The sequence below is a fragment of the Zea mays genome, chromosome 10 (assembly GCF_902167145.1).
Source record: "Zea mays cultivar B73 chromosome 10, Zm-B73-REFERENCE-NAM-5.0, whole genome shotgun sequence".
In the NCBI taxonomy this organism is placed as follows: Eukaryota; Viridiplantae; Streptophyta; class Magnoliopsida; order Poales; family Poaceae; genus Zea; species Zea mays.
In genome coordinates, this window is record NC_050105.1 from 132,285,267 (window position 1) to 132,356,898 (window position 71,632).

At 47.9% G+C, this 71,632-nt stretch overlaps 2 protein-coding genes across 3 annotated transcripts; one reads left to right on the top strand and one right to left on the bottom strand.

The window, feature by feature from the left end:
- Positions 1–22,882: 22,882 nt before the first annotated feature.
- Positions 22,883–24,657, top strand: LOC103641834 (protein CANDIDATE G-PROTEIN COUPLED RECEPTOR 7). The gene is made up of 2 exons (XM_008665155.2): positions 22,883–23,874; positions 23,982–24,657. The coding sequence occupies exons 1-2, from the start codon at positions 23,023–23,025 to the stop codon at positions 24,480–24,482; spliced, it is 1,353 nt and encodes a 450-aa protein (XP_008663377.1). The 5' UTR covers positions 22,883–23,022; the 3' UTR covers positions 24,483–24,657.
- Positions 24,658–27,006: 2,349 nt separating this feature from the next.
- Positions 27,007–35,145, bottom strand: LOC100191428 (uncharacterized). 2 transcript variants are annotated; one of them, XM_008663090.4, is made up of 2 exons: positions 34,641–35,145; positions 27,007–29,168 (listed from the first exon to the last, which is right to left on the bottom strand). In XM_008663090.4, the coding sequence occupies exons 1-2, from the start codon at positions 34,869–34,871 to the stop codon at positions 27,288–27,290; spliced, it is 2,112 nt and encodes a 703-aa protein (XP_008661312.1). In that variant the 5' UTR covers positions 34,872–35,145; the 3' UTR covers positions 27,007–27,287.
- Positions 35,146–71,632: the final 36,487 nt, after the last annotated feature.

The window sequence follows — 71,632 nt, forward strand, 5'->3', positions numbered from 1 at the left end:
CTGTTGCTCCGCAGGCCCTCCAATCGTGGGGGGTTGTTCGTACCTGCGGAGGTGGAACCAGAGTTCCGTTTGTAATGGCACCTTGAGTGCCGGTGTCTTGTTCATTGTGGCTGTCGGGGCCTGAACATGTATGTATTTTCGGCACAGAGCCGTGTTTTTTCCTCATTTCAAGCACTAGGACTCGCCTGTCGGCTAACTGAACCGCTTAACCAAGTGTGAGTTGCCTCGTGCGAAGGTGATGAAAGGGAAATAGGCTTTAAACCTTTTCCTAAATGATTTTGGTGATTGAATGTCCAACACAAACAATTGGACTAATTAGTTTGCTCTAGATTATATGTTCTACAGGTGCCAAAGATTCAACATAAAGCCAATAAAAAGACCATGTTTTGGATTCAATAAAGGAGCAAAGGGGCAACCGAGGGCACCCCTGGTCTGGCGCACCGGACTGTCCGGTGTGCCACCGGACAGTGAACAGTACCTGTCCGGTGCACCAGGGGACTCAGACTCAAACTCTTCGCCCTCGGGAATTCTCGGAAGCCGGCGCACTATAATTCACCGGACTGTCCGGTGTGCACCGGACATGTCCGGTGCTCCAAGGAAGCGCGGTCTCCAGAACTCGCCAGCCTCGGGTTCGCGCGGCAGCCGCTCCGCTAAAATTCACCGGACTGTCCGGTGTGCACCGGACTGTCCGGTGTGCCAGCGGAGCAACGGTCATCTTCGCGCCAACGGTCGACTCTGACAGTAAACAGTGCAGAACAGTACACGCGGCAGAAGTCAGAGCAGAGGATCAGAGAGGCACCGGACTGTCCGGTGTGCACCGGACTGTCCGGTGCCACATGAGGACAAAGCCTCCAACGGTCGACCAGCTCCAATCTCAACGGATAGGATGACGTGGCTGGCACACCGGACATGTCCGGTGTGCACCGGACTGTCCGGTGCGCCCATCGCCAGCAGCTTCTCCAACGGCTACAAAATTGGATGGTGGCTATAAATACCACCCCAACCGGCCACTTCAAAGTGTGGGAGTCCAAACAACATTCCAAGTCATCTAGTTGACATACTCAAGCCCTCCCAACCACCTATATTCATTGATCCATCCTATACACAAGATTTAGTCCACTACAACCAACACAAGTGCCACAAAAGAGAGAGTAAGCAATTGAGAGCTACTCAATTGAGTTTAGCCCTAGCGCCTTGTGAGATTCATTGAGAGATAGTGTGTTCTACATCTTTGTGTTCATTTGCGCGTGGAGTTTTTTGACTCCCATTCGAACTTCCTCCAAAGTGTTGGAGGCTTGTAAAAGCTAGCAAGAGACACCAAAGATTGTGGTGGTCCTTGTGGGATCGAGAGTGATCCTTGAGAAGAAGAAGAGCTCGCCGATCCTTGTGTGATCGGGAGAGAGGGAAAGGGTTGAAAAAGACCCGTCCTTAAGTGGACTCCTCAACGGGGACTAGGCCTTCGAGGGCCGAACCTCGGTAAAACAAATCACCCGTGTTCATTGTGCTTTTGCTTGTGATTTGTTTGCTTTCCCTTACTCTAAGTTCTCTTGCACTATTCTTTGCTCATATCATTTGGTGTTGCTTCAAGTTAAAATCTCATTTAAGTGAAGCAACACTCCACAAGAAAAGAACTTGAGTTAGTGCTCTTTTTCATCTAAGCTTTCTTGCTTTGTTATCATAGAATTATTAGTTGTATTGATTTATCACTTCCGCATTATTTGAAAGCTATACTCTTTACTAGCAAGAACTTAGTTGTTATACTCCGATAATTGTTCATCTTGTTCTAACCACTAATCAAAGGATCTAGTTGGGGGATAAAGTTTTAATTTTCAGGTTTCGCCTATCCACCCCCCCTCTAGGCGACTTTCAATTGGTATCAGAGCTAGGCACTTCATCTTGAGTCTAACAACTCGAAGTGATGGCTCGTAGAAGATCCCAAAAGAACAAGAAGACCCAGGAGAACCCAACTCGGAAGGAGGTAACTCTTGAGATTTTATTTGATGATTGTTCTAACTATGATTCATGGTCATCTAGTGTGATAAATGCTTTTAGAACCATAGATCCTCGATTAGAACAAATTATAGACAAGAGTATTTTTCCCTCTAATTTCAATGGAAAAATTAATTCCGAGGAGGATCAAAGATGTTATCGCTTAAACTATCTAGCTTTTGACATCTTGACTAATTCTCTTAGCAAAGAAGATTATCATGCCTTCATATCAAACTATGATGAATCCGTCCATGATGCGCATGATATTTGGACTAGAATTAGAAGCAAATTTGATGAGTCCAAACATGATAGTTCATTTTGTGTCTCTACTTCCTTTGGTATTTGTGATACTAACCCTTGCAAGGAAGAAGAAGAGAATGAACGATGGAGACCAAACGATGAATCCACCTCTCCAAAAGGTTTGTCTTCCCATTTCGATTCCCACATGTGTTGTGTGGCTAATGAAAATGATAGCGGAAGCACAAATGAGGATGAGGAGGAAGAAAGAAGCTTTGTGCATCTCTACGCTCGCCTAAGCCAAGAAGATAAGGCGGTCATGCTCAAACTTCTAGAAAGAGCGAGAGAACAAAGCGAAGCTCGTCAAAGGCTAGAAGATATTCTCTCCATAAAGATGCAACACTTTGACGAGTTGACTAAAGAACATGAGGAGCTAAAGTGCTCTCATGATGATTTGGTCCAAAGGTATGAAACTATTTCAATTGAGCAAGATAACGCTTCACATTGTATAGCTCAATTAGTAAATAGGAATACCTTGCTCAAGGACCAAGTAGAAAAGCTAAAAGTTGAAAATCTAGCTTTTCAAGATAAATATGATATGCTTTTATGTTCTCATGAAAATCTTATGGATAATCATATCATATTAAACATTGCTCATGAGGTTGTGATAGAGAACTTAAAATCCCAACAACCTCACTCGTGCACATGTATTCAAATTAATACTATATTACCATGTGCTAATGCTTGTTGTTTGTCAACAAGCAAATCTTCCTTTGAGCTAGAATTTGCAGGAACAAATGATGATTCATATCAAAAGCTCAAAGAAGAAAATGAGAGGCTAAAGATGAGCTTGACACAACTAAAAGGGAAATGCATTGCCCAACCTTCTCAAGATAACCGTGATCACATGGTGAAGAAGCTTGAGACGGGAACAACCGTGGCATGTACTACATCCCTTGAAGAAAATGTCAAGGATTTGAGGATTGCCAAGAGGAAGAAACAAAAGATGAAATTCAACACCTCCTCCAAAAGCCTCAACCACGCCTCCACAAAAGGTAACATCCAAGGTAATGATCAAGCCACACTTCACATTAAGAGGTGTAGTGAATGCTTTAAAGAGGGGCACTTGATTAGGTCATGTCCCTACATTAAAAATGGCTTGATTATTAACAAGGATGATAGACTTTGTTTTAAATGCTCCAAGAAGGGACACTTGCTTAGATCTTGTCCCCATTTAAAACAAAAAGGCATAGGGTTAGAAAAGAAAATTCTTACTAACCATGTAGCAAGCAATAAACAAAGAAAGAGGAAATCTTCAAAATTTGGAAAACGCCTATGCTACACATGCCGAAAGAAGGGACATCAATGCAAAGATTGTCCCATTGGTAAAAATCTCACTCCTAACTTGTCATTTGATTCATATATGACTAGGCAACCCAAGATTGCAACTTGTGCTAGAAAGGTAACAAGTTTACCAAGCGCTAGCACAAAGGACACTTGGGTTCCTAGATCTTTGTTTACTAACCTTAACGGACCCATCAAGCGATGGGTACCAAAATGTGCTTGACAAGATTTGTAGGAGAAGGAGATGGTATGAACCTTTGGGGTGCTTGAGGGAGTTAATTCAATTCTTATCAACTCAAGCTATCAATCTTCAAATGATCTACATATTCAAGATTGACCCAAGGTTATTTCAATATGTTATTCAAAACCCATATCATCTCGGGGAAGATATTGATGTTGTAGGAATTAAAGAATTATCATGTGCGGAATATCAAAGCCTACAACATGGAAGAAAGTCAAAGGATGGTAACATTTATATTCTTAAGTGCAATTATCTTAAATTGTCGTGTGTCTTGTGTAGTCACATAGAAATAGAAAGCACTTAAGCATGCTTTAAAACTATGTCATCATTCTTTGAAGAAATTCCTTTCATACGGTAGATTGTGTATTTATCAATTCTATATTATGACAATCTACATGTTTTAAATTGTTGCAAGTTCACATGGCATGTCTTTACATTAATTATTCTATTATTGCCATGTTCTAGGTATAAAGAGATATTTCATGTTCTTAAAAGAATAAGGTGTCATATAAGAAATTCAAATACTTAGGACACTTATAAAAGGAAAAATTCTCTCTATAGCTAGAAAAGTGAGACTAATGTTTTTATCTAAGTAATTTAAGTAGTCTCACTTGTAGAGAATAAGTTTCTCTATGGAAATGCGTATCTCATCATGTCTAGGAAATTCTATCCAATAATTCATGTTGTATCTCTTATTGCTCAATTGGATATGATTCTTTCACATTTATCGTTTTCCAAATCATGATTTAGATTTATTCCTATAATCTCAAAGGATTAGTTATGCTTGTTTTATGAGTTAAAATTGAGCATAACATCATCTATGAATAATCTAGTTCATGCTATGGAGTTTCCATGTTTTGTTAATCTAACTTCTCATTCTTTATCAAAATGATTACTAAATGGAAACTAGTGCTTGTGTTGCTAACGTATCTCTTGAGCTTACTTATAAATATGCATAGAAGGGAAAGTACACAAGCCTCATGGGTTGATCTTCACCCAAAAGAAGAAAGGTAAAAAGCAAAGGTATGGGAACTCATCTTCTTAATTAAGTTTAGTTCCCATCTCAATGGGTATTTAATCTAAATTATCATATTCTACCCTTGTGAGGAATAGATTCGCTATTGGACCGAAATTAACTAAGTGTGCATTCAAATATCATTTTCTCAATGCTCATGTCCATTAGAATCTATTTAATGCCTCTGCGATATTTATATATATGTTATCATATTGATTTGCTTCCAAGTGATGATTAACTAACTTCAATATGATAAAGTAAAATCTCCAATGATTATTAAAATGCTTAAAAGGTGCTCACTCATTTTTCTCAAATGAAATGCACTTATGTTAAGGATTTTACTTCATGTCTATGTGACTTGTGGATGATGAATTATGTATGCTAATTATCTAAAGTAATCATCCTTTCCCATATACTCCCTTGCACTGTTAACATGTCCCTTGAGTATTTTCAATAAGTTTGGAAGGAAAAAGAGACAAATACAAAGGGAGGACACTCAAATGAAAAGGGAAAAACATCAAGGATAACAACAGCTACTTGGACAATAAGGTCTTCGCAATAATCAATGGTGTGGTTGTAAGCATTCTAAATTCTCTTTCATTATGAGATTACAAGGCTTAAGTTGTTTATTGCTAAATTTATGAGCCTTGATCAAAATGTATAATGCTTCTCCCTTTATGTTCTTAAAAGTGAATGCATCGAAGTCAGTTCTTTCAATTACTTGATGCATATCTTTAGGGGGAGTCCATTCTTATATTTTGATTATGTTGAGACTATTGCTTTATCTTAGTAATTTCATATAGTCTCTTGCATGAGAATAATGTTTCTCATATAGTATGCTACTTCACATCAATCCAACTTGTTAAAATAATGTCGCTTGTATCAAGGATTGTTGCTTTCATTTCTAAAGTAGCATGCTTATTGGATTCTCCTATTTTTAAGCTTGATTGAAAATTTAATGCCTTTGTTGTTTTCTTGATCGCATATTGGTTGATCATTGAACAACTTCAATTATCACTTATGCTTCTTAGTGCCTCATGTAATTTGAATTTAATTTCTATTGATATGCACTAAGGAAAAAGGAGAATTCATGATTCATTTATGCAACTTGTGATCCATTTGATTTATGCTAACAATAACTTGAAAAAGATCACTAGTTATAGAACTCTCTCTTGTGCAAAATATTTTCACACACTTTTATTAAGCATAGGTCTTAAGCAAACGAGACCAAGGACATAAGCACAATGGAGAGAACGTCTTTATGAGAAGGTACAAAAGGGTAAAACCACTTCCTTTCATTTAAACTTGTACCTAAATCTTCCTCTTATAAGCATTCTTTGCATATCTTATACATAAGGAAGAGAAAGCATGTCCTTTGCATTTATCCCTGCTTCATACCTAGTTTAACCTCTTAAAATTTCACTCATGCATTATTGCATCTTTGCTAAAACTAGATGAAGTGATTCTATTGTCAAAGAGCTTAAAGCTTAACCTTGTAACGAGGATAAGCTACCTTTGTTCCAAAGGTGGATGGTTCTTAAGTCTCTTTGAAATCCTTAAAGGAAAAATGCTTAAAATGTTTGCAACATGCTTTCATAAGTGCATAAACTGTCTTGAGCATCACTCATATACTATGACACAATGCACTTCACTTTCTCTATGATATAGACTTGTTCTCATTAACCTAATTATGTGCACTTGGCATTTAAGGCCAAAATATGTATTCCTCTCAAGGCACATATTTAGGGGGAGAAACCTATATAGAACTATGATCATGCTTAATTGACATATCTCTTGATCATATCTCTTTCATTTTGGTACAAATGCATATATCCTACTATTCCCGTACCATGACTACGACTAATATGTTTCCAAGTATATTACTATGCTAAGTCGTAGATTGAAAGGGAAATGGAGTCTTCGGCGAAAACAAAGGCTTCCACTCCGTATATCATACTTCGCCATCACTCCAAGCAACTCTCTATTCTTTGGGGGAGAAATGAGCATCAAAGAAAACGACTTCGTCTTTGAAGAGAGTAGGAGCCCAAAGCTAAAAGACCGGACTTCGCCTTTGGTATAATCTTAACTCATTTATTTATGCCCAAAGGGGAAGATAGCACTTCAAGGGCTCTAATGATTCCGTTTTTGGCGATTCATGCCAAAAAGGGGGAGAAATGAGCCCAAAGCAAAAGGACCGCACCACCACCACTAAATTCAAAAACTTAGTGCTTTCCAAAAGTATTTATCATTTGGTATCCTATTGTGTTCAAAAGGGGGAGAAAGTAGTATTTCAAAAATGGTATATCAAAACCCTCTTGAACACTAAGAGGTGGATCTCTTTTAGGGGGAGTTTTGTTGAAGTCAAAGGAAAAGCATTTTAAACAAGGGGAGAAAATTTCAAATCTTGAAAATGCTTTGCAAACTCTTATTCATTCACCTTTGACTATTTGCAGAAGATCTTTGAAATGGATTTACAAAAAGAATTTGCAAAAACAAAACATGTGGTGCAATCGTGGTCCAAAATACTAAATAAGAAAGAACCATTCATGCCTATCTTATGAAATCAATATTGGTTTAAATTCCAAGCAATCTTTGCACTTACCGTAGGCAAACTAGTACAATTATGCTCTTATATTTTTGCTTTGGTTTGTGTTGGCATCAATCACCAAAAAGGGGGAGATTGAAAGGGAAATAGGCTTTAAACCTTTTCCTAAATGATTTTGGTGATTGAATGTCCAACACAAACAATTGGACTAATTAGTTTGCTCTAGATTATATGTTCTACAGGTGCCAAAGATTCAACATAAAGCCAATAAAAAGACCATGTTTTGGATTCAATAAAGGAGCAAAGGGGCAACCGAGGGCACCCCTGGTCTGGCGCACCGGACTGTCCGGTGTGCCACCGGACAGTGAACAGTACCTGTCCGGTGCACCAGGGGACTCAGACTCAAACTCTTCGCCCTCGGGAATTCTCGGAAGCCGGCGCACTATAATTCACCGGACTGTCCGGTGTGCACCGGACATGTCCGGTGCTCCAAGGAAGCGCGGTCTCCAGAACTCGCCAGCCTCGGGTTCGCGCGGCAGCCGCTCCGCTAAAATTCACCGGACTGTCCGGTGTGCACCGGACTGTCCGGTGTGCCAGCGGAGCAACGGTCATCTTCGCGCCAACGGTCGACTCTGACAGTAAACAGTGCAGAACAGTACACGCGGCAGAAGTCAGAGCAGAGGATCAGAGAGGCACCGGACTGTCCGGTGTGCACCGGACTGTCCGGTGCCACATGAGGACAAAGCCTCCAACGGTCGACCAGCTCCAATCTCAACGGATAGGATGACGTGGCTGGCACACCGGACATGTCCGGTGTGCACCGGACTGTCCGGTGCGCCCATCGCCAGCAGCTTCTCCAACGGCTACAAAATTGGATGGTGGCTATAAATACCACCCCAACCGGCCACTTCAAAGTGTGGGAGTCCAAACAACATTCCAAGTCATCTAGTTGACATACTCAAGCCCTCCCAACCACCTATATTCATTGATCCATCCTATACACAAGATTTAGTCCACTACAACCAACACAAGTGCCACAAAAGAGAGAGTAAGCAATTGAGAGCTACTCAATTGAGTTTAGCCCTAGCGCCTTGTGAGATTCATTGAGAGATAGTGTGTTCTACATCTTTGTGTTCATTTGCGCGTGGAGTTTTTTGACTCCCATTCGAACTTCCTCCAAAGTGTTGGAGGCTTGTAAAAGCTAGCAAGAGACACCAAAGATTGTGGTGGTCCTTGTGGGATCGAGAGTGATCCTTGAGAAGAAGAAGAGCTCGCCGATCCTTGTGTGATCGGGAGAGAGGGAAAGGGTTGAAAAAGACCCGTCCTTAAGTGGACTCCTCAACGGGGACTAGGCCTTCGAGGGCCGAACCTCGGTAAAACAAATCACCCGTGTTCATTGTGCTTTTGCTTGTGATTTGTTTGCTTTCCCTTACTCTAAGTTCTCTTGCACTATTCTTTGCTCATATCATTTGGTGTTGCTTCAAGTTAAAATCTCATTTAAGTGAAGCAACACTCCACAAGAAAAGAACTTGAGTTAGTGCTCTTTTTCATCTAAGCTTTCTTGCTTTGTTATCATAGAATTATTAGTTGTATTGATTTATCACTTCCGCATTATTTGAAAGCTATACTCTTTACTAGCAAGAACTTAGTTGTTATACTCCGATAATTGTTCATCTTGTTCTAACCACTAATCAAAGGATCTAGTTGGGGGATAAAGTTTTAATTTTCAGGTTTCGCCTATCCACCCCCCCTCTAGGCGACTTTCAGGTGACGAGTGAGGTATCCGTATCCCGGAGGCGTAGGAGTCCCTCGGCTCGGTCGGCCTTGTCGCCCGAGGCTTCTCTTGCTTGGTTAAATGATCCCTCGGTCGCTCTTCGATGAGCCGAAGCCGAAGGCAGCGGTGTCAGTGTGGACAGAGGCAGAGTTGGCTCGAAAAGAAGACTTTGTCGGCCGGAGCCTGGCCGGGCCGTCCACTGGCGGGACCGACGCCGGAGTCGAGTTGCCGAGGCCAAGAGCTGGGCTGATGTCCTCGGGGGACAGCTGGCTGAGGCTTCGGGGTGGCCGGCCGAGCCATTTGTTTGGGCCGGATTCCTGGAGAAGACCCTGGCAGCGATGGCCCAGGCGCGGTGCTGATGTCGTCCTTCGGAGTGGAGATCCTCCGACCGCGTTGCCGTCCGAGGCCAGGTCGGACTTCGCCGAAGGTGTAGTTGACGCCGAGGGTGCTGCTGCTCCCCCTCCGTCGAGGTCCGAGCCTGCAGGATTGGTTTATCTTGTAGTGTGCGTATGTTTTCTGCGGCCGCCGAGGCCCAAACATACTGTCGTCGTGTTGTAAAGCTGCGTTTCTTTTCCTCTTGTTTCGAGTATCTGGACTTATTTGTCGGTAACAGAATTGTTTGTCCGAGCGAGAGTTACTTTTCACGGAAGGTGATGAGTGAGGTATCCGTATCCTGGAGGCATAGGAGTCCCTCGGCTCGGTCGGCCTGACCGCTTACGTGTACTCTTACTCGTCCGTAGGATTCTGCTATCGATATAGTCGAGAAGGCCCGAAAAATCGTTTCGGCAGAAGAGTTTTCGAGCGTGAAGACTTGTTCGGTCCGCGGAATCACTTATCCGAGTGTGAGTTACTTATCGCAGAAGGTGACAAGTGAGGTATCCATATCCCGGAGGCGTAGGAGTCCCTCGGCTCGGTCAGCCTTGGCTGCTTACGTGTACTCCGTCGTTTTCAGGATCCCACTTTCGAAGTAGTCGAAAAGCACGAAAGACGTTCTGGCAGAAAAGATCTTTTCCGAGGAAAATTTTGACGCGGAGGGGGTTCCCCCCTTCTAGCCCCCGAGGGAGGGTCGGGCTTTGCCGAGGCAAGGCTGACCCTTCCTTGATGGTTAGACTTTGTGTGTGAACGAGGTGTACGAACGACTTGAAAGCATCTTAAGGGTAGAAGCGACGTAGCTGTCGGATGTTCCAGGCGTTGTTGTAGACCTCGCCTTGACTGTTGGCCAGCTTGTACGTCCCGGGCTTCAGAACCTTGGCGATGACGAACGGCCCTTCCCAGGGAGGCGTGAGCTTGTGTCGCCCTCGGGCGTCTTGCCGCAGTCGAAGCACCAAGTCGCCCCACCTGGAGGTCTCGGGACCGAACCCCTCGGGCGTGGTAGCATCGCAGGGACTGCTGGTACCGCGCCGAGTGTAGTAAGGCCATGTCCTGAGCCTCTTCCAGCTGGTCCAGTGAGTCTTCTCGGTTAGCTCGATTGCTTTGGTCGTCGTAGGCCCTCGTCCTCGGGGAACCGTATTCTAAGTCTGTGGGCAAGATGGCCTCGGCACCATAGACTAGAAAGAATGGTGTGAAGCCCGTGGCTTGGCTCGGTGTTGTCCTCAGACTCCAGACCACCGAGGGGAGCTCGTTCATCCATCGCTTGCCGAACTTGTTGAGGTCGTTGTAGATCCGCGGCTTGAGCCCTTGCAGAATCATGTCGTTGGCACGCTCTACTTGCCCATTCGTCATGGGGTGAGCCACGGCGGCCCAGTCCACCTGGATGTGGTGATCCTCGCAGAAGTCCAGGAACTTCCTGCCAGTGAACTGGGTGCCGTTGTCGGTGATGATGGAGTTCGGGACCCCAAAGCGATGGATGATGTTGGTGAAGAACGCCACCGCCTGTTCGGACCTGATGCTGTTTAGGGGTCGGACCTCGATCCACTTGGAGAATTTGTCGATGGCGACCAGCAGGTGCGTGTAGCCCCCGGGTGCCTTCTGCAAGGGGCCGACGAGGTCCAACCCCCACACAGCAAACGACCAGGTGATGGGTATCGTCTGCAGGGCCTGAGCGGGCAAGTGTGTCTGCCTCGCATAGAACTGACACCCTTGGCAGGTGCGAACAATTCTAGTGGCGTCGGCCACCGCGGTCGGCCAGTAGAAACCTTGTCAGAAGGCGTTTCCAACAAGGGCTTGAGGCGCTGCGTGATAACCGCAAGCCCCCGAGTGTATTTCTTGTAAGAGCTCCTGGCCTTCGGCGATGGATATGCATCGCTGGAGGATGCCTGAGGGGCTGCGGTGGTAGAGCTCCTTCCCGTCCCCCAGCAAGACGAATGACTTGGCGCGCCGCGCCAACCGCCGAGCTTCGGCTCGGTCGAGGGGTAGCTCTCGGTGGAGATATTGCAGGTACGGGGTCTGCCAGTTTCGATTAGGCGTGACCCCGCTCCACTCCTCCTCGACACGCAGTGCCTCACCCTCGGGGGTCGAGGGTGCCTCGGGCTGGGCTGAGGGTGCCTCGGGCTGAGCCGAGGGTGCATTAATAACAAAAAATGTACGTACTTGTCGCCGTTTCGACCCTGGGGGGTCCCTGAACCGACGAGTAAATTGTCGCCGCGTGCCCCAGCCCAGATGGGTCGACACGAGACGGAGCGCGAAGGGGGGAAAAACCGGAGGGAGACAGGCGTAAAAGGGGAAACTCGCGGCCTTCGTGTTTGTCCCGCGCCCAGGTTGGGTGCGCTTGCAGTAGGGGGTTACAAGCGTCCGCGTGGGAGGGAGCGAGAGGCTTACGCGCGCGCTGTCCCGTCCTCCCCGCGCGGCCAACCCTCTGTAAGAGGGCCCTGGACCTTCCTTTTATAGGCGTAAGGAGAGCGTCCAGGTGTACAATGGGAGATGTAGCAGTGTGCTAACGTGTCTAGCAGAGAAGAGCTAGTGCCCTAAGTACATGCCGTCGTGGCAGCCGGAGAGGTTTTGACACCCTGTTCATGTGATGTCGTGGCCGTCGGAGGAGCGCTGGAGCCTTGCGGAAGGACAGCTGTCGGGGCTGTCGAGTCCTTGCTGACGTCTCCTTGCTTCCGTAAGGGGGCTGAGAGCGGCCGTTGTCATGGAGCACGCGGGGCGCCATCATTATTTGTTTTACCGGGGCGAGCCAGATGGGACGCCGGTCTTGTTCCCCGTAGCCAGAGCTAGCTAGGGGTAGGGTAATGATGGCCCCTCCTGTGACGTGGTCGGTCCGAGCCCTGGGTAGGGCGAGGCGGAGGCTCCTCCGAGGTCGAGGTCGAGTTCGAGCCCTTGGGTCGGGCGAGGCGGAGTTCGTCGTCTTTCGGGGCCGAGGCCGAGTCCGAGCCCTGGGGTCGGGCGAGGCGGAGTTCGTCGTCTTCCAGGGCCGAGGCCGAGTCCGAGCCCTGGGTCGGGCGAGGCGGAGTTCGTCGTCTTCCGGGGCCGAGGCCGAGTCTGAGCCCTGGGGTCGGGCGAGGCGGAGCTTCCTATGGCGCCCGAGGCCGGACTTGGCTATTGTCAGCCTCACTCTGTCGAGTGGCACAGCAGCCGGAGCGGCGCAGGCAGCGCTGTCCTCTTGTCAGGCCGGTCAGTGGAGCGGCGAAGTGACTGCGGTCACTTCAGCTCTGTCGACTGAAGGGCGCGCGTCAGGATAAGGTGTCAGGCCTTCCTTGCATTAAATGCTCCTGCGATACGGTCGGTCGTCGTGGCGATTTGGCCAAGGTTGCTTCTTGGCGAAGACTGGGCCTCGGGCGAGCCGAAGGTGTGTCCGTTGCTTGAGGGGGCCCTCGGGCGAGACGTAAATCCTCCGGGGTCGGCTGCCCTTGCCCGAAGCTGGGCTCGGACGAGGCGAGATCGTGTCCCTTGAGTGGACCGAGCCTTGACTTAATCGTATCCATCAGGCCTTTGCAGCTTTGTGCTAATGGGGGTTACCAGCTGAGATTAGGAGTCTTGGGGGTACCCCTAATTATGGTCCCCGACAGTACTAATTATAATTTAAACGGAAACGGAGAACAACGAGGGCTTTGTTTGTGTACTCTAGTAACCTCAACACACATGGAATTAGATGTTAACTTACAGTCTAATACACCTCAATCCATATGTATTGAGGTAAATACTAGTATCCAAACAAAGCCTTAATAATTTATCTCCGTGGGAAACTGGGATACAGAAGAAATGCCCACCACAAACGTTTGTGTGGATTTTCATGAGATTTTTTTTGTCGCGGGCAGTGGCGAGCCTAGAAATTTGAAACTGGATATTCAAAAATTCAAAAGATTAAAGAAATTAGTTCTCAAATCCTTTTCTGTGCTATACATTATTGATAAAATAACATATATTTGTAAAAAATCATGGGTATTCAAGTGCATACCTAGGATCCTCTCTGAGCTCGTCTCTGGTCGCAGAATAGAAATGGGAAGCTAATCCTCGACGGAGAATTCCTAGTGATCACTCCGTCCCCTCTTCCTCTCGACGCGACGCATACACACCCAGAGCGCATAGTCTACAGTACAGTGCATGAACCCGATCGACAGTAGTACCAAACCAGCCATGGCAGCCAACTGGGGCCACACATCAGCCTCTGAAGCAAAAGAACAAATGCTACGTGCACTCTGTAATGATTACACATGAAGTGAGGTATTTTCCATTAAACAAGGAATCTCATAAAATTTCCATAAATACCAAAGCCTAATTTTCCATCTTCGTCACGAGGAATCCGTCCCCTGCAGGGAATGCAAATTTTAGAAACAAAATTAAATTGATTATATCAAATCAATAAAAATTGAACAAACATGATTTAAAATTATAAGAGACATATAATTTAGGGTTTAGCTTGCTATTTTATAATATGATATATATTGATTTTTAGTATAATTTTAGCGTGTCAATGGACTAATTTAAATCGAGAGAAGTTCGCGAGACCAGGGATAAGGACAAGGGCTCCCCTGAACCTGGCAGGTACTAAACATGTTTCTTCACGTGGAGACTAAATCACCCCATCCTCGTTTCTTAACAGAGTAATTCATGTGTGTGTCGTCACAAATATTTACTAGTTAGAGCATCTCTAAGAGGGGGGCCTTAATGTTGAAATATTGGACAGTTTTCAGATTAAATTCCGAATATAAACCATGATCAAATCAGAAGAAATGAAGTATAAAGTTAAATCAGATGATGCGTACTGATCAGGCATACTGATAGATGCCGTGGGCCGAAATCAGCAGGGTCGACGACATCGAAGCAGCGGTGTCGATGACGTCTATGCAGCAGGGTTCGACTAGAAGATCACGAGCAGTCGCATGAGGACGCTTCCCAAAAACCTTATTCGCCCTCTCCCGGTGCAGGATCTCGAAGGCGAAGGGTTCCGCAGATCTGCTCTCTCGATCGCAGATTCGCAGATGCACATCGGCGGTCGGAATGAAGAGAACTACGAAGGCGGCGCGGTTGTGAACATAGGCGAAAGCAAAAAATGGGATGAGTTGGATGTTGGCTGCCAGGCGCCTTATATAGGGCCGAGTCCGCGAACCCATAGCTATCTGCGATCCGATCTGCACGCGAAAAATCTTGCGTTCAGTTTAGATTTTTATAGCGATCGGTTAGGATTTTAAACTTAACATCCAAGCAACCAAAAAATAAAACGACAAAAAGGAAGTCGCGTCCCTGCAAGGCGAGGGGCCGGATTTCGGCGGACCATTCACACGTATGTCGTGCGCCCGCGCCCTTCGCCCCCGCGAGCGAGCGCCCACGCGTGTGGCTCTCCACACTTTCTCCTCTCATCCATGACTTGGAGTGTGGCCTACATATTTAAACTAGTTCCACTCCACTTGGACTAGCAATATGGCACTATTGGTTCCACCCCACTTGGACTAGCAATATGGCTCTCCACACTTTCTCCTCTCATCATTTTATGTGCATTCCCATAATACATATATGGGCTTTTGAGATTTTCCTGGAATTTAATTAAATTTCTCAATTGGGTCTTGCCCATAAATCCTAACACTTAATAAGGTTGTATTTTGAAATATATGGCTCGAGACCATAAGACACCCTCCAACAGTTGCTCTATTTTATAAAAATTCACTAAACTATTATAAGGCTCGGTCAATCGAGTCATAAATATAGTACCCAATATGTTGGAGCCCTATCATCCTTTTCTCTTAATCCACAACTATTATTTCCAAATAACGTGATTTATTTTCTAAATAGCATTATTTAAGGTCTAACTGTTGGAGTAAAAAAAATCTTGAAGTCTTAAACACTTTAAATATGATCTTATTTTAATTTTTAGAGCTCTATTTTAAAGCTCCTGGAGATGGTCTTAGCTTTTAGCCAGGAAATGTTGTACTTAGGGGTGAAAACAGTCGGAAACGATCGGTAAACATTAAAACCATTTTCGTTTTCATATTTTTCCTCAGAAACGAGATCGAAAACGGTAACTCCGGAAACGAAAACGACATCGGTAATTCGAAAACATCGGAAACGAAAGTTCGGTACGAAAATTACACCGGTTACGATCGGAATCTAAAATTCGATCGGTAAAAACTTTAACATGTACCCTCAATTGACTTCAAAAAATCACGCAAGTCATACATTCATATAAAATTAGTAGTAATATATAAGGTAGGAGGTCACAATAAATATATAAGGTAAGAAGTATAAAATAATAAAATCATTATTATGCATTTAAATAAAGTAGAATCAAGATATGTATAATGATATGACACTGACATTCTATTTGTACCCCTACTACTTGGCATAGTCAATATAGTTAGTGTCCTCTTAGTCCTTCTTAAGTTCTCGTGCAAATTATGAATATATGTATCAAGAGTAATAATAAATAATAAAACATAAATAAGATTTATAAAAATTTCAAATGATTCTAAACTATATATCATTAGATAGATCTTGATTTTAGAAAAATAATAAAATTAGTTTCACATTTTTCTAAGCTAAGATGAATTTATTATGAATTTATAAAGGTCAGTTCATATTTAATATTTTTTCTGAAAAATACCGAATTTATTACCGACGGTAAAATACCGGATAAAAACGGTAATTTCCGGAAACGGTCGGAAAAGGACTAAATCGTTTCCGTTTCCGATTCCGAGTTTTTCTACCGATTTCGTTTCCGGATTTTCGATAACCGTTTCCGTTTAGACCTAAATTTAGGTAAAACTTCGAAAACGATTTCCGATATCCGAAAATTACCGTTTCCGTTTTCATCACTAGTTGTACTTCAGTACTTGTACGTACCAACCATGCCAAGCACACGTCCACAAGAGAATATGTACCTCAAAGACGAAAAGGAGGATCCACCCCAAATGCGGGCCCAAAAAACTGTCGGCCTCTATCTAAAAAGGATAGTTCGGCTTCGGCCCATGAAACAAGCCCACTAAGTAAACCGTCACCGAAATTCTTAATGCAGCTTATCGTTACAGCATCTCAAGCTCAAGTGTTCTCCTTAAATTTAATGCCCCCATCTTAACAAAAAAAAAACAATCTATAAATATTTCACTCTCTCAACAACATTGCTATCCCAAACAACGTATAGGAAAGGAAACTTGTGATAACTAAAAAGAGAGTACAAATAGAGGTAAAAAGGTATTATCGTGGCTCAAGTCTCTGCATAGGGTAAAAGTCTTATTTATTCAACAGAAAACAGCGTGCAAGCAAATAGTTTAAACAGGTAATAATAAGCAAAGTTATGAGGAGCAGAAAAAGAAACATGAAGAAGTAAGGACAACGACTGTTATGCAAGCAATCCTTCTGTGCAAGCGTGCAAACAAACCATCAGATCCATTAGATTACGATCCAACCACAGATACAACCATGATTTGTTAGGGGATTTTTATAAAGATTATTGAGCTGGTGGTGGAAGAGTTTAAGTGTTAAATGTGACCTACGGTTAGATCACGATCTAATGGATCAGATAGTTTGCTTGCACGCTTGCACATAAGGACTGCTTGTATAGCAGTCGTTGCCAGAAGTAAGATACAAATACCTGTTAATAGAGCACCGATTGGTAACGATAATATTATTAAATAAAATTGGTACTCACTGTGGCCCCTCTAAAAAACTTGTCAAACTATCTAAAGTTTAATTAAATTTATATAAATAATTATTATTTATTACATTTATCATGGGACTTGTTTTTATTTGGATATACCTATTTTCGTGTCAAAAATGTTAATAATTTTGTCTATAAATATGGATAATATTTAGAAAATCAATTAATACGTTTTTTTTAAAATAAACTAGATTTTATTGATTTTAGAAAATAGATAATACTTGTTGACGCTTTTTCGGAGCGCCAAATACTCAAGAAGAACCGGCGGCGGTGCTCTCTGGTCAGGCGCGGACGGTCCGCGGCACAGGGCCGGACGGTCCACGGCCTGGTGCAGGAGCCTGGGTTCCCTGCCTGACGGCCGGACGGTCCGCGCCCTAGGGCCGGACGGTCCGCGCGTGCGCAGGGGCGGCGGAAGATCGCCGACGGCGCCTGGATCTCGCTCCCGGGAGGGACCCCGTCGGGGAGTAGAGATTCTAGGTTGTGTCTAGGCTCGGGCCGGCCGACCTAGACTCCTCTAATCGACGTGGAGTCGAGGAGAGGCGAAGAATTTGGGGATTGAGAGGCTAAACCTAAACTAGACTAGAACTACTCCTAGGATAAAATGCGAATAGAAGTTGTATTGATTCGATTGTTGATTACAAATCGGCCGTATACCTCTCTATTTATAGAGGAGGGGGGCTGGACCCTTTACAAACTAATTTTCGAGCTTTTCCCGTGATTTTAGCTAACAACCGTAACACCAAACTCGGAACCCTAATCTGCTCTGCGCACGCGCGGACCGTCCGGCCCCCAGGCGCGGACTGTCCGGACCGCGGACCGTCCGGCCTCAGGGCCGGACCGTCCGCAGGCTCAATTCGGTGCTTAACATATGCCCCCCTGCCTTTTGGTGGAGCTGAGCGAACCAAAAACAACTAACTCGATGTGATCACATCAGTTTTCTTAGGCATCTTGACACTTACTAGGATGACACGCAGTGGCCTTAGTCCCGATGGTTGACTCAACGGACTTGACCCCTTTAGCTTTAATCGAACTGTTAGTCCCAATACCGCCGAGCGTCATACTGGTCCTGACCAATTCGTCACCTTGCTTTCCTAATTTTCTAAGTGTCCTGGCGTAGCTTTGTAGTCGACCAGGTCTTCTCCTTGCGGGTCGTCTTCCTCCATGGGTGTTGGTACGTCGTTGCAGGTGTCATGGTGTATTACGGATGAGTCGGCCTCAGGGGTCGAACGGTCCGCGCCCTGTACGGTTGGTCCGTTCTTTATAGCCGGACTGTCTGCTATACCTGCAAAGAGCTGCACAGTTGTTGTTTTATTTTCTATCTTTATGGTCGTTTGATTTTCCTCAACAGCCTTTGGTCTCCATCTCTTTTGTGGTGGCGGATACTGTGGATGTGTGTCATTGAATATTTTTTCCGCCTCCTTCTCCTGATTCTCCTTTGCTCTAGGGCGCTGTAATTTTCGCTTTTGCGATTGTGTCAATCCCAATGGGCACCATCGGGGCATGGAGTATTTTGGATCAGCTATTTTATTGACAGTCGTACTTTCTTTTTTGTTTGTGTCGGCCGATTCACCAAAAATCATCGGCCCTTCGTTATTTTGTTGTACGACGACATCTGTCGTTCCTATTTTAATGACGTCTCCCTTTTTCGTACTGTTGGAGGTTGTAGCTGTATGCCCCCCTGCCGGATTAGTCAGCCTTTGGGGCCGAATTGTTCGGCAATCTTGCTGGGCCTGTGCTCGTGGACCAGATTGAGGGGCTCTCAATCGGTCTTGTACTGGAGGTGTCAACCTATTGAATACAGATGTTTGGGGTGCCCCCCAAGCGGGGTACTGTGGCATCCCAAATGGGTATGGTGGCATGCCCCACATTTGATTTGGGACGTTTGGTGGAGGTATGTATGTGTATGAATATGGCATAGGTGGATATGGTGGTGGAGGTGTCCATGCAGGTACGTTAGGTCTTAATTGAACATTATGACCTCCCGTCCTTTCCGATTGGTGTGGTGGTCCAATCGGCCTAACCTGCCGTTGCACCTGGGTGGGTAAGTGAGGTCCCTTTGGTGGCCGGTCGCTGGGGCCAGCCTTCTTTTTCACATATTTAGACAATAATTGATCAAAGGTCGGGCTAGATTTTACCAACCGACCAGTTGCCTTGAACGTGTTAGTTTTCCACGTACCTATTTCTGGTCGTCGTGGTTTGAAGGTACGTGGTCGCCGCGGCTTTTCGACGTTGCCGGACCGTCCGTCGGAACGCTTCGGACCGTCCGGTGATGTTACGGACCGTTCGCGCCTAGACACCGGACCGTCCGCGATGCGTAGTATGGGTTCTCGCGCATATCCCCTTGTCTGTGCTTGCCCCCCAGCGCTGGAGTTTGTGATGGTTACCTTTAGTGTCTCCCCTCCATCAGGAGTCTTCTCGGCCATCACTTTCCTGCAAGAAATTTTGTTGTTTCCATCAGCCTCCCGTGCGTTGCCGATGATGACTTCTTTGTCTTTGCCCTTATCGGCTGTGTTGGGCCGAATTAGGACCTTTTTGCCATTAAAGTCGATCACATTCATTGGGAAGGGCTCCGTGTCCTCCTGAAATTTCAATCGTCCCTCGTTAATGGCCGATTGAATTTGTCGTCGAAACACATTACAATCATTAGTGGCATGGGAAAATGAGTTGTGCCACTTGCAGTATGCGCGACGCTTTAGTTCGTCGGCAGGTGGAACGATATAATCAATTTTAATGTTACCATTTTTTAGTAATTCATCGAATATCTTATCACATTTGCCAACATTAAATGTAAACTTAACCTCCTCCTGTCGTTCCTTTTGAACTGACTGCAAGGAGGAGCAAACCGAAGATTTGGCCTGCTCGGGCCAAACTATTTCGGCAGTGTAAACTTTCTTTGGTTCATCGTCCGAACTACTTTGATTGTGTTCTACTATAGGGACATTATGATGAACCGTTCTGACTAGTTCTTTGCTTCGGCTTTCACAAGCCGAAGCTCTCTGATGTAATTGTGCTAGAGTAAAGAACTGGATGCCTTCTAATCTCTCTTTTAAATAATAGCGCAATCCATCAAAGGCTATTCCCGCCAGTTGTTTTTCTGTTAAATGAATTTGAAAGCATCGGTTTCTCGTATCCTGGAATCTCCGGATATAATCACTAACTGATTCATCCTTTTCTTATCGTAGGGTCACTAAGTCTACTAAATCTAGCTCATAATCACCAGAGAAGAAATGTTCATGAAATTTTTGCTCTAAGTCTCCCCATGACAAAATGGAATTAGGAGGGAGCGTGGCATACCATGTGAATGCAGTCCCTGTTAAGGATAATGAAAATAAACGCACACGGAATGCTTCGGTGTCGGCCAATTCTCCTAATTATGCTAGGAACTGGCCTATGTGCTCACGCGTGCTCTTTCCTTGGTCACCCAAAAACTTTGCAAACTCGGGTATCCTAGTTCCCTGTGGGTATGGGTGGTGATCAAATCGGCTGTCATAAGGCTTCCGATATGATTGCCCCCCAGGGATCATGCTTACTCCGAGCTTATCTTGGAACGCCCCGGCTATTTCTTCCCTCACTATATCAATGGCAGCCGGTGCAAGACCACCGGCTCTCTGGTCAAACATAGGTGGGGTTGGTTGCATATTAGTATGTTGTCGTTCCCCCCATTGGTTTGAGCTACGTGGTACATTTCCATTTGCCCTATGTGGCTCATATGTTTGATCGTTTCTTTCCGGCCTTCTAGGTGGGGCCGGAAAGCTTTCCTGGGCTCTAGGTCTTGAATTAATGGGCTGGTGCATTGCATATTGTGATGGGAAGTGTTGCTGGGATGGGTGAGGATTAAAGTAACAATCTTCCTCAAAAAGGTCATATGCGGACTGTCCGGACATTGGCCCGGACCGTCCGTAATTATGTGCGGACCGTCCGTCGTTGTATGCGGACCGTCCGACTGGGTAGTTTAAATTCGGTGCCCTATGTGGTGGCTCGGGTGCGTGTCTAGGTAACTCATTAAAAATGGGCCCGGCTGCGGCTGACCCGGACGGTCCGTGCTCGCGGGCGGACGGTCCGGACACGTGTAGATCGGCTGGTTTACTACCGATTTGCGTTTGCTCAGGGTACGTGTCCATCGGCATCCCATAAGAGGGTTGTGACTGGTCGTGACAACCTCTAACCGATGTATTACGTATATTATCTCCTAATTCAACCTCGTGTGAAGGAAAATTTGCTACACTAGATTTATCAAATGCACGTACTAGTCTCCTACAATCGTTTTGCATAACCCCTATGATATTTTGCATCTGTTCTCGTTGTTCGTCTATGTAAGCTTTAAGAGATTGGAGTTCGTTGGTGCTACTTACATTTGGGGTAATCGTAGTAGGTCGGAGCGAAGCCAGATCTGTCGCCCGTTGCCGAACGACTTTGTTGTTCCTGTCCACTTTGAAGTCAGCCAGGAACCTCGCCTTTGCTTCTTGGATCAGCTGCTCCTGGCGCTCCTCGAACAGGAGTTGTTCTTCAGCCGGCAAGGCTTCCCATGTCGGTGTGATGATATTGCTGGTGGAAACCTCAGAGCTATCATTTGAACCAGCCATTGAGGGCCGATTTGATAGGTCTATATGTGTTGTCCCCAGCGGAGTCGCCAAAAAGTATGTTGACGCTTTTTTGGAGCGCCAAATACTCAAGAAGAACCGGCGGCGGTGCTCTCTGGTCAGGCGCGGACGGTCCGCGGCACAGGGCCGGACGTTCCGCGGCCTGGTGCAGGAGCCTGGGTTCCCTGCCTGACGGCCGGACGGTCCGCGCGTGCGCAGGGGCGGCGGAAGATCGCCGACGGCGCCTGGATCTCGCTCCCGGGAGGGACCCCGTCGGGGAGTAGAGATCCTAGGTTGTGTCTAGGCTCGGGCCGGCCGACCTAGACTCCTCTAATCGACGTGGAGTCGAGGAGAGGCGAAGAATTTGGGGATTGAGAGGCTAAACCTAAACTAGACTAGAACTACTCCTAGGATAAAATGCGAATAGAAGTTGTATTGATTCGATTGTTGATTACAAATCGGCCGTATACCTCTCTATTTATAGAGGAGGGGGGCTGGACCCTTTACAAACTAATTTTCGAGCTTTTTCCGTGATTTTAGCTAACAACCGTAACACCAAACTCGGAACCCTAATCTGCTCTGCGCACGCGCGGACCGTCCGGCCCCCAGGCGCGGACTGTCCGGACCGCGGACCGTCCGGCCTCAGGGCCGGACCGTCCGCAGGCTCAATTCGGTGCTCAACAATACTATTGAAAGAAGCAAGAGGACTAAGTGCCTATTTGGATCTCATTATCATAGTGAGATTCTAAATAAAAATAAGAGTGTATTGGGGTCTTATCTTCATAGTGATTATAATTGATCACTTTGCATACTGGAAAATCTAGAAGTAGCAGAGAGTACCTTGTTGGATTCTGTCTAGAATCTAGTAAGCGCTTGGATATCATTCTCGTTTTTCTTTTCATTCTTATTTTGCTTAGAAGATCAAAAACGGGTTCTAAATTTGTTGATTTCAGTATATATCTGGAAAGTGTTCGGTTCCCGTTATAGTCGAGACTGAAAATGAGAAGTGCTACAAGCGGACGTCGATAGAGTTCTGGCCTTCTGTGGGTGCTTGACGCTTCTGATGCATCCGATCTTCTCCAGCTCCCATGGCCATCCATAAAACACGCCATGCTCGTCGACTGGCCCCTCCCTCTCCGTTGGTGTGGCTTCGTGCACAGCTCATGCATGCCACAATTCTATCTATGCCAAGAGCAGACATGGGCTTTCCTCTCCCACGGCCACGGGAGAATGCCGTGACGCGAACCCAACTTATTTCGTGACAACCAATGCAGCTCGATAGATTCATGGCCGCCTCCGTAGTGGTCCTCGCCGTCGTTGTTTCCCTCGCCGCCGTCCTTCCGATCGCTCGCGCTGAGATCAAGACGACACCCATTGTCTCCGACTCGCGCTCCGTCATCCTATTTGAGGAGTTCGGCTTCAGGCGCGGCGGCCACGCCACTGTCTCGGCCACCGGCATCACATGGAGGGTCCCCGAGGATTCCCAGCTGCAGGCCGTGGACACGACACTGATGGGCTTCTTCCTCATCTCCAATTCCCTCTTCTACAAGATCAACAACGAGTCCGACTACGCCGAGGCCACCGGCGGCGCCTTCTGCCCGCTGACAAGCAAGTACGTGCAGCGGCTCTTCCTGTTCAAGGAGGTCGCGCCCGACGGCACGGGGAGGGGCTCCCTGACCATCGACTCCGACGACCAGTACACGGTGCTGTTCAGCAGCTGCCAGGAGGGCGTGGAGGTCACCATGGAGGTGCGCACCGAGATGTACAACCTGCGGCGGTCCGGCGCCAGGGAGTACCTCCCCGTCGGACTGCTGCCGCTGCCGTGGATCTTCGCGGCGGCGGCCGCGGTGCACTTCGCGTTCCTGGGCACCTGGGTGCTCGTCTGCGTTAAGCACCGCAGGACGGCGGAGCGCATCCACGCCGTGATGGGCGCGCTGCTGCTGTTCAAGGCGCTCAAGCTCGCGTGCGCCGCCGAGGACCAGTGGTTCGTGGAGCGCACCGGCACGCCGCACGGGTGGGACGTCGCCTTCTACGTGTTCGGCTTCTTCAAGGGCATCCTCCTCTTCACCGTCATCGTGCTCATCGGCACCGGCTGGTCCTTCTTGAAACCTTACCTCCAGGTGCGTGCGTGCATCTGCATGCGTCGCGCCTGATCCTCCCGATCGATCCCTGCAGCTGCTGTGCTGCATGCAACGACCAACGATCATACGTGCGTGCGTGCGTGCAGGAGCGCGAGAAGAACGTGCTGATGATCATCATACCCCTACAAGTGATCGAGAACATCGCATCGGCGGTGATCGGGGAGACGGGGCCGGCGGGGAGGGACTGGCTAGCGTGGAACCAGATCTTCCTCCTGGTGGACGTCATCTGCTGCTGCGCGGTCTTCTTCCCCATCATATGGTCCATTCGCAACCTGCGGGAGGCGTCCAAGACCGACGGCAAGGCGGCGCGGAACCTCCAGAAGCTCACGCTCTTCAAGCAGTTCTACCTCGTGGTGGTGTGCTACCTCTACTTCACGCGGATCGCCGCGTCAGCCGTCGCCGCCGTGCTCAGTTACAAGTACCAGTGGGCCGTCAATGTCTCCATCGAGACGGCCAGCCTTGCCTTCTATGTGTTCGTGTTCTATAATTTCAAGCCCGTGGAGAAGAATCCTTACCTTTACGTCGGAGACGATGAAGAGGAAGCCGCGGGTGGGCAGCTTGAGATGGAGAGCACATTTGAGATCTGACGTACGAGACCTGCGTGCGTGTACGTTATGGATGTCTTATTATCTCGATCTCCGAGTGTTGTATAGTTATACAGTACTACGAACGACGTGATACGATTTTGATATTTTTCCGGTCGCCTAAAATGTCCTAATCTTTTCAGTCGTCATGATAGTTCTGGTGCGTGGTCTGTTTACATGTCTTTGGCGTTCCTTTCTTAGATGATCCAAGCCTTGATAACTTAATATATAAGTCCGGTTTGGTATAGCTTATATTTAACTATTTACTAGTAAAATCATTTTGGGGTTTTAGCTTCGCAAGTAGTTTTTTTTTCTGAAGCTAATGTTGTTTTAAAAAAACTCGTATGATAAAATAGCTTTACAAAAAAGATAAAAAGGCAATATTACTCTTTAACAATGTTCCTGAGCAGCAACCATCATCTCAAGACCCATCACATGATGTTCCATCATCTCTTTAACAATGTTCTCAAACCTGGATTCTACACCGCCGGTTGCCCAGACACACGCCGGTCCACCTCAGGCTATGTCATGTTCCTAGACAGCAACCTTGTCTTTTGGGCCGCCAAGCGGTAGCCCGTCGTCTCCCACTCCAGCGTAGAGGCCGAGTACCGCGCTGTGGTCAATGGTGTGGTAGAGGCAACCTGGATGTGTCAGCTCCTCCACGAGCTCTATAGCCTCCTACAACACGCCACCCTAGTCTACTGCGACAACGTCAGCACCGTCTACCTCTCCACTAATCCCGTGCAGTATCAGCACACGAAGCATGTGGAGATCGCCCTGCACTTCGTCCGGGAGCATGTCGCAGCAGGCGACATTCGAGTTCTCAGTGTTCCCACAACGCTGCAGTTCGTCGACATCTTCACCAAGGGACTGCCGTCGAGTGTATTCTCCGACTTTCGGTTCAGTCTCAACATCTGTACAGGATAGAGTTGTGACTGTGGGGGTGTTAGAACTGTATCTGTTAGAGTTGTATCTTATCCCTGTGTAATGGGCCTAGGCCCAGATACTCTTATTATATATTCATCCCCAACCCAACTAGGGTTAGGGTTTCCTTCCCAACTTCCATTAAATGTGAATACATCTACCGAGACAGAAGCTTTGAAGAGGCCAATTGGTAAGAAAAAAATCTAAAGAAGCAATGCGGCGAGGTGGAGGCGACTGTTACATAGAGGCTTCGAACCATTTCTGGGAAAAGGAGTTTGATGGAGAGAAAGAAAAGAAGAAAGACGAGAGGTTCAACCAGTCATACGAACTTGAGAAAGAGAGGCTTCAAATTGATCAAACGAGGGCTGCAACTGAACAAGTTAGAGCTGCAAATGAAGCTAAAAATTTTGAGCTAAAAGAAAGTGAACTGCAACTAAAAAGAATGGAGGAAGAAACAGTGGCTGAGCACCCCATTATGGCGTAGTATGGCGATCGCCGTACCTAAAGTAGATATGTAGTGTAGTGGTTATTGTTGGGGGTATGCTTGATAGCCGAAGATCCTAAAGAAAGAAACACCTTCGGCAGATCCTCTCCAAAGCAGTGCCGAAGCTATCGCCTATAAAGCTTCGGCACAGTGACATGTCTCAAGATGAAGGGGTGAACCGACTTAAAGATGAAATGACTTATAGACCCATGATATTCTGTGTCATTATTGTAGTTGATTCTAAAGGGCATAAATGTAATTATACACAGGCTGCGCCCTGTGCCTATAAATAGGTGAACAGTACCCATGTACTGTTCACGAAATCATGTAATCATGCATTGGGTTGCTTCTGTATTACACTGGTATTTCAGCTTTCCTTCAAGCCGAAGATACATTTATAATTTGTTATCATTTCTATAATAATAAAATAAAAATGAGTTAATAATAATAATCAATTGCTTATATTATTTTTTCATATTTTATGTAAATCCTTCTTCATTATTCATTGTGTTTACGAAGATATGTCATTTATAACCTTCGTCCGAAATTCATTATATCCCAAAGGAAATAATGCTTCGAAGGACGAAGGACTTTAACATTTAACAATTTTTATGTTGCCTTGTTCTTAATTCATAGAAGTTAAAAACAAGTCTCCAACAGTTATAGTGTAACATGTGTGTGCAACAGATTCCAGGTTCTAATCTTCCCTATCACAATACTCAGGGAAGAAAGGATTACGAGAATGGACCTCAGTTCAATGCCTGAGCCTATTCAGCATTTCTACAAGAATGTGCAGAACGAGATAGTTGCTCGACGTGCATCACAGTAGTTTCATTGTATTAGAAACCTTGACACTCAGATTGTAAATTTATAATTTATACTTTTATAAACCTTGGCGAACATATTACTTCTGAATGTTTTTTTATATATCTCTGCGTGGTTTTTTTTTTTCTCAATTTGGGTCTTAAAAGGCAAACCTGTTCATGGCTTGCTAAGACTTGTCCGCACAGATAACTGAACGCAACATCTGACTGACTGAACCAAGCAAGACATCTACCTGTGACTTGCTGTTGCGGCGCCAAAGAAATATAGGCAAACCAGAAAACTGAAGAGGCCCACTTGCAACGGAATTCAAATTTTTTTGGGGAAATATAGAGAACTGTTGGATCGTTGCCTTTTTTGTATCCATTAGTTTTAAGAAGATCCCAATCACTTCCTTTTGGGAGTTATAATTTAAGGATCTGTTGGAGTTGCTCTAACCTCACTAGGACTCAAATAAACCTATCAGCAAAAGAATAAATAGGCACTGCTAAACCACCAGCAATCATGCTAAGACTAATGAAAGCTAAGATTAACCTTTCACCATCATCCAAACATGACACTGGCGAGATGATGGTGAGTTACCTTCCCTTACTAGGCTTCTCTAAGACTGATCCCGCTCCCTGGACTTGTGGCCTTCGGCCCTGAGGCAGGGAGCCAAAATTCTGGGAATGCTCCAGCATCTGAACCATGGACGGCGTTTGATATGAATGAACAAGAGTGGTGCTATCTGTAGAGTCTCCGCGTGCTGTTGCTCTCTGCCATGAATGAGAGCTCAATCCAGATAGCATATACGCCCTCCCTGAAGCCTCGTAAAGTTGGCGGTTCGCCATCCTCTCCTGCATCTCTCGTAGCTCTGCGACAAGGGCCATGCATAGACGGTCCCCATTCTGGCTTGCAACACACTGTGATAGTGCCCTCCGGCAGTCCTCAAGAATGGTGACGGCCTCCGAGAGAGCGCCTCTCTCGGCAGCAGCCCATGCAGACTCCATAGAATTGGTAGCTCGTATACGGTTCCTCTCTCGATCAACTTCAATAGAAACTGGTACAGATACAGTAGATGCTGGCCTCTTGATCTTCACCTCGTCACCTTGAATCTTGATAGTCTCATTGCTCACCGGATCTTTGTAAGCACAAGCAACTCTTAACAGTGAAGTCTGTTCACAAGATTTTGGAATGGTCACTGAAAGCAAAATGTCTTTCTCCTCATCAGCATACAAGTGAGCGATATCAACAAATCCATTTCGTCCATCTCTTGCTACCTTACTTGGATAGCTGCCACTTTTGATGGAACAGAGCAGAACACCAGGATCAACGCACTCCATACTGAGACGCATCTCACGGACAGCAACACTAAGAAGCCCACCAATACATTGAGCAAACGCATCTTGCATCACACCTTCATCCTCAATAAAAGAAAAGGTGCCACCAGAAGCTTCAGAAATCGAATGCAGCGTATCTGAATCGTGGTCTGCTCCAAATCCAAAAGTGTGCAGGGGTACCATATGGAGCTCATTTGGATTAGCAGATGGAACAAGTGACCTACGACCTGCTGATGTGCCTTGGAAATTTGAGGAAATGTTGTAAGTATCTTGGCCATCTGACAGAAGAATGATACTGCACACAGAATTCTTATAGCTGCGGTCCGCAATCACCTTCACAGCTTTCTTTAGCGCATCAGCAATGTTCGTGCCACCACCAGCGCCAAGTGAGTTGATTGCCTGCAAGGCCTGCTGCCTGCCATGATGTGACATCCGTTGGAGGGGGAACAGTCGTCGAGCAGTAGATGAAAAGGCAATGACTGAAAGTCGGTCAGATGGCCGAAGGTGCTGAATAACAAAACCCATTGCTTGCTTCAGGAGTGCCATTTTTGTGCCTGCCATACTGCCACTAACATCAAGGACAGTAACAATATCAATAGGAACTCGTCTTGACAACCTCAAAGAGCTTCCATTGACCAAACTTCCTGTAGCATCATCTGAGCTAGAAGTTGGGGCCTTCACATGGATCAGAATATCAAATCCATCTAGACATGTTGACTGTGGGACAGCTTGGAATTCTGGGTATGAGCTGATCTCAGCAGTTTTACTAGATCCAAAGTTAAGATCGTCAAAAGCCTCCATGCGCTGCAAAGGTTCATCATCATTGTAGTCTGCTGGCTCAGAAGTACGTAACCGACGGACCTCCCGCCGACGGTTCGAAACTTGCTGGTGAAGAGCCAAATGAGGATCTTGTTGGGGTGATCGAGTATGGTCACCTCCAATTCTTCCATGAGGGCTAGTAGAAGATAGTGAGCGATAGGGTATCTCTTTCCATTTCGCTCGACAAACCGGACAGACATAGTTTCCATGTTTTACATTAGACGAGATACACTGAAAATGGAACATGTGGGAACACTCTGCAGTGAAAAGGGCCTGTCCATGGCCAGATCTCATGCTAGCAAAGCATATTGCACATTTCTCCTGCTGAAGGTCAAACCAAAGAAAAAAAAATAAGCTTAATTCCTTTAAATTATATAAAAAGAACTACTAGTACTTTGAATAGCATGTATTAACACGTGCACGTGAACAAATACTTTAAATTATACTACCTTTTCGAATATTTGTCGCCCGCTACTTCATTTTTGAACTAAAACGCGACAAATAAAAAAGAAATGGAGGGAGTATTACCTAATTCTCTGCCTGACATAGGTTACAACATAGAGCAAGGTCAGTGCAGTTCTTTACTCTACTGCATAAGCCTCTAATTAAATTTTATTCATCCAACCACATTGCCAAACTACTCCACATGTACCTTATTAAACCTTCATTTATGAGGCTTTAAATGTTATTTTCGGAGTTCATGTTTAGGTAGCATGTGCACCATTGTCCCCGATATAAATTATTTTCTAATATATATATATATATATATATATATATATATATAGATAGATAGATATATACATTTTCTTTATTAATATCTTTGGTGTTACACTTCCAAGCACCGTAGGAGTTCTAGTAGTCAAATCTCATCTTATACGTTCGAGATAAGCAGATAACAAACAAACAATTTTACCATGTGGCAATGGCAGGGCAGCTGAACATTAAAACTAAAACATCCTTTTAGTCTTGTGTCCACCGAAATCAATTGAGGGTTTGAGGTAATGCATCAGTCATTGTCTATTGATCAGCACAAAAAGTAAGGATGAGCTATTATACCCAGAAACCTTCAAATTAAGATAAATTGATATTCCCATAGTAAGCAGTTAAGCGCACCCTTTGACCAGTAGTTAAACACCAGCCACTGACACAAAGCCAGCAAAGGAGCACAAAATAACCATACACGTGTTGTAATACTGATTTAGGTCTCTTTTGGTTGAGCTTTTTTAACCTGCTTTGGTTTTTATAAAAGCCAAATGTTAATCAAAGGTAGGCTTCCACAGGGGCGGACCACTGGTGTAAGTACTAACTTTTGAACTTGGCAGTTAAGGATCGAGTCTTGATGATCTTTGTTTTTTGTTTCTTTTTTTGATATTTTTCCTGGCACACTCTAAGTGTAGCAGCTGGGTCCGCCAGGCTTCCATAAAAAAGCCACCACCAAAGCAGTTTGTTGGCTAATACAAATTTGACAGTACCTTTACCTCTGCTTTTGGCTTTCAACTATTCATGAAAATTACTTAGCTACCATTGGTTATGAAAGATAGCGGTTTGTTTTCTTTTCCTTGTACACGCGATTATTTTTCGTCTGTCTTCACTTCCACAGGCCGGCCAACCAGCAACCGCCTACCCGGGCCCTTAGGGCATGTACAACCTAGATACAGCTGCACGGTACTCCAAGTATAAGACACAACTAAAACACAACATAATACAGTGGTCATATCTAAAACATGTGTCTTACCATATTCATTGTACCAATCAGAGCATTCAATAAATTAAAGTGACCAATCAGATAGTCTCCTGTCTCGAATATAGAGCTAAGACACTGTGTCTTCGTCAAGATACATGTCTTGAGATTTTTTACATTCACCCCTAGACACACTCTAAGACACAACTTAAGACACCCACTGTACATGCCCTTAGGACGTATGTCTCAGCCGGAGAGAGCCTGTTTCTGGCTTTTACTATTTCTACAATATTTTTGTCTGTATAGATTACCGTTGTACTCCAGTGATTTTAAGTTGTCCGATTAATCGCAATTAGTCGACCGTATCGGTTTTTTTGGCAACGATATGCAATCCAACACGATTTGGGCGACTTACTCAGACGATTAATCGTAGTTTTGAGTCATGGACGACTTAAATAATAGGCCTGGTTTTCATAATTTCAACTCATATCTATTGGACAAGTAATATGTGGAAACCATAGCTATTGGGGGCGAAGGGCTTATAAGCATCATTTCAAGTAAGTCACTCTCTTATACGTTTTATACTGTTACTGTACTTGACAAGTAAATCACTTTCTTTCATTATAATCAAGTTTTTGGCAAGAATTACATTTTTACATACAAAAAACAGGGCAAGTCATCCTATATCGTTTTTATTGAGGCCTAGACGACTTAGACGGACAACTTACTATGGTGTTTATGGCTGCATCGCAATAGGGTGGTATTTGATGGTGCCAGCCCTTCCTTGAGCACCATTCAAAAGCTTCTTATGGATGAGGTGGATTGTGGTGTATGGCTGGTGCGAAGCAGCTTGAGAGTCTTGGCCTCCTAGCTGCCTTTGCTAGGGTCAGGGCTATTTCTAGTGTCTAAAGTTGTTAAAGTTGGAGATAAGAATAGGTTTTTTATCTGTTTTCCCTTTGTCTTTATGTCTGTTATGGCATTGTACGGTGGTTCACTTTAGACCTTTCTCTCTTTCAATATAATAATGTTTAATAATGTGCAGTTCTCCTGCGCGTTTGAGAGAAAAAAAAATATCGATTAGTCGTCTCCGATATGTCGGCTGAATCGATTTATTAGTGTGCTCTGGGGACTCAAACCGTCTCAACGACTTAAAAACATTGGTCCAAACAGCTTTCATCTGGAGCGCCTCGAACTCGAATTCTTCTTCCTAGAGAGTAGAGACCAGTCGCAAAACAGCCTCGACTTCTCGATCTCCAAGCCGCACAGCGGTCCGGCCGGCCAGCGCGCGGGAGCTCGTCAGCCGCCATCGCCCGCACCCGCCGCTCCCTCGCCACGTCCGTGGCGCGAGCCAGCACGTGCCCCGGCGCGTCGATCATCAGCTCCGCGACCCCGGTGTTTTCATCCACCGACCACCAACGTTCGGCTCCGGCTGTCGTCCGGCTCGATGACTAGAGGCCACGCGTCGGCACCATTCGCGACGCACTGCGAGACGAGGTTGCCCATCCCGTGTCCGGACTACTCGCTATTGGCAAGCAACCAGGAGAGCTTTGGTTCCATTCCTCCTGAAAATCGAGAGATCGAGCTTCAAACACCCACTCGCCTGCTTCATGCTCCCCTGCGCCCTCGACGACACAAAGTACGTGCCATTCCAGACCAATAACATCGGCTTCCAGAAGAGGCAGGCCTAGGCGCTCAGACTTCGATTTTGGACTTTTGGCCTGGCTCCGCCACTCCCGGCCCCAGTGACAGACTGATAGTGCGACCTGTCCCAGAGATGGCGCAAGCGCAAGGAGGAAGGGGCTGACGACCTATACTGTCTACAAGAAGAAGAGGATGCTAACGAGCCAGGGTCTACTTATCATTCAGAAAATTTGAATGTAACACTTAAACCCTTGTATCACCTGCTTATGCAGCTTTATTAAAAAACTCCTAACAATCTATGGTTACATCCACAGTTGGATCATGATCTTACGGATTAAGAGATTTAATTTGCTTGCGCGCTTGAACATGAGAAATGCTTGTACAGGATCCACTTAAGGGCTTGTTCGGTTAGCTCTCAATCCATGTGGATTGAGTGGGATTGGATGGGTTTGAATCCCAAACAAGTCAAACTTCTTTTCAATTTTTTCCAATCCCATCCAATCCATGTGTATTAGGAATAACCGAACAAGCCCTAAAAGTTTTCTCTAGAAGCCATAGCTGCTTAGCCAAACGGTTTTTGACTTTCTCTCAGCACATACTACAAAGCAATCACAACAGCTCTTTCAAAAGCCATAGCTCGACCAAACACAACTAGTTCATCATTCGCTTTAGATATTGTACTTGTCAAATTATCATCACAACAAGTTTGAACGCAAGAATTCCTAGTTTTATTTGTTACATTTGGTCAGAGCTACTTAGACCTGTGAAATGAAGTCAGCTAGAAGGTTTATCCTTCAAAAATCCAACTTAACACCTAATACTTCCTCTTTACTGTTTTTACCCTTTTGTACCAAGTTTGTGCATACATGAAACCCATGAATGTAAAGGTAGTGAGGCAATCCATGTCAAGTTACTTGTCAAATTGGTACCATTGAGACAAAAAGGCCACATAAAAATAGAAAGTAGCAGTCAGCAATCAGTTGGGCAATTTGCATCCCCCTATATGATAGATAGCAGCTGTCAAGTTGGAGCATCTGCCGTAAAGAAAGAAAGCTGGTGGTAGGAGGAAAGAGTGGGGTTTGCTACACGTGACCACCACGGGCTCGTGATGAGCGACAAGCAAGCTTTTTTTTCCCTTTCCTTATCAAGAAGGGGAGCAAGTGAAGTACAGATACGATGGATGGGATAGGGAAGCGTCTTGCGTTAAGCAGTTACCTAAGGAAAGCCATTGACTAAAAAAGAGACGCCAGAGGATACCGAGCAGGCCACAGCTGGCATAATATTGCGTATGAATCTTTCGACATGAATGACATTATTGAGCCATGAAGCATTGACTAACGGAGACATTAGAGAATACAGAACAAACAACAGCTGGTACGCTAGGCATGTGGATCTCTAGGAATCAGCTTATGTTACGAAAATAGAGGAATTCAAATGTTTTGTTCTTCGTTTTGGACAGTAATTGGGTGATTGTCCTTCTGAAGGGAGAGAATAAAATGGAGGCAAAGCAGTAACGCCAAAATGATATAGTATATCTATATTTATATCTATACTTATATACTGTATACTCCATCACTTTAAATAAATCTAGAGCCACTCCAATAAATACACATAAAAAGTCAACACATTAAAAATAAACGTACAAGATCCTAAATTAACTTCTCATTTCTCTTACTCGCATCCATCTCGCATCCATCGGACGATATTCTTCAGATCATCACTCATCCCCACACTCCCATCCCACAAACACCACGGTCGGGACGCTTTCTTTCCTTATTTATTTTATCTTTCATTCCTTTATTTTCTTTATTTCCTTTCCTTCTTTCTTTCCTTTGTTTTCTTTATTCTTCGCCTTCAATCAAGTACACAATGTCAATCATATACAATTTACTTTCTTTATTTTCTCTTTATGCTGTCGCCTGCCATGCTAAATAGGGATATAAATGGTACGAATATTATCTGTACATATTCGCATTCGATCCATCTAAAAGGGCTAAGATCCCGTATCCGAGTCCTGATATTCAGTAACCAATTCGTATTCAATTTATATTTGTATCCATATAATCAAAGCTGGGTATTGTAATTGTTAGCATGGGTGAATGATAAGCCTACTAGAAGCGCACAAGCACAACCAGCGAGCGTAAATTCTACTCATGCCGAAGAAGAGCAAGTCTCCATGGAAAAATTTAAAAACAGCTAGTGAAACACAGGTTTCGCACTGAGAATGCGTCCTATCCGAGCGAAAACCCAACACGGAGATCGCCAACAAAAACATCGAACACGCAGGGCGCGTTATACTACCAATAGCATGCATTTGAATTCCCAACTAACTAAACGCAAGGCAGAAATTACCAGCACGCCCAAATCCCCGATCAAAAGCAAGCATTCAAACCGGGGCGTTTTTCTTCTATCGATTGAAACCACATCACAATTGAGAAAAAAAACTCAAAACGCTCGTATCTCAATCTCACCTTGGAGGAGTGCAAGGAGGAGGACTTGCCCCCGGACTTGGACCGGCGGATCGCACCCGCCGGGGTGTTCGGCCCCGACTCGCCCGGCGCCGCCACCGCCACCGCGGCATCCCGCCGACAACCGCCCGCGCCCGACTGCGCCGGCTGGACATTTCCACCTCCTGCCGCGGGCGCGTGCACGCAGAGGCGAAGGCCCAGCGCCTGCCTGACCTTCCTCCACGCACCCTCCATCGCTTCAAAGCACAAACCAAACCGCCTCCTCCCGGCCGGGCCAACCGGCTCGCAGACTACTGCTCGCGGGGACGTGGCGTGGGGCTCTACACCGCCACCCGCCTACGGATTATACGATGGCTGCCGATAGGAGTGCGGGGAGAGGAAGCGGCGGCAGGTTTTGGAGGGGAGCAGAGCCGACATGGGAGGTAGTGGAGCTGTGGAGGTGGAGCGTTTGAGGTGCGGGTGCGGCTCGTGTCTTGTTTTGACTCGTCTCTCTCGTGGCCGCGGGAGGAAGCGTACAAGGAGGAGTAACGGAACCAGCTGGGTGTTTGAATTAAGAGACGTGTTAGCGTGGAGGGTTCGTTGGCGGTGCCGGCGGGCGGCGGCGGTGATGGGCCCGCCTAGTTGGAACCGTGGGCCTTTTTAGCCATCTTGGCTGGGCCTCGGTCCCTCGCTTTAAAATACAAAGCCGAAGGTTAGTTTGACAATCTCATTTTTCAATACATTTTTATCTTCAAACTCCATTTTTTAAGAGATTCCTATTTTTATAAGTGAAAATAAAATAATTTCCCTTAAAAAATAAAAATCTATAAAGAAAATGGAGTTCTCAAACTAACTAGACTGATTTGGTGATCAAGAATTATTGGGAGAAGAAATTCTCTTGCTATTTAGGGCTAGTTTGGGAACTATATTTTCCTATGGTATTTTCATTTTCCAAGGAAAATTAGTTCATTTTCCCTTGGAAAAATGGAAATCCCCTAGAAAAATGGTGTTCCCAAACTACCCCTTATTTTTAAATTTTAAAGGGATTTCTCTCCATAGATCTTCTCGTGATCCCTAATCATTAAATCAGTCATAAAATAAATTAGTTTATTTTTCTTTAAAAAATAGAAATCTCTTAAAAATAGGGTTTTCAAACCCTTATATATTTTCAAACTTATATATATATAATGTAAAACAACCAGTCAACCATGGCGTAAAAAAGGTAAAAAAAAACAGCGTGGTATAACCGTATTAGAGCATCTCCAAGAGCTCTTCATAAAACGACTCCTCAAAATCAGTTTTAAGGGACATTTAAATAATAAGTGAGGGGTAAATTTTAATCCTTTCTCCAACAGATCCCTTAAAGCAGCAGTTTGTTTCTGGGGAGCCTAAAAAACCCCTCATTTGTAGCTACAAATGAGGGAGTTTTAAGGGCTATGAAAAAGTTGGGGCGCTTTAGGGGAACTGTTGAAAACATGTTTTTGTGTTTTTCCCAAAAAAATAGATTTATGAGAGACTTCTGGGGAGCTTTTGGAGATGCTCTAACCTGCAGTGCAGGTTGCTTGTGATCTGATCGCCAAACGGTGATTTTCTTGTTACATTTGTACGACTCACGAAATAGAAAATTAAGCAGGACAATTCATTGTATCCTCATTGAAGCAACAGCATGATACATGGACGTGTGTCTCTGGTCAAAATATGCTCATCTTGGTGTTTGGTTGATTATTGAATTAAGGCTCGCGGCACTGGTACAAGCATTCGCAACAGATGAGCAAACGGACCCACCGCACGGCACGGCATGGCCCCGTGCTAGTCATCGACTGTTAGTGTAATGTCGTCTCATTAAAAACTGTCGGCGTTTCGACTCTGGGTTTTTTTTTACCGACGAGTAAATTGTCGCTGCGTGTCCCAGCCCAGATGGGTCGGCACGAGACGGAACACAAAAGGGGGAAAGACAGCAAAGAGGAACCCGCGGCCTTCGTGTTGTCCTGCGCCTAGTACGGATGCGCTTGCAGTAGGGGGTTACAAGCGTTCGCGAAGGAGAGAGAGAGAGATAGACTGTCCGCCAGCCCATTCTCCCGCGCGGCCAACCCTCTCGTACGAGAGCCCTGGACCTTCCTTTTATAGGCGTAAGGAGAGGGCCCAGGTGTACAATGGGGGGTGTAGCAGTGTGCTAACGTGTCTAGCAGAGAGGAGCCAGAGCCCTAAGTACATGTCGTCGTGGCAGTCGAAGAGGTTTTGGCGCCCTGTTCATGTGATGTCGTGGCCGTCGGAGGAGTGCTTGAGCCCTGTGGAAGTACAGCTGTCGGAGCTGTTGGATCCTTGCTGACGTCTCCTTGCTTCCGTAAGGGGCTGAGAGCCGCCATCGTCATGGAGCACGTGGGGTGCCATCATTACTTGTTTACCGGGGCGAGCCAGATGGGACGCCGGTCTTGTTCCCCGTAGCCTGAGCTAGCTAGGAGTAGGGTAATGATGGCCCCCCTGTGACGTGGTCGGTCCGAGCACTGGGGTCGGGCGAGGCGGAGTCTGTCTTCCGAGGTCGAGGTCGAGTCCGAGCCCTAGGGTCGGGCGAGGCGGAGTCCGTCTTCCGAGGTCGAGGTCGAGTCCGAGCCCCAGGGTCGGGCGAGGCGGAGTCCGTCTTCCGAGGTCGAGGTTGAATCCGAGCCCTGGGGTCGGGCGAGGCGGAGTCCGTCTTTCGAGGTCGAGGTTGAGTCCGAGCCCTGAGGTCAGGCGAGGCGGAGTCCGTCTTCTGAGGTCAAGGTTGAGTCCGAGCCCTGGGGTCGGTCGAGGCGGAGTCCGTCGTCCCGCGTCGAGGTTGAGCCCGAGCTCTGGGGTCGGGTGACGCGGAGCTTCCTATGGCGCCCGAGGCTGGACTTAGCTGCTGTCAGCCTCACTCTGTCGAGTGGCACAGCAGTCGGAGCGGGGCAGACGACGTTGTTTTCCTGTCAGGTCGGTCAGCGGAGCGGCGAAGTGACTGTGGTCACTTCGGCCCTGTCGACTGAGGAGCACGCGTCAGGATAAGGTGTCAGGCGATCCTTGCATTAAATGCTCCTGCGATATGGTCGGTTGGCATGGCGATCTGGCCAAGGTTGCTTCTCCGCGAAGCCTGGGCCTCGGGCGAGCCGAAGGTGCGTCCGTTGCTTGAGGGGACCCTCGGGCGAGACGTGAATCCTCCTGGGTCGGCTGCCTTTGCCCAAGGCTGGGCTCGGGCGAGGCGGGATCGTGTCCCTTGAGTGGACGAAGCCTTGACCTGAATCGCGCCCATTAGGCCTTTGCAGCTTTGTGCTGATGGGGGTTACCAGCTGAGATTAGGAGTCTTGGGGGTAGCCCTAATTATGGTCCCTGACAGTAGCCCCCGAGCCTCGAAGGGAGTGTTGGTACTCGCTTGGAGGCTTTTGTCACACTTTTTTGCAAGGGGACCGGCCTTTCTCGGTTGTGTTTCGTTCCGGTGGGTGCGCGCGAGCGCACCCACCGGGTGTAGCCCCCGAGGCCTCGGAGGAGTGGTTTGACTCCTTCGAGGTCTTAGCGCGTTTCGTGATGCTACGGCCGGTCTGGTTGTTCCCTCATGCGAACTAGTCGTAGCCCGGGTGCATAGTCAGGTTCCAAGTTCTCGGGCTGGTATGTTGACGCTGTCAACGGTTTGGCCGGAGCCAGGTTTGCGAGAGCAGCCCCCGAGCCTCCGCATAGAGCGAGAGGACGGTCAAGGACTGACTCGGCTTTTTTCATACGCCCCTGTGTCGCCTTTCCGCAAGGAGGAGAGGGGGAAAGCGCCATGTTGCCCTCGGAGGGCGCCGAACATGGTGTCTCCAGTGAGTTGCTAACGGGTGATCCGAGTGGACGCCCGTGCCCCGTTCGATAAGGGTCGGCTAGTGGCCCAGAGGCACGCTCCAAAAGTACCTTCAGGTGATTTGCCGGACCCGGTCCCGTTTGATAGGGTCCGAGGGCTCGATGCCTCCCTCTGATGGGATTCCGTTACAGAATCGCTCCTGCTGGTCTCGGAAATGTCCTAGGTGAGAGCACCTAGAGGGGGGGGTGAATAGGTGATCCTGTAACACTTCAAAATCTTAAGCCACAAAACTTGATTAATTGTTAGCACAGTAATTTGCCAAGTGGCTAGAGAAGAATCTCAACACAACACAATAACCAAGAGATATCAATCACAGAGATGGCACAGTGGTTATCCCGTGGTTCGGCCAAGACCAACGCTTGCCTACTCCACGTTGTGGCGTCCCAACGGACGAGGGTTGCAATCAACCCCTCTCAAGTGGTCCAAAGACCAACTTGAATACCACGGTGTTGCTTTGCTTTTCTTAATCCCACTTGCGAGGAATCTCCACAGCTTGGAGCCTCTCGCCTTTACAAAAGATGTTCACAAAGAATCACGGAGCAAGGGAGGGATTAGCAACTCACACACGACACAAAGATCACAGCGAATACGCACACACAAAACTCAGACTTGAGCTCAAGAGACTAGCACACTAGAACGGAGCTCAAATCACTAGAATGTCAAACAAGTGCGCAAGAATGAAGTGTGAGTGATCAACAATGCTCAAAGGATGCTTGGTATTCTCCTCCATGCGCCTAGGGGTCCCTTTTATAGCCCCAAGGCAGCTAGGAGCCGTTGAGCACAAATCAGGAAAGCCATTCTTGCCTTCTGTCATCGGGGGCACCGGACAGTCCGGTGCACACCGGACACTGTCCGGTGCCTGATTTCCTTCCTTAAATAGCGAAGCCGACCGTTGGCAGACTTGGAGCCGTTGGTGCACCGGACATGTCCGGTGCACACCGGACAGTCCGGTGCCATCTTCTAGCCGTTGGCTCAACCACGTGTCTCGCGCAGATTGCGCGGCCGACCGTTGGCTCACCGGACAGTCCGGTGCACACCGGACAGTCTGGTGCACACCGGACAGTCCAGTGAATTTTAGCCGTACGTCGCCGGTGAATTCCCGAGAGCGGCCACTTCGCTCGAGCCAGCCTGGCGCACCGGACACTGTCCGGTGCACCACCGGACAGTCCGGTGCTCCCAGACTCAGCAGATTCTTGGCTGCTCGAGCCAAGACATTTCCAATTGGATTTTTCCTGTTTCCAGCACTTAGACACAATACATTAGTCCATAAAACAATGTACTAAGTCTGAGAAACACACCTTTATCTTGATTTGTACTTTGTCCACCTTTTTAGACTTAGACACTTGTGTTGGACACTAAATCACCAAAACACTTAGAAATGGCCCAAGGGCACATTTCCCTTTCAATCTCCCCCTTTTTGGTGATTTATGCCAACACAACATAAAGCAAGTAGAACAAGTACAACAACAATTCAAATAAGACTCAAAATTGTTTTGATTCAATTTGACATATATGGATCACTCTATGCCACCACTTGGTTTGTTTTTGCAAATCAAAACTCAAATTCCTATCTCTATGTCAAAACCACTTGTAGAGACATAAAGAGAGGTTTTCCAAAGAAATTTGATCAAGGATTTCAAAAACTCCCCCTTTTTCCCATAATCAACATTTCTCCCCACAAGAAGCCGACTTTTGACAAGAGAGACAATAAAAGAGTTTTGACAAAACAAAAAACTCTATTCTACTATTTTCAAAATCTCTCAAGTGGTAGCTGATCCATTTATCGCTTTGGCCTTTATTTTCTCCCCCTTTGGCATCAAGCACCAAAACGGGATCAATCTTGGCCCTTTAACCCCATTGCCTCACCAAAATCTTCAATAAGAATACAAAGGCAATAAGAGTACATGAGATGAACTTGGAATAAGTTACCCTCTCATCGGAGTGCAGTGGAAGTCTTTCATGGTCCAAGTCCACCTGTTCCCTTTCAATCCTTCTTTGAGACTAAAGCATCAAACTCAAGCACATGGTTAGTCTCAAAGGGTCAAGTTGTAACACATCTCCCCCTAAACATGTGCATCACTTTGCAACGGACTTGTGAGGTCCAGGGAGTGTTTGGACAACTTGAGCACCATAACTGAGCAACAAAATGCATAAGGAACATGATCAAAGGCATAAACACATGTATGCTATAAATCAATCCAAGTTCCGCGAATCTAAGATATTGAGCTCACTACGCAACCTGCAAAAGGTCTTCTCATCTAGAGGTTTGGTAAAGATATCGGCTAGCTGGTTCTCGGTGCTAACATGAAACACTTCGATATCTCCCTTTTGCTGGTGGTCTCTCAAAAAGTGATGCCGGATGTCAATGTGCTTTGTGCGGCTGTGCTCAACAGGATTTTCCGCTATTCGGATAGCACTCTCATTGTCACATAGGAGTGGGACTTTGCTCAGATTGTAGCCAAAGTCCCGAAGGGTTTGCCTCATCCAAAGCAGTTGCGCGCAACACTGTCCTGCGGCAACGTACTCGGCCTCAGCGGTGGATAGGGCAACGGAGGTTTGTTTCTTAGAGTTCCATGACACCAGGGACCTTCCTAAGAATTGGCACGTCCCCGATGTACTCTTCCTATCGACCTTACATCCAGCATAGTCGGAATCTGAGTACCCAATCAAGTCAAAGTTAGACCCCTTTGGATACCAGATCCCGAAGCAAGGCGTAGCGACTAAATATCGAAGAATTCGCTTCACAGCCACTAAGTGACACTCCTTCGGATCGGATTGAAATCTGGCACACATGCATACGCTAAGCATAATATCCGGTCTACTAGCACATAAATAGAGCAAAGAACCTATCATGGACCGGTATGCTTTTTGATCAACGGACTTACCTCCTTTGTTGAGGTCGGTGTGTCCGTCGGTTCCCATCGGCGTCTTTGCGGGCTTGGCGTCCTTCATCCCAAACCTCTTTAGCAAATCTTGTGTGTACTTCGTTTGGGAGATGAAGGTGCTGTCCTTGAGTTGCTTCACTTGGAACCCAAGGAAGTAGGTCAACTCGCCCATCATCGACATCTCGAATTTCTGCGTCATCACCCTGCTAAACTCTTCACAAGACTTTTGGTTAGTAGAACCAAATATTATGTCGTCGACATAAATTTGGCACACAAAAAGATCACCATCGCAAGTCTTAGTAAAAAGAGTTGGATCGGCTTTCCCAACCTTGAAAGCATTAGCAATTAAAAAGTCTCTAAGGCATTCATACCATGCTCTTGGGGCTTGCTTAAGTCCATAGAGCGCCTTAGAGAGCTTACACACGTGGTCGGGGTACCGTTCATCCTCGAAGCCAGGGGGTTGCTCCACGTACACCTCCTCCTTGATCGGCCCGTTGAGGAAAGCGCTCTTCACATCCATTTGGTACAACCTGAAAGAATGGTGAGCAGCATATGCTAGCAAGATGCGAATTGACTCTAGCCTAGCCACAGGAGCAAATGTCTCCTCAAAGTCCAAACCTGCGACTTGGGCATAACCTTTTGCCACAAGTCGAGCCTTGTTCCTCGTCACCACCCCGTGCTCGTCCTGTTTGTTGCGGAACACCCACTTGGTTCCCACAACATTTTGCTTGGGACGAGGCACCAATGTCCAAACTTCATTGCGCTTGAAGTTGTTGAGTTCCTCCTGCATGGCCAACACCCAGTCCGGATCTAGCAAGGCCTCTTCTACCCTGAAAGGCTCAATAGAAGAGACAAAAGAGTAATGCTCACAAAAATTAACTAATCTCGAGCGAGTAGTTACTCCCTTGCTAATATCACCCAATATCTGGTCGACGGGATGATCCCTTTGAATCGTCGCTCGAACTTGGGTTAGAGGTGCCTGAAGTGCTTCTTCCTCTTCAACTTGAACATCCTGTGCTCCCCCTTGATCATGCGCCTCCACTTGAGGTACCTGTTCGTCACCTTGGGTTGGGGGATGCACCATAGTTGAGGAAGACGGTTGATCTTGCTCCAAATGTTCTTGAGGCCGTACATCTCCAATCGCCATGGTGCGTATCGCGGCCGTTGGAACGTCTTCTTCATCTACATCATCAAGATCAACAACTTGCTCTCTTGGAGAGCCATTAGTCTCATCAAATACAACGTCGCTAGAGACTTCAACCAAACCCGATGATTTGTTGAAGACCCTATACGCCTTTGTATTTGAATCATAACCTAATAAAAACCCTTCTACGGCTTTGGGAGCAAATTTGGAATTCCTACCCTTCTTCACTAGAATGTAGCATTTACTCCCAAAAACACGAAAATACGATACATTAGGTTTGTTACCGGTTAGCAGCTCATACGACGTCTTTTTGAGGAGGCGGTGAAGGTAGACCCTGTTGATGGCGTGGCAAGCCGTGTTCACGGCTTCCGACCAAAAGCACTCGGGGGTCTTGAATTCTCCAAGCATAGTCCTCGCCATATCTATGAGCGTCCTGTTCTTCCTCTCTACCACACCATTTTGCTGAGGTGTGTAGGGAGCGGAGAACTCGTGCTTGATCCCCTCCTCCTCAAGGAACTCTTCCACTTGAAGGTTCTTGAATTCGGACCCGTTGTCGCTCCTTATCTTCTTCACCTTGAGCTCAAACTCATTTTGAGCTCTCCTTAGGAAGCGCTTGAGGGTCCCTTGGGTTTCAGACTTATCCTGCAAAAAGAACACCCAAGTGAAGTGGGAAAAGTCATCAACAATAACTAGACCATACTTACTTCCTCCTATGCTCAGATAGGCGACGGGTCCGAAGAGGTCCATATGTAGCAGCTTCAGGGGTCTTGATGTTGTCATCACATTTTTGGTGTGATGAGAGCCTCCCACTTGTTTCCCTGCTTGACAAGCTGCACAAGGTCTATCTTTTTCGAAATGAACATTGGTTAAACCTATCACATGTTCTCCCTTTAAAAGCTTGTGGAGGTTCTTCATCCCCACATGTGCTAAGCGGCGATGCCACAGCCAGCCCATGCAAATCTTAGCCATTAAGCATGCATCTAGACCGGCCTCTTCTTTTGCAAAATCAACTAGGTAAAGCTTGCCGTCTAGTACACCCTTAAAAGCTAGTGAACCATCACATCTTCTAAAGACAGACACATCTACATTTGTAAACAAACAGTTATATCCCATATTGCATAATTGACTAACAGATAGCAAATTATATCCAAGAGACTCTACTAAAAACACATTAGAGATAGAGTGCTCATTTGAGATTGCAATTTTACCTAACCCTTTTACCTTGCCTTGATTCCCATCACCGAATATTATTGAATCTTGGGAATCTTTGTTTTTGACGTAGGAGGTGAACATCTTCTTCTCCCCCGTCATATGGTTTGTGCATCCGCTGTCAATAATCCAGCTTGAACCCCCGGATGCATAAACCTGCAAGGCAAATTTAGGCTTGGGTCTTAGGTACCCAACTCATGTTGGGTCCTGCAAGGTTAGCACAAATATCCTTAGGGACCCAAATGCAAGTTTTGTCTCCCTTGCATCTTGCCCCTAATTTTCTAGCAACTATCTTCCTATCCTTTCTACAAATAGCAAAAGAAGCATTTAAAGCATGATATATTGTAGAAGGTTCATTTACTTTCCTAGGAACATTAACAACATTTCTCCTAGGCAAATTATGAACAGCATTTCTCCTACCAACATTTCTATCATGCACATAAGAAGAACTAGAAGCAAACATGGCATGAGAATCAAAGGCATTATATGCATTACAACTCCTATAAGCATTTCTAGACTGTCTCCTATCATGGTACATAAAAGCATGGTTCTTTTGCACACTACTAGCCATAGGGGCCTTTCCTTTTTCCTTGGCGGAGATGGGAGCCTTATGGCTTGTCAAGTTCTTGGCTTCCCTCTTGTAGCCAAGTCCATCCTTAATTGAGGGGTGTCTACCAATCGTGTAGGCATCCCTTGCAAATTTTAGCTTGTCAAATTCATTCTTGCTAGTCTTAAGTTGGGCATTAAGACTAGCTAATTCCTCATTTAATTTAGAAATTGAAACTAAATGATCACTACAAGCATCAATGTCAAAATCTTTACACCTATTACAAGTTTCAACAATTTCTACACAAGAATTAGATTTACTAGCTACTTCTAGTTTAGCATTTAAATCATCATTAAAACTTTTTAACTTAGCAATAGTTTCATGACAAGAAGATAATTCACTAGAGAGCATTTCATTCCTCTTAATTTCTAGAGCAAGAGATTTCTGAGCTTCTACAAATTTATCATGTTCTTCATACAACAAATCCTCTTGCTTTTCTAACAGTATGTTCCTATCATTCAAGGCATCAATCAATTCATTAATTTTGTCTACCTTAGTTCTATCTAATCCCTTGAATAAGCATGAGTAATCTATCTCATCATCATCACTAGACTCATCCTCACTTGAAGAAGCATAAGTACTAGTATTAGGAGTGCTTACTTTCTTCTCCCTTGCCATGAGGCAAGTGTGACGCTCGTTGGGGAAGAGGGATGACTTGTTGAAGGCAGTGGCGGCGAGTCCCTCATTGTCGGAGTCGGACGAGGAGCAGTCCGAATCCCACTCCTTGCCAAGATGAGCCTCGCCCTTTGCCTTCTTATAGTTCTTCTTTTTCTCCCTCTTGTTCCCTTGATCCTGATCACTATCATTGTCGGGACAGTTAGCAATAAAATGACCAAGCTTACCGCATTTGAAGCATGAGCGCTTCCCCTTGGCTTTGGTCTTGCTTGGCTGTCCCTTGCGACCTTTAAGCACCGTCTTGAATCTTTTGATGATGAGAGCCATCTCTTCATCATTAAGTCCGGCCGCCTCAATCTGTGCCACCTTGCTAGGTAGCGCCTCCTTGCTTCGTGTTGCCTTGAGAGCAAGGGGTTGCGGCTCGTTGATCGGACCATTCAAGGCGTCGTCCACGTACCTCGCCTCCTTGATCATCATTCGCCCGCTAACGAATTTCCCAAGAACTTCTTCGGGCGACATCTTGGTGTACCTGGGATTTTCACGAATATTGTTCACCAAATGAGGATCAAGAACGGTAAATGACCTTAGCATTAGGCGGACGACGTCGTGGTCCGTCCATCGCGTGCTCCCGTAGCTCCTTATTTTGTTGATAAGGGTCTTGAGCCGGTTGTATGTTTGTGTCGGCTCCTCGCCCCTTATCATCGCGAACCGTCCAAGCTCGCCTTCCACCAACTCCATTTTGGTGAGCAAGGTGACGTCGTTTCCCTCATGAGAGATCTTGAGGGTGTCCCAGATCTGCTTGGCATTGTCCAAGCCGCTCACCTTGTGATACTCGTCCCTGCACAAAGAGGCTAGCAACACAGTAGTAGCTTGTGCATTTTTATGGATCTGTTCATTAATAAACACAGGGCTATCCGAGCTATCAAATTTCATTCCACTTTCCACAATCTCCCAAATGCTTGGATGGAGAGAAAACAGGTGAGTACGCATTTTGTGGCTCCAAAATCCGTAGTCCTCTCCATCAAAGTGAGGGGGCTTGCCAAGTGGAATGGGGAGCAATTGAGCATTTGAACTATGCGGGATGCGCGAATAATCGAAAGAAAAGTTTGAGTTAACCGTCTTTCGTCTATCGTGGTCGTCGTCGTCCTTTTGGGAGGAGGAAGATTCGTCGCTGTCGTAGTAGACAATTTCCTTGATGCGCCTTGTCTTCTTCTTCCTCCCGTCTTTTCTTTTGTGGCCCGAGCCTGAGTCGGTGGGCTTGTCATCATTGGGCTCATTGACGAAGGTCTCCTTCTCCTTGTCGTTGATCACCATCCCCTTGCCCTTAGGATCCATCTCTTCGGGCGGTTAGTCCCTTTCTTGAAGAGAACGGCTCCGATACCAATTGAGAGCACCTAGAGGGGGGGTGAATAGGTGATCCTGTAACACTTCAAAATCTTAAGCCACAAAACTTGATTAATTGTTAGCATAGTAATTTGCCAAGTGGCTAGAGAAGAATCTCAACACAACACAATAACCAAGAGATATCAATCACAGAGATGGCACGGTGGTTATCCCGTGGTTCGGCCAAGACCAACGCTTGCCTACTCCACGTTGTGGCGTCCCAACGGACGAGGGTTGCAATCAACCCCTCTCAAGTGGTCCAAAGACCAACTTGAATACCACGGTGTTGCTTTGCTTTTCTTAATCCCACTTGCGAGGAATCTCCACAGCTTGGAGCCTCTCGCCTTTACAAAAGATGTTCACAAAGAATCACGGAGCAAGGGAGGGATTAGCAACTCACACACGACACAAAGATCACAGCGAATACGCACACACAAAACTCAGACTTGAGCTCAAGAGACTAGCACACTAGAACGGAGCTCAAATCACTAGAATGTCGAACAAGTGCGCAAGAATGAAGTGTGAGTGATCAACAATGCTCAAAGGATGCTTGGTATTCTCCTCCATGCGCCTAGGGGTCCCTTTTATAGCCCCAAGGCAGCTAGGAGCCGTTGAGCACAAATCAGGAAAGCCATTCTTGCCTTCTGTCATCGGGGGCACCGGACAGTCCGGTGCACACCGGACACTGTCCGGTGCCTGATTTCCTTCCTTAAATAGCGAAGCCGACCGTTGGCAGACTTGGAGCCGTTGGTGCACCGGACATGTCCGGTGCACACCGGACAGTCCGGTGCCATCTTCTAGCCGTTGGCTCAACCACGTGTCTCGCGCAGATTGCGCGGCCGACCGTTGGCCCGGCCGACCGTTGGCTCACCGGACAGTCCGGTGCACACCGGACAGTCCGGTGAATTTTAGCCGTACGTCGCTGGTGAATTCCCGAGAGCGGCCACTTCGCTCGAGCTAGCCTGGCGCACCGGACACTGTCCGGTGCACCACCGGACACTCCGGTGCTCCCAGACTCAGCAGATTCTTGGCTGCTCGAGCCAAGACATTTCCAATTGGATTTTTCCTGTTTCCAGCACTTAGACACAATACATTAGTCCATAAAACAATGTACTAAGTCTGAGAAACACACCTTTATTCTTGATTTGTACTTTGTCCACCTTTTTAGACTTAGACACTTGTGTTGGACACTAAATCACCAAAACACTTAGAAATGGCCCAAGGGCACATTTCCCTTTCACTAGGGTACCTCGGGAGTGTAGCCTGAGCCTCGGCCATGTATCGGACGTACCCAGAGTCATCCCTCGCTCTGCGTGCTCTGAGGTGGCTGTCGAACCCTTCAGGGGCCAGCCTACGAACCCCTGATCAGTAGTGGGCGCGGAGCCCGAGTGGCCTGAGGCGGTTGTCGAACCCTTCCGAGGGGCTAGCCTTCGAACCTCTGACCAGTAGTGGGCGCGGAGCCCGAGTGCTCTGAGGCGGCTGTCGAACTCTTCCGAGGGGCCAGCATTCGAACCTCTGATCAGTAGTAGGCGCGGAGCCTGACTGCTCTGAGGCGGCTGTCGAACCCTTCCGAGGGGCCAGCCTTCGAACCTCTGATCAGTAGGAGGGCTCGGGGCCCGCTTCCTTCACGGAGAAGGATCCCTTTCGGAGTATCCCCTTTCCCGATCCCTGTAGCAAGAGAGAGAAAGAGGAAGAGGAAAAGGATACGAAATCGAATGACGTGGCACACCTTTTTTGACGCGGTCATTATGGCGAAGGTGAAGCGTCGCCCGCTTTGCCTGCCAAAGGTGTCGCATGTCCTGCCGCAGAGTTAATGCGACAGGACGAGTGGTTCGTGGGGCAGCCGTTGTGCGTGCGCGAGCCGTTCGAGGAACGGAACACGGGCGCGTCGTCTTCACACCGTGGGAGAGGGTTCTCTCGCTGTCCCAGGAGGGGACGTGAGCTTGCAGACGACTTGACCGCTACTTCCGCCTGCCTGCCGCCGCCATTACTGCCGGCCCATTTCTGGCCGTATCGACCGTCGCGCCTTTTCCAGCGGCTGACTGACCCGTGACCGATGTGCTCGGTTGGCACTGTTGGGCCATGCGCAGGGTTGCCTCGAGTCGCAGCACCGGTTCCGCAGTCGAGAAGGCGCGGTACTGGTGCAAGTGGCAGTGCAATTTCTCGCATGTAGTAACCGGCACGCCGGTTACATGACATGTGGGCCTGGGCCTCCATGTTGGACGCGTTGAAGTTGAAAGGGTGCGCCCCCTTGGTGCGGTTGCATGCCGCCTGCATGGCGGTCCGCCCTTTCACCCGCTGGTTTGGGCGAAAGTGGAGGAGTGCTTGTAACCGCTGGGCAGTTACGCACACCGCGCGCGGCGGTTTGGCCTCTTCTGCCCTGGGCCAGCTTGCATGACGCGTGGGACCTAGCCCCCGTGTCGTAGGGGGAGGACCTTGGAGCATGTTGGTGAAGACTCAGCTCGCGACGGCTGAGGACGCAAGTGGGGAGAGTCGCCTTTAAAAGGAGGGTGACCCCCTTGGATGGCAACCATGTCTTCGCACTCCCTTCATGCATCGCGTCCTTCCACCTCCCGAGCCCCTGAATGGGGAGCGCTCGCGTCGCTTTCGTCTTGTTGTCGTTGGAGGAACACAACTTCGTGGAAGTTGGTACCTTTCAGCCATCGCTCGGCTTCAAGGATTTTCATCAGGCAGCCCGACTGCATCCCCTCGCCGGTGGTCACCCAAGACGGTGACCACCAGTTTGATGGTGGGGAGAAGCAAACCGGGCTACGGCCTCTGCCCCGCCCTCAGCTTCAAGGATCTTCATCATCCTGTCTGGGGCGGAGGCCGGGCTGAGCCGGAGCTCTACCTCCCGCACGGGTCGGCGAGCCACCTCTTCTTCCAGCTTCTGGGGGTGGAAACCATCCTCCAGCTCTGCGGAGGAGACGCCCTCTAGCCATGCCAGGGAAGGCGAACTATTGCTGCCCAGCCAGGGTGCAACATTCCGTCCTCTGTCCTCGTTTTCGTAGCGAGGACGGGAGTGAGGATCTGCCGGTGCGCTTTGGGGCGGCCGACGCTTGCTGGTGCGGTGTTGGTGGACAGGTGGGCGCCACCGTCGGTGCTGAGGTGGTGGCAGCTGGAGAAAGCTTCTCTGCCGACAAGACCGTCAGCGCCACTCGCGGACCGGCCTCCGACTCTTTGGCTTTAATATCTGGTTCTCGTCCCCCGCGAGGGGACGCGAACAAGAGCCTTCCGGCGGCAGCGTCCGTCCTGGGACCATCGCTGCTGCTGCAGAGGTCGCTGGCGAGTCGCCTGGAGTTCGTCGTCCCGCAGGCTCTCCGATGTGGAGGTTGCTCATACCCGCGGGGGTGGAACCAGAGTTCCATTTGTAATGGCACCTTGAGTGCCGGTGTTTGTTCATTGTGGCTGTCGGGGCCTGAACATCTAGGTATTTTTGGGTGTAATACCATGTTTTTTCCTTATTTTGAGCACTAGGACTCGCCTGTCGGCTAACTGAACCGCTTAACCAAGTGTGAGTTGCCTCGTGCGAAGGTGACGAGTGTGGTATCCATATCCCGGAGGCGTAGGAGTCCCTCGGCTCGGTCGGCCTTGCCGCCCGAGGCTTCTCTTGCTTAGTTAAAGAAACCCTCGGCCGTTCTGCGATGAGCCGGAGCCGGAGGCAGCGGTGCCAGCACGGACAGAGGCAGAGTTGGCTCGAAAAGAGGCTTCGTCGGCCGGAGCCTGGCCGGGCTGTCCACTGGCTGGACCAGCGCCGGAGTCGGGTTGCCGAGGCCATGAGCCGGGCTGATGTCCTCGGGGGACAGCTGGCTGAGGCTACGGAGCGGCCGGTCGAGCCGTCTGCTCGGGTCGGGTTCCTGGAGGAGACCCCGGCGGCGATGGCCCAGGCGCGGTGCCGACAGGTTCCTTCAAGGTGGAGATCCTCCGACCGTGTTGCCGTCCGAGGTCGGGTCAGATTCCGCCGAAGGTGGAGTCGACACCGAGGGTGCTGTCGCTTCCCCACTGATGTCTGATCCTGCAGGAACAGTTTATCTGTAGTGTGTGTATGTTTTTTGCGGCCGCCGAGGCCCAAACATACCGTCGTCGTGTTGTAGAGCTGCGTTTCTTTTCCCCTTGTTTCGAGTATCAGGACTTATTTGTCGGTAGCAGAATTGTTTGTCCGAGCGAGAGTTACTTTTCACGGAAGGTGATGAGTGAGGTATCCGTATCCCGGAGGCGTAGGAGTCCCTCGGCTCGGTCGGCCTTGTAACGCCCCTGGTGTTACTGCTACTAAAACTTGAGCATGGCATCATAAACATTGGCATTGCATATGTTTGACACACCTAGAGTGCATTCACTAGGTAAAAATTTCAAACAAGTTGTATTATTATAGCATTTTGCAAATAGAACCCTGGATAGGGAACTTAACCCTAAATAGGGATTAAAGGGGTAAACATGACCCAAATTGAGAAAACCCTAAGGTTTAAGTAAAACAATCACAAAATGTTCCCAAAAATGAACTTGAATCACATTTATACCCCTGAGATACCAAAAACCCCATTTGAACCCTGGAAAACCCTAAGTCCAAACCCTAGGGGCCTATGTGCAAAAACAGTGCACATTTGGACTAAAGTGTAAAAACTACAATGTTAAGGCATATTAAGTCCTTTGGTTCACAAATATGTGAATTTGCAAGTTAAACCCTAAGTTTTGGGTCTATTTGCAAAAATCACCTCTTAAGTCCTATATAGCCTAAGTCTGAAATCAGTGTGATTGCTTCAACTTTGAGCCTTTGTATCTTTCAAATTCTAGGGTTTTTGCCCTAGGTCACCACATCAAAGTTGTAGACCAAACAAAGGAGAACAACTTTGCTTAAGAGTGTAAGCATAGTTGTTAAGAAGAAATTGGAGAAAATCAAGCCTAAAGTCTGGCTGTCAGGCTGGTTCCACTCTGAAATTCTGACTTTCAGTGTAACAGAGCCATTTTTGGGTTTGAATTCAACCTTAATCCAGTGCTCAAATGAGTTCAATCCCTATAGTCAAAGTATTGCTGGTTTGTAGCTCTACAATTTTGCTGCAGAGCTTGGTATGAGTTGTCATTGAGAATTGAGAGAAAGTTTAGCTCCAAGTTTGGCTGTCAAGTTCATCTGACTGAACATATCCCATGGTACAGTACCAGGATCAGGTTACATCACCAGCGCAGGACTCTCACCGCCGACGACCGATCCCCGCCGTGATTCGCACCACCACCGTTGAGATTTACACTACTAGTGATCAGATAAGCTTGCCAGATAGTAACCCTTCGCCGGAGGATAATTCCGGTGACTCACCGCCGTACCCCATGTGCCTTGTGGCTTGCGCAGATAAGCTCGCCGGTGAACCGCCGTCGCTCGGCCTTGCGCCGCGTGTCCGAGCCTTGCCACCGCACCGCCACGATTCACTTTAGCTCCCTGTTGCTCACCGGAATAGCTGCCACGACGTTGAACATGTATTTGCTGCGCTAGTGTTCTTCTTCATCTCCGGCCGCCAGCACGGCTCAGCCGAATTGATCACCACCGCTCGCTATCCCTATAAATTGAAGGCCGGGACTGCTGCGCTAGGTCATCACGAAGCCGACACACCCGTTCTTCCCCTCAATTGCCCACCATAGCCGGAGAATTCCCCTTTTCCCCCAAATTGGTCTCCGCCACCGCAAAGCACAACTCCACCGTGGCCAGTCCGTTCTGGTAAGGCACCATCCAATTCGTGCGTTGTTCTCGTGTCTCTGTATGCTGGTGATGCTCCCCAACCCGTCCAATTGAATTAGGCCGCCACCCATTGCCGGGAACACAAGCAAAAGTCCTTAGCCTTCGCTGTCCTCGTGGGCAGGGCGGAGTATGTCACCAACCGTGCGATTAACTTAGGGGAAATGCTCGGAGTAGGTCTGATTTGGTGTCCGCCGCTCGAGAGCGCCGGTCATGGCCCCGTTCGGCCGGTCTGCAAGCTCGTCGGAGCTCGGCTGCGCGCGACGCCGTCGGGGACCTCGCCTCGCGAAGGAATAGAAGACCGAGGGCTTTTCTGCAATCTGTCAGAGACACAACGAAACAGTGAAATAACATGTTCCAGTTAGCCGAAAATCCAAGTCCCTTTTTGCAAAACAACCAGCGCGCGCGGGCACGGGTGCGCTTCTGTCCACTGTTGGGCCGTCTGGGTTGAAATCAGCCCAATGCTATTCACAAGTTTCTCCTTTTCTTTTTATTCCAGAGCTAAAACAATTATAGAAAAGTGTAGAAAAATCCTAAAAATATCAAACCAATTTTCCTAGACTTCTTATTTTTCATAGTATTTACTAAAAATAGTTTCATTATTTTTAGATCAAATAGGAAATTTTGGAGTATTTAAGGTAGCTTAAAACATAAGTTCTGGATTTTTAGGAAATAAATGGTAATCCCAAAATTGCCCAAACTTTTTATATGAGCTCTACACATTAGTTAGAAGCCTTGGGTAGAGTTTGGTTTGAATTAAACTTTGTTTGATAACTAGAACCCAAAACCCTACCCCCTGCCCTTTGAACTCCTTTACTGACTCCGGAAACCCTAAGTTCTCGGAGTTCCGTGAAGGAAAGTTGTATTCAAGACTTAGATAATAAATTCTTATTATCTTTGCACTCTCATGAGCATTACATGGCATTCATTCTTATATACACATATATATGTTTATGTTTAGAAAATGAAGAAGAGATCGAAGTAACTGAAGAGAAGACACCACCACCTTCGGAATCTCAGGCCGGAAATTGTTTCTACTTTGATATCTGTGGGTCCGAGCCTGACTCACCTACTAACGAAGGCAAGCCCCGGTGCATTTGCCACCTTCCTTGATGTTTTTAAAATCTTTCTCACTTGATTGTTGCATTAGGTGATAGGAGTTGAATGCTTAAACAATTCCTGCATTACCTTCCTTGAACTTGATTACCTTCCTTAAAACCCTGTTTTTACAAAAAGGTTTTAATATGCTTAGTATTGCTCTAGAAAAACAAAAGGATTTGTTTTACAAAAGATGATTGGCAAAGTGGGAGGGTTGTTTTCAAAAATAAAATGTGATGGTGGATCCATCATGGCCGTGATGGGTTCAACATCGGAAAAGATGTACCTCTGCCAGGTACCAAGTTTTTGGGTTGAAATGATTAAGCTGAGACCGGGCGGGTGACTTGCACGAGAAAGGAGTCTCGGTGTAGTGTCTCCGTCTGAGTCGATTAAGGACCGTCTCGATGTAGGCCTGCTGACCGGGGACCCTTTAACTGGTCACATGCCTCGTCATGGGTAAGCCTTGCCTCGGGCAGACTAAGGCCAGAATAAGATAACACGGAATGGGCGTGGAGCGGTGGCGAGAGTAGCGTGTACCCTCCGTGGCAAGAGGCTGGACGGTCGTGTATCTGTGCTCTCAGTTCGTGTGAACCTGATCTGGTCTTAAGAACCCCGGTGGCGGGTTGACATATGCAAGGGTTAAGTGCTACATATGTCGTATGATTGGAGATCCTCAGCTGAGTATAATCGATTCGGATCGCTGTACCTTCGTGGTTATGAAGACTTGGTCACTGACTTACACGTAGCAATCCACTAAAGATGATGGGTTTGTTAAGAAATTGGCTAGTGCAGGTCAAGTGTTTGAACTAGGGTAGAAAGAACTCTAGATGCAGGTAATTTTACCTAACCTGACAATAAAACTGGATTTTTAAGGATCCACTTTTAGTAAGCATTTCTGCAAAACAGAGTCTTTGATCATTGAGAAACCTTACCTTGACTCCCTTAAACCAACATACCCTTGAGAGTCTTTTCTTTAGTCGGGTAAGACTTGCTGAGTAATTCCATACTCAGGGTTTATTCCCCCGTTGTTTTTAGGTGAGGAAGCAACAAACTTTTGTTGCTTTTGCTCCAAGGTGGTTCCAAATGAAGAAAAACAAGAGTGAAGCTGCGGGAGGACTTGGTCCTCCATAAAAACTTTTATAAAATTAGCGGGAGGAGTTTTTGCCTCCCTTGGTATTGTAATAATACTACTCAGCACTCGTTTTATAGCTCTGGTCTGTAATAAATAACTTGATCTTACTTTCTAAATAAATGTAAGTTTATGTAATCGCTTACGCATTTCTATATCTTCGATGTTCTGTAATGTCTGCAAGACGGGTGAAACGCTCTTGGGAAAGGTGAGAAAAGCAGATACCGAACTTGTCAAGTGATTCAGGGGCACCTACAGGGTTGTCTGAAGTCCGTTGGACAAGGACAACTGTAGGTGGGCCTAATTACTTGGGAGGTTCCGTCACAGCTGTTATCGGAGCGAAGCCCTTCTCTGTAGATATTATGAGGCATCTTCAAAAGGATTTTCTAAAGACTTATCTAGAAAATCTCTTCCCTTCTTACCTAAGTATTCTGAAGAGTTTATCTTAAAGACTAGGTAGTAAGAGTGCAACATATAGAAGGTGTGAATCAACTAAGGCTGATTCTGTAATTATACATGCATCATGCTAAGAACTATGCTAATAAAGATTTCCCCCTTAGAAAAATGCCGCCGCGCACCAGAAAGACTGCGCGCAAATCTACTAGACCCATTGGCGTACCCCGCCATTAACTTGCCCCAAGACATGAAGAAAGTAGCAGTGGTAGCAACGATCCTATCGGGGATCTGGAAGCACAAGTCGAACAGCTTCAATCAGAACTCCGTCAAAGGAATGATCTATGGGTCGTGGATGGTGAAAGAATAAACGAATTGAGAGCAGCCATCCGCTACTTGCAAGACCAACTCACGAAACGAGATCTAGCGCTCGATTGGGCGTTTAACTCTCGCCTGGGCTAAGGAAGCCAAAGCTCGAGCCCGCATGGAGGAGCTTAGCTCAGCCATGGATAACTTGCAGGTCTATTATAATACACTACATGAAGAAGTTCATGTGTTGTATTCACAACTGCACCCGAACGGATCTTGTCGGGATGGAAGCCGGACCTTCTCATGTAGCGGGAGAAGCACTTGGTGGTGAACTGAACCTTTTCAGGCCCCCTCCCTCTATGAAGATTGGTTGACGAATGGTCTCCTACGCCCGACAGTAAAGCTACCAAAAGTGAAAAGAAGTGGCTTATCAAGTGCCCGTAGCATTGGCCGGACGGGACTTTCCTACTAATATGATTGTTCTGAAAGGCCAAGACATAGATGTCATCTTGGGCATGAACTGGTTAGCCCAGCATAAAGCAATTCTCAACCCTGATCTGAGAACCATCAGGTTGAGTTATGGCCAATAGAGAGTTGGTGACTTGTTTGCCTAAACCCAAAATTGGGCTATATTCGTATTTAGTGAACCATGACCCGACCCAAAGTTGAATTTTCTGTTATCACTCCATGACCACACCCATACAAATAAATGCCTAGATAATTTCTTTGTCGGACCTTAAGTGTACCTAGACTTAAAATAAGGATCTCAAGTCATGTCTCCTTCTAGAACCATTCTCTTGTTCAGTTGATACAGGCTGCGGTCTCTAGTATAGTTGGCCTCTCCTTGCGGATCGCCATGTTGCTTTATTAACCCAACCTAGGAAAAACATGTCCGACCATCTTCTTGAAATTGATGCCTTTGGTTTCTTCATATCTATCGAAGGCATACCAACTTAATCCTTGACCTTGTGCTCTCTGCAATGGGCATAGAAATATGCTTGGGGCTGAATTAACAGTCTCTCATCGTACTTCTTTCATCAAGTTTAGGTTATGGCCATGCCTTGTTCACTTCATCGGGCCATGATCTATTTGGCTCTCTACTTGTAACCATCTTTACTGGTGGAGTATCTCTTTGTATATTGTCACCCTTACCCAATCCATTAGTGTCACGTGAGATTTCTTATTGGTTACGTCTAGCAATGGTGTTATGACTAAAACCGATGGCACCGTGATGAAACCAAGGGCCTCCTGTGGATGCACACACATGGTTGCGCTACTTGGCACCCGTTGGTATCACCATTAATAGTCATAATCCATTATTAGACTATATCGATATGTTATCTTTGCGCAAATTATTCTTACCACGTGAGATTCATTATTGGTGCCAGTTTTGTAATGGTGTCATGGTTAAGAACTTATGGTACCGCGGTGAAACTGAGAGCCTCCTGTGAATGTGCACACAGGATTTTGCTGCTTGGCGCATGCCGGTATCGAGGTCTCTAGTCATGATTTATTATGGAATTACACTAATGTGTTATCTTCCATTGACCTTTCTCTTGAAACAATTTCTATGTTGTTTGTGATAGAGATCAAGCAACATTTGTCATTTCCGTTGGATCAAAAGGGCATACCACTTTCATGTGTGGTCTTATTTCTTTTGATCTTGGTAGTGACTACTCATACAAGTTCCCTTTACATCCTTTGTGTAAAGGTGAAGCCTTGGAGCTTTTTAGTGTAAGAAAACAACTGATTAGCTCTCAAAATAGAGATCTGTTTCCCCTGCTGCTGAAATGCAGGAGTTTGTTCATTCACTCTCTTATTTGATCCATGTATTCCCTAACCAAGTGGATAATTCTTCTCGCATGAGAAAAACGGATGAACAACTTGACCAAATGGATTTTTACCCACATACATAATCTCTTATTCACAAAGAGTGAACTCTCAACCTCTTGGCTTACCAATGGTACTGAGAGGATTTGCTTAATGTCAAAAGTAGTTCAACAAGTTGGTTTTGACTAACTTGTAACTGCCCGATGAACGAGGGCTGAGTTTAGAGATCGTTTTATCGAGTTGTCTAAACTCACTTTGGTTCAACCCACCCTAAAGAAAGTACTTACCAAAATCAAATTAAGTCGACCAGTAAATTATCGCTCTAGTCGCGCCTCGACCGCCTCACGCGTGCTTTTCCTGCGTGTGTGATCATGTCGATCCATGACTAGTGCCAGATAAAATGGACTGGATGCAAAGTCCGCATCTACAGATCCCTCCGCTGGTGATTTTTCCTGAATCTATCTCACCTTTCGTGAGCTTGGATTCCCTGGCTAACACGAGTTGACTGTGATGTTATTTGACATTCACACCCGTCTCGTGTGCTATGAACTTACTGCAACCACTTGTTGGTAAACCTCTTTCTATGTGTTTTACCCAAGATGGTGCATCTGATTCTGTTTGGGTAAAATTGCATAATTGCCACCCGCCCAACAGACTCAGATAGTACAGTGTCATCAGAAGAAGCAAATTGCACACATGGAACCTTATGTGTTCTTCTGGCTGACATCGTCTCTATTGGTGGGCAAAGATGAAAATTGAAATTGCACGCTATGTGGCTAGATGTGACACTTGTAAACGTGTCAAAGCCATATACATGAAGACTACTGGTCCATTACAATCTTTACCTATCCCAACATGGAAATGGGAAGATATTAGTATGGACTTCATTATGGGATTACCCAGGACTACAAAAGGGTATGATTCTATCTGGGTTATAATTGATCGGCTTACGAAAATTGCTCATTTTCTTCCAGTCAAGACAGATCACCCGGTTACTGTCTATGCCTAATTGTACATTGCTCGTACTCTTAGTCTGCATGGTGTTCCAAAAACCATAGTGTCGGATCGTGGACCTCAATTTGTAGCCAAGTTTTGGGAAGCACTTCATAAATCCTTGGGTACCAAATTGCTCCACAGTTCGGCCTATCATCCTCAAACCAGTGGACAGACTGAGGGAGTGAACCAAATACTTGAAGATATGCTGCGGGCATGTGTTCTGGAATTCCCACAAAAATGGGATGAATGTTTGTCGTTAGCGGAATTTTCATATAATAATAGCTATCAAGAAAGCATTAAGATGGCACTCTTTGAAGCTTTATATGGACGACGATGTCGTACTCCGCTAAATTGGTCTGAACCTGGTGAAAGGTACTTCTTCAGGCCTGATATGGTGAAAGAGACTGAAGAAAGAGTTCAAAGGATAATTCATAATTTGAAGAAAGCTCAAGCTCGTCAGAAGAGTTATGCAGACAAACGGCGAATGCCCTTATATTCCCTTGAAGGAGACTATATCTACCTAAAAGTTTCGCCAATGAAGGGTGTATCGCGTTTCGGGGTTAAAGGGAAGCTTGCACCCAGGTACATTGGTCCTTTCCCTATACTCGAGCAATGTGGACCAGTGGCATACCGACTCCAATTACCCAAAACCTTGTCTGCTGTGCATAATGTGTTCCACGTGTCACAATTGAGGAAGTGTCTTCGGGTTCCCGATCGAACCATTGAAGTGACAGATGTTGTCCTTGAACCAGACTTGACATATTCCAAGCATCCCATTCGAGTCTTGGATCAGAAGGACATGATTACCCGAAGAAAAACTCTCAAGTTTTACAAAATACAGTGGAACCAACATTTCAAAGATGAGGCTACATGGGAAACTCAAGACTTTTTAGATAAGAATTTCCCAGGCTTTTTAGCCTCTTGTAATTTGTAAAGTATACAACATTGTTATAATAAAGGAGTGAGTCCCAAACCACCCCTGCCTTGTACCAAGAATAAGGAAATAAAGACGTGATGCGTTTTCTTTACCATTACTTACCCTAGGACTTTTAATCTCGGGACGAGATTCTTTTATGGGGGAAAGGATGTAACACCCCTGGTGTTACTGCTACTAAAACTTGAGCATGGCATCATAAACATTGGCATTGCATATGTTTGACACACCTAGAGTGCATTCACTAGGTAAAAATTTCAAACAAGTTGTATTGTTATAGCATTTTGCAAATAGAACCCTGGATAGGGAACTTAACCCTAAATAGGGATTAAAGGGGTAAAACATGACCCAAATTGAGAAAACCCTAAGGTTTAAGTAAAACAATCACAAAATGTTCCCAAAAATGAACTTGAATCACATTTATACCCCTGAGATACCAAAAACCCCATTTGAACCCTAGAAAACCCTAAGTCCAAACCCTAGGGGCCTATGTGCAAAAACAGTGCACATTTGGACTAAAGTGTAAAAACTACAATGTTAAGGCATATTAAGTCCTTTGGTTCACAAATATGTGAATTTGCAAGTTAAACCCTAAGTTTTGGGTCTATTTGCAAAAATCACCTCTTAAGTCCTATATAGCCTAAGTCTGAAATCAGTGTGATTGCTTCAACTTTGAGCCCAAGTCGCCCACCTGGAGGTCTCGGGACCGAACCCCTCGGGCGTGGTAGCGTCACAGGGACTGCTGATACCGCGCCGAGTGTAGTAAGGCCATGTCCCGAGCCTCTTCCAGCTCTCCTTGGTGGAAATATTGCAGGTACGGGGTCTGCCAGTTTCGATCAGGCGCGACCCATTCCGCTCTTCCTCGACGCGCAGTGCCTCACCCTCGGGGGCCGAGGGTGCCTCGGGTTGAGCCGAGGGCGCCTCGGGCAGGGCCGAGGCCTTCTCGGGCTCGAGCGTGTCGTCGGTCTTAACGGAGGGTTGATGTAGGTCTCAGGAGAAGACGTCCGGAGGGACCGTTGTCCGCCCCGAGGCTACCTTAGCCAGCTCGTCCGCAGTCTCGTTGTATCGTCGGGCGATGTGGTTGAGCTCGAGCCCATAGAACTTGTCCTCTAGGCGTCGAACCTCATCGCAGTAGGCTTCCATCTTTGGGTCGCGGCAGTGGGAGTTCTTCATGACTTGGTCGATGACGAACTGCGAGTCGCCACGAGCGTCGAGGCATCGGACCCCTAGCTCGATGGCGATATGCAACCCGTTAACCAGAGCCTCGTACTCGACCACGTTGTTGGACGCCGGGAAAATGGAGGCGCAACATGTAGCGGAGGTGCTTCCCGAGGGGTGAGATGAAGAGCAGGCCCGCGCCCGCTCCTATTTTCATCAACGACCCGTCGAAAAACATGGTCTAGAGTTCCGGTTGGATCGGAGCTGCTGGAAGCTGGGTATCGACCCATTCAGCCACAAAGTCCGCCAAGACTTGGGACTTGATGGCCTTCCGAAGGGCGAACGAGATAGTCTCGCCCATGATCTCTACCACCCACTTTGCAATCCTACCCGAGGCCTCTCGGCACTGGATGATCTCTCCCAGGGGGAAGGATGACACCACAGTCACCGGATGAGACTCGAAGTAGTGTCGCAACTTTTGCCGCGTCAGAATTACCGCGTATAGTAGCTTCTGGATTTGCGGGTAGCAGATTTTGGTCTCGGACAGTACTTCACTGATGAAGTAGACCGACCTTTGGACGGGCAATGCGTGCCCCTCTTCTCGTCTCTCGACCACGATCGCGGCGCTGACCACCTGAGTGGTAGCGGCGACGTAGATCAAGAGGGCTTCTCCGGCAGCGGGGGGCACCAAGATGGGCGCGCTTGTAAGGAGCGCCTTCAGGTTCCCGAGGGCTTCCTCAGCCTCGGGGGTCCAAGTGAAGCGCTCGGTCTTCCTTAAGAGGCGGTACAGAGGTAGGCCTCTTTCGCCGAGGCGCGAGATGAAACGGCTCAGAGCCGCAAGGCATCCCATGACCCTCTGTACTCCTTTTAAGTCCTTGATGGGGCCCATGTTGGTGATGGCCGCAATTTTCTCTGGGTTGGCCTCGAAGCCCCGCTCGGAGACGATGAACCCTAGGAGCATGCCTCGGGGGACTCCGAAGACACACTTCTCGGGATTGAGTTTTACGCCTTTCGCCTTGAGACACTTGAATGTCGTTTCATGGTCGGAGAGGAGGTCGAAGGCTTTCCTCGTCTTGACTACGATGTCATCGACGTAAGCCTCGACCGTCTGGCCAATGTGTTCTCCGAACATGTGGTTCATGCACCTTTGGTATGTCGCACCCGCATTCCTCAAACCGAATGGCATAGTAACGTAGCAGTACATGCCAAAGAGTGTGATGAAAGAAGTCGCGAGCTGGTCGGACTCTTTCATCCTGATTTGGTGATACCCTGAGTAGGCATCGAGGAAAGACAGGGTTTCGCACCCAGCAGTGGAATCCACGATTTGATCGATGCGAGGCAGAGGGTAGGGAACCTTCGGACATGCTTTGTTTAGACCAGTGTAGTCTACACACATCCGCCATTTCCCTCCTTTCTTTCTCACAAGCACAGGGTTGGCAAGCCATTCGGGATGGAATACCGCTTTGATGAACCCTGCAGCCATCAGCTTGTGGATCTCCTCGCCTATGGCTCTGCACTTTTCTTCGTCGAATCGGCGCAGAGGTTGCTTCACGGGTCGGGCTCCAACTCGGATGTCCAGCGAGTGCTCGGCAACATGCCTCGGTATGCCAGGCATGTCCGAGGGACTCCACGCAAAAACTTCGGCGTTCGCGCGGAGAAAGTCGACGAGCATCGCTTCCTATTTGGGGTCGAGCTCGGAGCCGATCCGGACTTGCTTGGAGGCGTCGTTGCTGGGGTCGAGAGGGACGGACTTAACCGTCTCAGCTGGCTCGAAGTTGCCGGCGTGGCGCTTCGCATCTGGCGCCTCCTTGGAGAGGCTCTCCAGGTCGGCGATGAGGGCCTTGGATTCGGCGAGGGCCTCGGCGTACTCCACGCACTCCACGTCGCATTCGTACGCATGTCAGTATGTGGAGCCGACGGTGATGACCCCGTTGGGGCCCGACATCTTGAGCTTGAGGTAGGTGTAGTTGGGGACGGCCATGAACTTGGCGTAGCACGGTCTCCCCAGCACTACGTGGTAGGTTCCTCGGAAACCCGACCACCTCGAACGTGAGGGTTTCCTTTCGAAAGTTGGAGGGAGTCCCGAAGCAGACGGGCAGATCGAGTTGCCCGAGGGGTTGGACGCGTTTCCCGGGGATGATCCCGTGAAAGGGCGCCGCGCCGGCCCGGATCGAGGACAGATCGATCTGCAGGAGCCCGAGGGTCTCGGCGTAGATGATGTTGAGGCTGCTGCCTCCGTCCATGAGGACCTTGGTAAGCCTGATGTTGCCGATGACGGGATCAACAACGAGCGGGTACTTTTCTGGGCTCGACACGCGGTCAGGGTGGTCGCCCTGGTCGAAGGTGATGGGCTTGTCGGACCAGTCTAGGTAGACTTGCGCCGCCACCTTTACTGAGCAGACCTCCCGGCGCTCTTGCTTGCGGTGCCGAGCCGAGGCGTTCGCCACTTGCCCACCGTAGATCATGAAGCAATCGTGGACCTCGGGGAACTCCTCTGCCTTGTGATCCTCCTTCTTGTCGTTGTTGTGGGCTCTTCCACCTTCCGCCGGTGGCCCGACCTTGTGGAAGTAGCACCGAAGCATGACGCATTCCTCAAGGGTGTGCTTGACGGGACCCTGATGATAGGGGCACGACTCCTTGAGCATCTTGTTGAATAGGTTGGCGCCTCCGGGAGGCTTCCGAGGGTTCCAATGCTCGGCGGCGGCGACAAGATCCGCGTCGGCGGCGTCGCGTTTCGCTTGCGACTTCTTCTTGCCCTTCTTCCTCGCGCCGCGCTGAGCGGACGCCTCGGGGACGTCTTCCGGCTGGCGCCCCTGAGGCTGCTTGTCCTTCCGGAAGATGGCCTCGACCGCCTCCTGACCAGAGGCGAACTTGGTGGCGATGTCCATCAGCTCGCTCGCCCTGGTGGGGGTCTTGCGACCCAGCTTGCTCACCAGGTCACGACAAGTGGTGCCAGCGAGGAACGTGCCGATGACATCCGAGTCGGTGATGTTGGGCAGCTCGGTGCGCTGCTTCGAAAATCGCCGGATGTAGTCCCGCAGGGGCTCTCCCGGCTGCTGGCGGCAGCTTCGGAGATCCCAGGGCGCACGTATGTGCCCTGGAAGTTGCCGGCGAAGGCTTTGACCAGGTCGTCCCAGTTGGAGATCTGCGCAGGAGGCAGATGCTCCAGCCAGGCTCGGGCGGCATCGGAGAGGAACAGGGGAAGGTTGTGGATGATGACGTTGTCATCGTCCGTCCCACCCAGCTGGCAGGCTAGCCGGTAGTCCGTGAGCCACAGTTTCGGTTTTGACTCCCCCGAGTACTTGGTGATGGTAGTCGGGGTTCGGAACCGGGTCGGGAACGGCGCCCGTCGTATGGCCCGGCTGAAAGCTCACGGACCGGGTGGTTCGGGCGAGGGGCTCCGATCCTCCCCGCTGACGTAGCGTCCCCCACGCCTGGGGTGGTAGCCTCGGCGCACCTTCTCGTCGAGGTGGGCTCGACGGTCACGGCGGTGGTGCTCGTTGCCAAGGCGACCTGGGGCCGCAGGCGCTGTGTTCCGCGTGCATCCGGTGTGGACCGAGGCTTCTCGCATGAATCGGGAAGTCGCGGCGCGATGCTCCGAGGGGTACCCCTGCCTTCGGGAGGCAGAGCTCTCGGCCCATCGGACCACAGCATCTTCCAGGAGATTCTTGAGCTCTCCCTGGATACGCCGCCCCTCGGTGGTGGATGGTTCCGGCATCGCTCGAAGTAGTATCACCGCTGCAGCCAGGTTCTGGCCGACCCCACTGGAAGCCGGGGGTAGCCTCGCCCTGGCATCATCGGCGATGCGGTGCTGGACGTTCTGGGCCAGATGACGCGCTTCTCCGGCCGGTGCTCGGCCTGCCCACTCCTGCCCAATATTTTGCCGAAGCTGCACAAGTTGTCCTGCTTCTTCGTCGAGCCTGGCCTGTACCTCGCGGATTTGCTCGAGCTGTGCGTCCTGACCCCCCGCAGGGACTGGGACCACAGCTAGCTCCCGAAGGATGTCAACGCGAGGCGCAGGCCTAGGGGGATCACTGTCCTCCGACATACCAAGATGGTTGCCTTCGTCGGGACCCCCTAGATCGACGTGGAAGCATTCGCGACTTGGGCCACAGTCCTCGTCGTCGAGGCTGTGGCTGCTATCAGAGCAATCGGAGAGGCAGTAGTCACATGCGGTCATGAAGTCCCGCATGGCACTGGGGTTATCGAGCCCGGAGAAATCCCAACCAGAGTCAGGCTCGTCATCTTCCTCGAAACCCAGGGGCCCGTAGGTCGAGACGGCCGTCAGCCGGTCCCAGGGTGACCACATATGATACCCCGGAGGGTTTGGACATGCCTTTATGAAAGCGTCCACCGAAGCGGGGTCGCTTGGTGGATCGCGGCTGAATCTAAAAGGTATGGAACGGGAAACGGACGGTACCTCTTGATCGACGGGCGGTGACGAAGTCGCGTCGGGGACGGACTGCACCGTTGTCTCAGGTAAGAGGCTGACGCCCAACAAGTCCTTCGCGAGCGTGCTGGCATCGTCCGTCTACTTGGAGTTGGCGTGTTGCGGGGAAACGACGCTCGTCTTCGTCTCAGACGCGAGGTCGACGCCCGACGTGTCCCCCGTTGAGGCGCCGGCGTCGTCGACTCGCTCGACAGCCGATGAGGTGCCGCCTCCTGCTTGGCCATGCCTGCCCTGCCTCCTCCTCCGTCGGCGGGGAAGGTGATGGGACAGACCTGGATGTTGCTCTTCTGCCACGTGGGGAAGACGTCGTCGATTCCGCCGCCAACGGGCGGGCTGACGGCCGCCATTGTCGTTGTCGCACGGCGGAGGAAGGAGTATCATGTCGTAGCTACCGTCGAGGGACATGAACTCAAGACTCCTGAAACAAAGCATCGTCCCGGGTTGGAGAGGTTGCTGGAGACTACCCATCTGGAGCTTGACGGGAAGCTGTTCGTCAACACGCAGCAGGCCCCTACCTGGCGCGCCAACTGTCGGCGTTTCGACCCCGGGGGGTCCCTGGACCGACGAGTAAATTGTCGCTGCATGTCCCAGCCCAGATGGGTCGGCGCGAGATGGAACACAAAGGGGGGAAAGACAGCAAAGGGGAACCCGCGGCCTTCGTGTTGTCCTGTGCCCAGGGCGGATACGCTTGCAGTAGGGGGTTACAAGCATTCGTGAGGGAGAGAGAGAGATAGACTGTCCGCCAGCCCGTTCTCCCGCGCGGCCGACCCTCTCGTACGAGAGCCCTGGACCTTCCTTTTATAGGCGTAAGGAGAGGGCCCAGGTGTACAATGGGGGGTGTAGCAGTGTGCTAACGTGTCTAGCAGAGAGGAGCCAGAGCCCTAAGTACATGTCGTCGTGGCAGTCGAAGAGGTTTTGGCGCCCTGTTCATGTGATGTCGTGGCCGTCGGAGGAGTGCTTGAGCTTTGTGGAAGTACAGCTGTCGGAGCTGTTGGATCCTTGCTGACGTCTCCTTGCTTCCGTAAGGGGCTGAGAGCCATCGTCGTCATGGAGCACGCGGGGTGCCATCATTACTTGTTTACCGGGGCGAGCCAGATGGGACGCCGGTCTTGTTCCCCGTAGCCTGAGCTAGCTAGGAGTAGGGTAATGATGGCCCCCCTGTGACGTGGTCGGTCCGAGCACGAGCTCGGGCGAGGCGGAGGCTCCTCCGAGGTCGAGGTCGAGTCCGAGCCCTAGGGTCGGGCGAGGCAGAGTCCGTCTTCCGAGGTCGAGTCCGAGCCCTGGGGTCAGGCGAGGCGGAGTCCGTCTTTCGAGGTCGAGGTTGAATCCGAGCCCTGGGGTCGGGCAAGGCAGAGTCCATCTTCCGAGGTCGAGGTTGAGTCCGAGCCCTGAGGTCGGGCGAGGCGGAGTCCGTCTTCTGAGGTCGAGGTTGAGTCCGAGCCCTGGGGTCGGGCGAGACGGAGTCCGTTGTCCGGCGTCGAGGTTGAGCCCGAGCTCTGGGGTCGGGCGAGGCGGAGCTTCCTATGGCGCCCGAGGCTGGACTTAGCTGTTGTTTGCCTCACTCTGTCGAGTGGCACAGCAGTCGGAGCGGGGCAGACGGCGCTGTTTTCCTGTCAGGTCGGTCAACGGAGCGACGAAGTGACTGCGGTCACTTCGGCCCTGTCGACTGAGGAGCGCGCGTCAGGATAAGGTGTCAGGCGATCCTTGCGTTAAATGCTCCTACGATACGGTCGGTTGGCGTGGCGATCTGGCCAAGGTTGCTTCTCCACGAAGCCTGGGCCTCGAGCGAGCCGAAGGTGCATCCGTTGCTTGAGGGGACCCTCGGGCAAGACGTGAATCCTCCTGGGTCGGCTGCCTTTGCCCGAGGCTGGGCTCGGGCGAGGCGGGATCATGTCCCTTGAGTGGACGGAGCCTTGACCTGAATCGCGCCCATCAGGCCTTTGCAGCTTTGTGCTGATGGGGGTTACCAGCTGAGATTAGGAGTCTTGGGGGTACCCCTAATATGGTCCCCGACAAAAACATTTTTAGATAAAACTCACATCTTATGAGAAACCCTAGAACAAAAGAAAAAAGAGTATGACCAGCTCAATTTATAATTCAAATGTTTAAAATTAATACATGTCAAAGTGTCAGAACATAACTCAGAAACATTCTCGAATTCACAGTCACAGGATCAATACGAACTGAGGTAACCTCACAGAAATTCTCAGGAGTCAGAGCTCAGACAGCAGCATCAGTACATTCTTCATCTAGCCAAAGCTCCTTGAAGGACTCTTCTAACTCATTGTCCACCACAACATGTTGTGCCCATTGTTGGCCTAGCTCTCAATCCTTGATGCAGACCAACATCTCCAATGTCTCTATGTTCAAGCGCTGTCAATCCTGCCAGACAAACTGAAAGTAGACTTTGAAGAAGTAGTTGAGGCAGGAACAAACATAATATCTCTAGCCATAATTGAAAGAATTGGACAGGTTAGTTTATGCTCATGCCACCAATTTAAGATATCAAAATCATCCTCATAGGCCGCCACATTATCATTATCAAGGTAAACATTTAGCTCACAAGGACCTGCATCAGGTCCACTACTACCTAAAGAACGTGATGTAGTTGAGGGTCCAGAAACACCTATTCCACCAAAAAATTACCCTATGCATGTTTTATCTTACCTGTCATACCTAATTGATGTGTGGTCCTAGATGACCTAGCAGCACCAAACTTAGTATCATACTTGGCATATAACGTATACAACTTAGTCTTAACATCAGTATTGTAATTATAATTGTTAGACTGAGAACGCGGTTCAAGAACATTATACAAACCCCTCATCTTAGCTCTAGGGTCTAGATCAAATGCAAAGGGATATAACATTGGTATAGAGGTCTAGAACAAATGCAAAGGGATATAACATCGGTATAGACTTCTAGTACTTCATGAACTTAGCTTTCATTGGAACAACAACAACACTTAGATTAGTTTCATGTTCATGTTCATGCAGATGGGTAGCAAATTCAAGTATGTGATGGATTACCAAAGGAGTGGTGGGGTCATAAACACCAGACCAGACAACAATTGATTCATAGAACAGCTTAAGGAACTCCAAAACCTTTTCAGCTACATACCAATGTTGCTCATTCAGTAGAGGATAGCCATAGTGTGTATTAATGAACACAGAAAACATAGACTTATATGGCAAGAGATGCTTTAGCATAAGATATGTTGAGTTACGTCGGTGTTTTGACCAAGGGTCCTAACCAACTAGTGGATTAGTGTTGCGTGCCCTGGTCCAGATGGGTGATGCAAGAAGACAAAAGTTTTATCCTGGTTCGGGCAATAGAAGGCCCTACTTTCAGCAGAGGGGATGAGAATTATATTATCTTGCACCTGAGTGCTTGTAGTAGGGGGTACAACCTGGTAGAGAGAGGGAGTGGATCCCAAATTCCCAAGTATCTGAAGGTGATTGAGGCAAGTGCCAATATCGGTCGTGGAGGGTGAAATCTTGTGAAGTGTTCTCCTCTCCCCTTGGAAACTTTGGACTCCTTTTATAGCCTCCAGGAGGGATCCTATGGGCACCAAGGTTTGTCGTGTTGAGGAGAGGAGGTGAGTCTGAGCCCCTATAGAAGTATGGCCACCAGAATGGCCTTTGTACTTACAGTTGACTTGGATTAGGGGGAGGACATCTAGCCCATGTATCTTGCATCTTGACTGAGCAGAGAGTCGAGGCCAGGATCAGGGCTCGGTCGCGTACCTGAGCCTACATGATGGATCTGTTATTCGAGTCATAGTTGTTGAAACAATGATAAGTATGGTGAAAAGCGCATGGTAATTCGCCCCGTATGGTGTAAAGCATACTTGACATTGGTCATGCAGTTTCTATAGCCATCCTGTTGTCAGCAATCTCCTCGAAGGGGTTGGTGGCGTCGGGTGTCCTTTTGTCGATGTTATCTAGGCCGAGGCCATGCTCGGGCGAGGCAAAGAGTCCTCCCAAGGCCATGGTCGGACCTATGATGGGGCATGCAGTCATGAAGGGAGTGGTTAGAACATTCGCTAGAGTGGCCTCCTATGAGATTCGCGGGGAGTTGCTGCAGGGCAGTTGGCCGAGGCCGAGCTCGGGCGAGGCAGAGTTTTCTCTCGAGGCTGAAGTCGTCTTCGGTCGAGACGGTGTTCTCTCCCTAGGGTGAGGTTGTGCCTAGGCACGTGCACGTCCCATCCAGAGTTGTTCGAGGACAGTAGCCGGCATGGGGGAGCAGTGTCCGTTACTCGTGGGCATGCGTCATCGTAGTTGGTGAAAGTAGATGGGACCGCAGTTCCATCGTCCTTTGTTTTACTGCGGTGTTACATGGAGTAGATATCTGAATCGTCGCATTTAATGTGCACATCTCCACGGTTCACGCGGCCTTTGCTTGAGGCTGGGCTCAGGGCTGTCCTCCTGTCCGAGACAGGTTCGGGTGATGCAGAAATTGTGCCTTTGGGTGAGGCGACGATTTCTCCTAGGGCCTGCCTTCGCCTGAGGATGGGCTCGGGTGAGGCGTAGCTTTGAGCAACTGTTGAGCGAAGTTTCGAGTGAATCGTGATTCAACCCTGCTTGACCATGGGGAACGTGTTTTCTGATTTTTCGGTACTTAGGTGTTAAGCATGTTTAGGGGCATAATCCAGGTACCCCTAATTATGATACCTGACAGTATCCCCCGAACCTCCAAGTATGTGTTGGCACTTGCTTGGGGGTTCTGTCATCCTCTCGTAGTCATGTTGCTTAACCCTTCGAAAGGTGGTAGACTTATTTTTGATAGGTGCGCGCGAGCGAACCCGTAGATATCATTGACCTATCCTTCTAGGTCTTTATGTTTCCCTCTATAGATATCATTTACCTATCCCTTGTACGTCACCTAGTTGTAGCCTGGGTGCAAAGGCAGCCCCCGAGTCGCTACATTGGGTTACTAGCACTTCCAACAATTCTGCTGCAGCATAGGTGCAAGGGCAGTCCCTGAGCCTCTGCACAGGGCGAGAGGATGATCAGGGAATGCCTTGACTTTTTAATGGTACGCCCCTTCATCGCCTTTCCGCAAGAAGGAAGAGGGGTAAAGCGCAAGCTACCCTCGATGGGCAACGAGAATGATGTCTCCGGTGAGTTGTTAGCGGGTAATCCGAGTGGAGGCCCAAGCCCCGTTTGATAGGGGTCAGCTAGTGGTCCGGAGATGCACCCCAATATAACTGTGGGTGATTCACCTGGTCCTAGACCCGTTTGATGGTATTCGAGGCCTCGATGCCTCCCTTCGATGGGATACCATCACGAATCAATCTCGGGGGTCTTGAATATGTCTTAGGGTACCTAGAGATTGTAGCCCGAGCCTCGGCCAAGTACGGATGTACACATAGTCATCCCTAACTCTATGCTTTGGGGTGGTTATCGAACCCTAGCGAGGGGCCAACCTTTAAACCCCTGATCAGTAAAGGGCTCGGAGCCCATGTGCTATGCGGCGGTTGTGGAACCCCGCTGAGGGGTCAACCTATGAACCCTAATCGATAAGAGGCTCGGGACTCATTGCCTTCGCTGGGAAGGCAATCCGAGGAGGTGCCTCTTCCGTGTCACTTGTGGAGAAGCAGAAAGGGGCGAGAGAGAGAGAGAGACGCACCTTTTTATGTGTCTATCATGAGGAGACAGAGCAGTGCCCGTTAGTTGTGTCAGCGGAATGGAACGTGTGGCCCCTAGGTGGGAGTTAATGCGATGGGACGCCAAGCCTTTGGGCTATTTGTTGCAGCGCGCGTGCGCACAAGATTCGAAGAGACAAAATCTGTTTCCAGATTTGATCTTTCGATGCGGGAGGGCTCGGTATTGGCCTCGACGAGTCCGTCGGTCCCTCTCTCTCTCTCTTATATATATATATATATATATATATTGGTCACTTGTTCTCAAAAGCTATGAATCAAGAACAAGGCAACACAAATGTTAATGGTTAAAGACATTCATCCTTCGTAACATTATCTCTCTTAGGATATAATGATCTTCGGACGAAGGTCATGAAGAACGTACCTTCATCGTTTCAATATGCAATGATAAAAAATAGAGAAATATAAAACGCAAAGGAAATATAAATAATCATTTTAAATCATTAGATTATTCATATTATTATTATTTAATCATGAACAAACATCAACGATATTTAAATTACATTTGTACCTTCGGCTTGACAGAAGATAAAAACTGAGAGTTACGCGTGAGTGATTATCAGTCAGCGTGAACAGTACGGGGGTACTGTTCATCTATTTATAGGCACGGGACGCAGCCCGGACAAAATTATGTTCGTATCCTTGATAACTAATCATAATAATAATACAAATTATCAGGGACTATGTGGTCTTTTCCTCTTTAAGTCGGTGCCATCCTTCGTCTTAGGCATGTAATCATACCGATGCTCTTTCAATTGTAGCTTCGCATATATCTTCATGTCGTATCTGCTTGCATATCGTCCTGCCGAAGGTGTTTTTGCTTAGAGGACCTTCGGTGGAGAAGAAGGCCCCCCAACAGTAGCTCCTTCGCGGTGCTAGATCGTTTTTCGTAACGAGCTCGATCCGCGAAAAACTCGAAGGCTTCGGAATGCCGAAGGTCCGAAAAACACCTTCCCTGAGCTTGTTGCCGAGAAACGATTATAATATTCCAGGCGTCGAGCGGTCCACCGTTCAGCGAGTGCAAGCGGCCTGGCGGTTCACCTTCCCCCCTGCAGCACTATATAAACAGGCGGGTTGGTGAGGAGTTACCACAACATTCATTGCCATTGCAATGTTGTGCTGTTAAAAAATTTAACCATAGCCGAAGCTTTCTGCATTGCGCTTTTGAGCAAACGCTTCATTGTTTAAGGTTAGCTTCGTCAAACGGTAAAAACCATCGAAATGCCCAGAGTGCGATCAACTACTAGAGTGTCTTGTGAGGGGGACGAAACCGAGGCCGCCGAAACAGGACCAATTTCAGAAGTAATGAAGCGATCAGGTCTGGTTGTGGCTGACAAAGGTGCTTCTAATGCCGAAGCAGAACAAACTATGGTTGGTGAAAATGTTGGTGATAGTGAAGAAGACTACAACATTCTGATCCCAACGAAGCCTAGTCACCTAGATTTTGAAAAATCTACTGTGACGGAAGATGACATGCCTATGATGATGAAATTGGGCTATTTTGGAGAGACTGAGAGCAAACTTATTCGATTTGCTGGAGAAGAGATTATCCCAGAGCCGAAGAAGGATGAAGTTGTCGTTTTCAAAAGCTTCTTCAGAGCAGGGTTGCGATTCCCCCTGAATGAAATGATAGGGGTAGTTT

Coding starts and splice junctions, on each gene's coding strand:
- LOC103641834 (XM_008665155.2), top strand. CDS start 23,023: ATGCAGCTCGATAGATTCATGGCCGCCTCCGTAGTGGTCCTCGCCGTC. Junction 23,875..23,981: donor TCTTGAAACCTTACCTCCAG/GTGCGTGCGTGC, acceptor GCGTGCGTGCAG/GAGCGCGAGAAGAACGTGCT.
- LOC100191428 (XM_008663090.4), bottom strand. CDS start 34,871: ATGGAGGGTGCGTGGAGGAAGGTCAGGCAGGCGCTGGGCCTTCGCCTC. Junction 29,169..34,640: donor CCTCCTTGCACTCCTCCAAG/GTGAGATTGAGA, acceptor GACCTTCAGCAG/GAGAAATGTGCAATATGCTT.